This window comes from Dasypus novemcinctus, chromosome 26 (assembly GCF_030445035.2).
Source record: "Dasypus novemcinctus isolate mDasNov1 chromosome 26, mDasNov1.1.hap2, whole genome shotgun sequence".
Taxonomy (NCBI): domain Eukaryota; kingdom Metazoa; phylum Chordata; class Mammalia; order Cingulata; family Dasypodidae; genus Dasypus; species Dasypus novemcinctus.
The window spans coordinates 4,853,765-4,924,449 of NC_080698.1; the positions used below are offsets into that span (position 1 = coordinate 4,853,765).

The 70,685-nt window shown below is 52.3% G+C and overlaps 1 protein-coding gene across 1 annotated transcript; it reads right to left on the bottom strand.

The window, feature by feature from the left end:
* Positions 1-12,234: 12,234 nt before the first annotated feature.
* On the bottom strand, positions 12,235-56,259 carry LOC139437697 (collagen alpha-1(I) chain-like). The gene is made up of 6 exons (XM_071212275.1): positions 56,150-56,259; positions 43,682-44,395; positions 40,451-40,615; positions 39,486-40,176; positions 13,747-14,241; positions 12,235-12,729 (listed from the first exon to the last, which is right to left on the bottom strand). Exons 1-6 carry the CDS (start codon positions 56,257-56,259, stop codon positions 12,235-12,237), a joined length of 2,670 nt encoding a protein of 889 aa, XP_071068376.1.
* Positions 56,260-70,685: the final 14,426 nt, after the last annotated feature.

Consider the following 70,685-nt stretch of genomic DNA (forward strand, 5'->3'; position numbering starts at 1 on the left):
CTGTTGCCATGTGTTGAAGCAAGATGGTGGGCGATCTCCACGAGGGTTCAGCCTTCCTCTTCCTCTTAAGGCTCCGTGGTCCCAGCTTCTTCTGATCTCAGCTGCAGGCTGGCATAGGGCTCGTCTCTCTTCCCAGGGCTCATTTCTCTCCATGCTCAGCTGCTCTGTTCTCTTCACAAGATGAGCTGTAAACTCTCAGGCTCACTTCTCTTCCCAGGGCCACAGGATCCTCTGTGTATCATCTCTGGGTATCTACTTCCATGTTCTTGATTGTCTATTTATATAGTCTACCAAGGGGGGCAGGGACTCAACCCTGCATGCCCTAATGATATGGTGGAATCAAAGCCCTAATCTTAACATAATTTAATCAAAGGCATCTCAGCTGAATCTAATACAATCAAAGGGTATCATGCCCAGAGGAACAGACCAGTTTACAAACATAACCAAATATCTTTTTTTGGAATTCATAAATAATGTCAGACTGCTACAGGTGGCTACTCAAAAATTAAACATAAAGTGACCATATGACCCAGCAATTCCACTCTTGGGTATATGTTCCAAAGAACTGAAATCAAGAACTCAAATAGACACTGATACACCAATGTTCATAGCAACATTATTCACAATAGCCAAAAGGGAAAACAACCTAAATGTCTATCAACTGATGAATGGATAAACAATATGTGGTACATATATACAATGAAATATTATTCAGCCATAAAAAGGAACAAATTACTGATACATGCTACAATACGGATGAATCTTGAATATATTGTCATGTGTGAAATAAACCAGACACAAAAAGACAAATATAGTCAGATTTCACTTATAGGAAACATCTAGAATAGATAAATTCCCATGGACAGAAAGATGAGGGAGGGGGCAGCGGACTTGGCCCAGTGGTTAGGGCGTCCGTCTACCACATGGGAGGTCCGCGGTTCAAGCCCCGGGCCTCCCTGACCCATATGGAGCTGGCCTATGCACAGTGCTGATGCACACAAGGAGTGCCGTGCCACGCAGGGGTGTCCCCCGTAAGGAGAGCCGCCCAGCGCGAAAGAAAGTGCAGCCTGCCCAGGAGTGGTGCTGCACACATGGAGAGCTGACACAGCAAGATGACGCAACACAAAGAAACACAGATTCCCATGCCGCTGACAACAACAGAAGTGGACAAAGAAGAAGATGCAGCAAATGGACACAGAGAACAGACAACCGGGGTGGGAGGAAGGGGAGAGAAATAAATAAATAAATCTTAAAAAGAAAGATGGGGGAGGAACGGGGAATTATTGCTTAACGGGCACAGAGTTTCTGTTTGGGGTGTTGAAAAATTCTGGGAGTAGATGATGGTGATGGTTGCACAGCATTGTGAATGTAATTAACATCACTGAATTATGCACTTGGTTAACCACTGCTAAAATGATTAATTTTACGCTATGAATGATATATATACCCACGATTTTTTTAAAGCGGGGGAAGAAATCATGGCTTAGCAAGATAAAAGCTTATTCCTCTCTCTAGTCTGGGACTAAAGCAGCAAGCCCTGCGGGGACCCAGGCCGCTCTCAACTCCCCGCAATGCCAGCGCGGAGCAGTCCTCTTCTCCTGGTCCATGACGGTGTCCCTCCCAGTCCACCCCGCTGCAAGATGGAGGAGGGGACCAAGTAAAGGGGGTGGGGCAAAGGGCGCCCATCAGCTGTTTTTAAAGAAAATTCCCAGAAATCGCCACACCGTGATTCCAGTTAATATCCATTGACCTGCTCTCGGCCGCATTGACACACCCATCTTCAGGAAAGGCTGGAAAACGCGGTCTTTCTTCTGGGTGACGATGGACCCAGCTAAAACTTCTATTACTGCGGCAGAAGGGGGAAAGGGATGTGTTGTGCCTGCTGCGGAAAGCTGGCTCATCCCCTTACAGACGAGGACGCTGAGCCCAAGGTTTACGTAGAGAACACAAAAATGCCCCATCTATTTTCAGCAAGAAAATACTGTAGAGCCTGTTCCCAGGTACCCTCTTCCCCAGCGGGCTTCCACAGGTGCTCTTGCTGCCTCAGCCCACATCCCCTCAGCCCACCCGGGCTCACCTGCAGGTGCAGGGACAGTCCCCCCCGACAGCTGTCACCTCCACTTCCTGCACGCCCCGTCCTCTCTGCCTGAGACTTCCTCCAGCAGCACGCTACTTGCTCTGCCACAAGCAGGCACAACAGAAGTTCAGGGATCCCTGGGGCAATCCTCAAACAAAGGGGGCTGAGAGGACATGGGGATGTGGCCCGTCTCCAGCGGGACAATTCTGAGGGCTACTTAAGCCACACGGCTTCTCAGAGAGCTCCGGCAGGGTGCACCCCGTCACCCACTGTCAGCACACTCATCGCTGTGTTTTCTCCATCCCTTTCTCACGGTCCCCACTTCCAAGCCCAAATCCCCTGCGCCCGGGGTGTTAACTCCGGACCTGCTTTGGAGGGGACCTGAACTGAGATGCCTTGGGACGCCTTTCCTCTCTGGTCACCGTCGCACTTGCCAGGCCTATGACAAATCCCCCGCAGGGCTTGGCTTAGCCCCTGGGACTCAGGGTCTCACAGGTTTGAAGGCCAGGAGGCTGGCCGCCGCCATCCCTGGGTTCCTTGGCTTTCCTGGTACATGGCGATGCGCTCTCCTTCCCTTCTGGTTCCATGGACTTCTGGCTCCCTGCCCCTCCCTGTGGCTTTTCTCTTCACTGATAGGATTAAGGCCCATCCCAATTCAGTTGGCTGCACCCTAACTAAAAATAACATTGTCCTGTTCCAATGGCTTCACACCCACAGGAGTGTGGGTTACGATAAGAACGTGTTTTTACTGGGAAACATAACTCAAACTGCCAGAGTCGTCCAGACGGTGTCTAAAACAGAACTGGAACTCGGATCTCTAGATTTTCAGTGCCTAGACAAGAACACAGGGGCATTTTTAAAACCCAGTACTTTTCAACAAATTGCAGTCCTGAAATTGTTGGCCTGATTTCTGAATCAAAATCAGAAAGGAGAGGATGGAGTCTACGAAAACACAATAAAGCCTCAGTCCATGCATTAGAGGTCAGATCGGAGCAGCTTTGTTAGTGAGCGAGCCTGTACGTCCTCCCTCCCCAGCAATTCTGGGAATGGCTGTTTGATTTGGTTTATTGCTTTTTGCTTTATTAGGATGCTGTGCATGAGTGGGAGGAGCTGCTGTGCTGAGAGGGCAAAACTCCACCCTGGTAAATACCAGAGACTATTCTCTAACAAAGGATCGTGGCCGAAAGAAACACTTTGCGAAACACCAAGGGTCACTTAGGACCTCAAGGTCATCAGTTGACCTTGTGGTACAGGAGGTGGAGCACAGGCAGCATCCCGCAGCCAAATGCCACCATAAGGTCTTTGCCAGAGGATCGTGGGCAGGAAACTGAGGCAGAAGACAGGCCGTGCCAGGTATCCGGGGATAGGGCCCTGCAGGGGAAGGGGGCCAAGGGGGATACAGAACCCGGCCAGGTCAGATGGGAGGCCAGGAGAGCAAGGTCCGGGATCCACCTCTATCTGGACCCCCTTAGTTCCTGCACCCCTGGTTCTGGAACTCTGCCCACGGGCTGCGGCTTACACGCTGGCCTCATCCAGGGTTGGTGTTTCCAGCAACAAGAACGACGTGAATTTTATTATGCGCATAATAACAACAGCATCAACTGCCTTTGCTCTCTTTGGCTGAGTGTTTATGTAATGTCTGCTTTGATTTTTCCTGTTTTTTTAAAAATTTTTTGTTTCGGGAAGTACCAGAGTTTGCACCTGGAACCCTGTACATGGGAAGTAGGCGCTCAAACCACCAGACTACAATCCACTCCCATCTGCTTTACTTTTTTTTTTTTAAAGATTTATTATTTTATTTCTCTCTCCCCACCCCCTCATTGTTTGCACTTGCTGTGTCTGTTCATTTTCCTTTAGGGAGGCATCAGGAACCGAACCCGGGACTTCCGATGTGGGAGGGAGGCGCCTAATCACTTGAGCCACCTCCGCTCCCTGCTTTGCTGTGTTTCTCATGTTGTTTTTCTTCTTGTGTCTCTTGTTGCATCGTCTCGTTGCATCAACTTGTCGTGCCTGCCCGTTGCACCAGCTCACTGCCTTCTTTAGGAAGCACCGGGAACCGAACCCTGGACCTCCCACGTGATAGATGGGAGCTCAATCACTTGAGCCACATCTGCTTCCTTGCTTTACTTTTTTTTTTTTATCCCCCCCCATTGTGGCTTTTTGTTTGTTGTCTGCTCTCTGTGTCCATTCGCTGTGCCTTCTTCTGTGCCTGTATTTTTAAATTTTTATTTATTTATTCCACCCTCCTTGCGGCTTGCTTGCTGTCTGCTCTCTGCGTTCATACACTGTGTGCTCTTCTGTTTTTCACTTGTCTCCCTTTTTGTTGTGTCACCTTGCTGAGTCGGCTCTCCGCGACGTGCAGGCGAGCCTGCCTTCACAAGGAGGCCCCAGGGCACGAACCCAGGGCCTCCTGTGTGGTAGGCAGGAGCTCAACCGATGGAGCCACAGCCGCTTCCCCCTGCTTTACTTTTAATAGTCCCTTTACGCCTACAGCAACCCTCACTTGACGGACGGGGAAACTGAGGCTCGGCGAGGTCGAGTGCCTGGTCTGGTGGTCCCCGTGCCAGTCTGTCTGCACCCTGACCATGCTCTGACTGCCACGCTGCCCCCTGCCATGAGCCCTGACACTAGCCTTGGCTTTGACTCTGGCCAAGGAAGCCCTGGACTTCCACCTCCCTGCCGACCCCCAGGTTAGCTGCGCCGAGGGATGGTCGGGTCTCGCCGCCACGTGACCGGGACGCACAGGCAAAGCCCGCGAGGCCCTCAACCCCGGGGACCTGCCACAAGGGTGGCCCCTCGAGGACACGGCCCTGAGGAGGGTGGACGGGGCACGGGGCCCTTCGCACGCAGTACCCCCACCCAGTGATGCCTGCCCACGGCGCCCGAGGACTTCGGGCAGAACCACGGGGCTGCCTTGAAAGGCCCGGCCCCCCAGCAGCCCCACGGCCCGCCTGCCCCCTGCCCCTCCAATGCCCCCGGGCAGGGAGCCCCCCGACAGGCTCGGCAGTGCGGCCGGAAGCTTTCTTCAGAGCACGTGCAGAAATAAGGCGCCTCGGTGGGACGAGGCAGACGAGAGAGAGGAGAGAACAGCGTGGGGAGGAGGGACTGACAAGGGTCCCAGGTTCGTTTCCCGACAGCAGGCCCCTTAAATCTTCATACATGACAAGAGCATGACTGAGTGCCGCGGTGCCAGCGGTGATGGGGGGAGCGGGGGGGGCGCGGCCGGGAGCCAGGCGGCAGGTGGGCCCACTTCCGCGGGGGCCAAAGGCCAAGGCCGCCCCGGGGCTGCTTCGGGCTCTCTGCTGCCTTCCAGGTCAGCAGCTGTCAATCTTCGGGCTCCTGCCAACCTTCTGTTTAAAGTGTGCGTGTGGACAGTGCTGCCGTGTGCAAGGAGAGCCGCGCCACGCAGGGGTGTCCCCCACGTAGGGGAGCCCCACGCGCAAGGAGTGCGCCGTGCAAGGAGAGCCACCCAGCGCGAAAGAAAGTGCAGCCTGCCCAGGAATGGCGCTGCCCACACGGAGAGCTGATGCAGCAAGATGACGCAACAAAAAGAAACAGATTCCAGGTGCCACTGACGAGAATACAAGCGGACACAGAAGAACACACAGCGAATGGACACAGAGAGCAGACAATGGGGGAGGGGGGAAGGAGGAGAGAAATAAATAAAATAAATCTTTAAAAAAATAAATACAGTGCGTGCGTGGTAGAGGAGGCGGCGAGCTCGGCTGCTCCTTGGTGACATGGCCAGCTGGGGAGGGGTGACGGATAGGCTGCCCGAGCGGTGGCGGAGCCGAGGTTCTCCTAATGCTGTTAAAAGGCCAGCAAGCGGAGGGCTGTCTGCGGGCAGCGGCCAGAAAGGACCGAGGGCTCACGCGCCTGGGACGAGCGGGCAGCTGGTGGCCGCCCCGCGGGCGGAAGGGAAACCGCTGCCAGACACCAGGTGGACTTCCCAGCCACCACCCAGGCGGCGCGACGCGGAGCTTTCTTGCTGGACTTGGCTCCCCGAGGGAAGTCATCCAGCTTTTGCGCCACAGTAGTGAGAGGCCAGCTTCTCTTCAAGTCCCCGCTGCAGGCACAGCCGCCAACCTCCCCTTGGCCAAAGCAAGTCACTGGGCCGAGCCCCTGTCCCCCGTCCCGCAGGGGGAGAAATGCACGCCACCTCCTTCTTCACCTCTGTTTCTAAGTCGCGTTGCCAAGGCGCACGGTGCAGGAACAGGGGGGAATGATTCTGCCCGACTTGCAACCACCTGCTGCTCACCAGCTCTCGCCTTCCAGACTTCAGAGGCCTTTCGGGTTTCGTTACCCCACTCCAGTTTGCCGTCTGTATCAGTCAGCCAAAGGGGTGCTGATGCAAAATACCAGAAATTGGCTGGTTTTTTATAAAGGGTATCTATTTGGGGCAGGAGCTTACAGATATCAGGCCATTAAGCATAAGTTACTTCCCTCACCAAAATCTATTTTCATGTGTTGGAGCAAGCTGGCTGCCGACGTCTGCGTGGGTTCAGGCTTCCTGGGTTCCTGTGTTCCTGGGGCTTGCTTTTCTCTGGCTTCAAGGATCCTTCCTTCCTGGGGCTGGCTTCTCTTTCCTCTGGGTGCTGGTTTCCCAGGGCTCCAGCTTAAGTTTTCAGCATCAAATTCCAACATCAAAATTCCAACGTCAGAAACCCTCACCTCTGCACTTTGCCAGGCCTTTTATCTGTGAGTCTCCACCCACCAAGGGGTGGGGACTCAATGCCCTAATCATAGCTCACTCATGCCCAGGTACAGACCAAATTACAAGCGTAATCCAATATCTATTTTTGGAATTCATCACCATATCAAACTGCTACACCGTCCACTGTGGCTCAGATTCAAGTTTTCAAAGAGCGTCCTGGGACTCACCAGGCCCGTGCTCAGCAGCCTCTGGTGGCGCCCGGAGCCCACGGGAGCCCACGGGAGGCTTCCGCAGCTCCTTCAGTTCTGGCAGACCCGTCGTCCCCCGTGGAAGCCTCCCGGTACACCCCCAGGCTGAGTTAGTTGCCCCCCTGGGTTCTAGCACTCTGTCTCTACTGCTCCTGCACTGCCCCCCACCCACATAGGGTCCCTATCGCTTTCATGTGACTGAGAGGCCCCTGGGCATGGGCAGCGCGTCTTACTTAGCACTGTCCTCTCGTGACGCCCGCTCCCCTGCCCGTGCGCGGTGTGGGAGCTAGAGTCTAACAGGGGCTCCCAGCCGATGGACGGACGGAGCCGCGCAGCCACTCGATACGGACATGTGTGGTATCTAACCTGGCTCCCCTAAGGCAGACCCAGTGTGAGGGCCTGGGTGCAGGTGGTTTATGAAGCAGCGGAAGCGGGCACCTTGAGGGCGGGAGGAGGAAGGGCGTCTAAATGAGGGAGCTGCCCTGGGGGAGCAGTGCTCCAGTCCCCTGAGGGCTCCCAGAGCAACTGCACTCGACTTGCCCAGAGGGGTCTCGGGCCAGCGGGCATTGCGCCCCTCCTGCCATGCCCGTGGGCTGGCCTTACCCGCCCTCCTCTCCTGCACCTGCAGTGGGGAAGGCCCTCGGGCCGGAGGTAAGAGCAGGTGCTACAATGGGAGTGTTTCAAAAGATGGAACTGTCAGCAGCACTGAGCATGAGACAGAAGGGACCTTCCCAAGCTCATCCCGGCACCAGACACGGAGCCCTGGCTGCGGACGGCGAGCTGCGTCTGTCATTCCCGCAGTGGATGCCGAGTCATGCCTCCCCCACTCTTCCCCAGGATCAGCCTGGGCCTGCCTCTGACCCAGCCTGTCTGAACCACGGACACTTTCGGGGTACAGCTCCGTGCCCTTGTATTACCACAGGGTTCTGCTCAGCCGAGCCAATGGACGTTACCGTCACTATGGTCTCAAGGTGTTTCCCACCCCACAAAAATCGCCAACAACGGAATAGTGTGCCAATGGCTCCTCCTCCCCAAACACCATCGTTCAAATGCAGAAGCGCTTAACTCTGGAAGCCCAGGAAGGAAATGGCATTTTGTCGCGGCACTTGGTTGTATGGTTTTGCTCATTTTCCTCCTGGGTTCAGTGTCTTCCCAGCTGTGTGGAAGACAGATGTAAAAGGGGAAGATGAAGAGCCATTGGGGGTGAGGGGAGGGGGAAAGGGAGCTCCCTGAGTTGATAATAGAAGTGCTGGGTTGAGGCATTTTCTGTTGTTTTGCTTTTCTTTTGCCTTTTAAGATCCAAGATAAGGGTTCCTTGAAAAGGCATTCCATTTAGCCCAGAAAGAAATCTCTGTGGCTTTGACTTTATGCTGTTCTAGGGTGTAACTGGGAACCTCTTCTCACCTGGAGGGCCAGGGCCAAGGAAGACAGGCCCGTACGGGGTCCACAGACGTCAGTCCCAGGAAACACGGTCAATGCGCGGAACCAAACTGCTCCTCATGGGCCCGGATCATCATGCTGTTAAGACACTGGACAGGAATCGGCAGAGCATGGTGGAACCAGGGGGACTTCTTTGAGAAGGCATCTCCGCTGAAAGCCACCCGGCAGGAGCGGGGCCCGGGCGGGATCCCTCTTGGTGTGTGGGGGCAGCAGGATGTGCAGGTGGAGGAGCCAAGCCGGGAGGCCACCCGCTGGGCTCCAGCCTCAGCCTGCGCCCAGGGGAGCTCTGGAGTGGGCCTGCCACCAGAGTCGGCCCCCTGGAGGCACAGGAATGGGGCTTTGTAACCCCTTGTCGGCCAGGCATGGCTCCCCAGGCGCTGTCCCTGTTTACGTCAGAGCTCGTGCAGGAAACACACCTGACACCCGTGTGACGCGGTTTCTCCTGGGGCCTTCGACACCCACGCCGCGGAGGAGGCTTCTCCAGGACCTTCCCTCGCATCCGTGCGGGTCAGCGTGAGCGTCTCCAGACACTGCCCAGCCCTCACAGCCTGACATGTTAAGTGTTCTAAGCAAAACTCAGGCTCCATTCAGCTTTGCCGGGTTGAAATGTGTTTCCAAGCTAGAGTTGATAAGCGCCTGGGTCTGACATTTAACCCAACTGAGAAGCAGATCCAGAAGAATTGTTAGCTCCCCGAGTCCAAATGGAACCAAATCCAAATTCTTTGAACATGCATTGAAAATGTACATCCTAAGCCAATTTATGTATTTTCTGAAACGACTGAAACAAATGAAAGCCCAAATGTCAAAACAGTCTCAAAACAGAAACTCGTTTCTTGGTCTATTTCATTTGGTTTGAGTCACTTGTGGGCATTTGTCCCCAACAAGCCGCTGACTCAGTTCTGCCGTGATGCTCTCGTCTCAGTTCTAATCATTCAATTTTCACTCAAATCTCATCAGTTACCTCTTCAATTTGCCCATTAAAGTTGGAGGAGGAAGGGAAGAGAGAGCGCTTGTTTTAGAATCTGCTGAATGTGTGGCCAAGAAAGGAGCTGACCGGAAAAACCAGCCCTTGTGGAGCAGCCAGCTTTCCTGACTGTTTCTCTTGCATATTAAAGAAGAAAATTAACTCCTCCGTCTTACGATTCTCCTTCCTGCCTGTCTTATCATCATCCTTTGTTCCTGTAAATAATATCTTCAAGTTATTAAAAAAATCACACTGAAGTCCGCTTTGGCCCTGCCATAAAAACGTTCCCTTGTGGGCACCCTCCTCCGAGCCCTCAGTGAGTCCAGCACCATCGCCCCAGGGTCCCACCCGACCCCTTCCAGGCAGGTGGGGGGGACTGAGGCTGGCTTGATTTTCCCCAGGACTGCCAGGCTGCCCCGAGGCTGAAACGGGCAATAGCGACTGCCTCCCTGGGCTACACAGGGACAGGGGGTCTGCTGCTCATTTGGGCATCTGGCAGGGTTTCACTGATTATTCCACAAGGCTGTGTAAAGAGCTTCCCCTCTTTTCTTTGAAATATTTGCTTACATACATTTTCTCACTTTTCTTTCTGCCTTCCCACCCTTCCCACATACACACACAGAAATAGCTCGCGTCTCCGGAGGGGGAGGCGGGGGCTCCAAGCTGTCCTTGTGGGGCCGAGAGAAGCCTGGGGGCTCTGCCCCAAGCTGGCGAGCAGCCAGGGAGGAAGCCGGGCCCTGGCCACCACCCAAGGGCATCGTTATTGACATGCCCGCCATCCACCGACCCTCCTCCTGTGGGGGCTCTGCTGATCAGATCGTCCTCTGCACGCGGCTCGTGCTTCTGTGCATTTTGCAGAGAGACCCAGAGGGAGAGCAGAGTCGGAGACAGAGAACGGGGTCTGGAGAGGGAAAGGCACGGGCTGGGAGGGCCCTTCAGAACCGTGCTAAAAAGTTTGAGCAAAGTGGAAGCCCCCTGGGCAGCGTTTGCAAGGAGCAAGTCCGTTTCTGAGTCCAGGCTTGCGCACATATGCTCACCGCACACCCGTAAGTCTTAAAAACCTCACCTCGTGAAAACGGTACAACGCTTGACTGTAAAATTTTAGCTCTGAAGCCTTGGCCGGAGCGACGTGTGTTCAGAGGTGAGGGATGTGCTGAATGACATTTGAGAGCCTGAACTCCATTTGGGGGTACCAGGTGCTCATGGCACATTGCCAGCACAAGGGTGCAGGCGTGTGACGAATGAGTGACGTGGGCTGGGTGGGGATCATGGTGGATGAAGACCCCGTGCCAGCTCAAAGAGGAGCCCCCTAGTCACTCCCCAGAAGGCTGGCCGCATGAAGAAACGGGGAGAAGCTTCTGATGCTCACGAACTTTGCAAAGCTCCATAGTTATTGTCCACACGGCTCCAGAGAGGTGCTAGGGAAATTATTTGCATTATTGGCCATTAAAATTCTCCAAAGCTACTGCGGGACTCACAGAAACTAAAGGAAGCAAGAGCTGCAGCGGGAGGCTGTGGCTTTCCTTTAGACCACGATACCTTGAAAGATCCTGGAGTGGCCCAGGGGACAGTCCTCCGTCCACACCGCCTGCTACCCAGAGGTCACTGGGGGAGTCAGCTAGCCATTGGAGTCCACAAGGAACCCCCAAATGAAGCCGCTAAGCGCTGCCAGCAGCTGTGGTTAAAGTAGGAGTGCGTCCACCCTACACCTGCCCCAAGCCCCCAAACTTCATGAAACACCTGAAGCCCGAAGCCAACCTGGCCCCAGGCCCAGCCCACCTGAGTGCACCTGTGGCCTCTGTGAGCGCCCGAGGCCTCGTTTCTCAGTTCCCCTCAGCGCCGTGTGCTTTGCTGGGGTCCCCCAGCTGGGGTCCTCACAGACGCCACCGAGCACTTGAGCCACACAGAGGCGGCCCCCTGCCCTCCAGGCTCCCCCTCCATCCGCTGCTGTCAGGAGCAGCGCGAGCCCTTCCTCCGAGGTGTGCGCAGCATCCGCCGGGACCTGGTCTACCTCGGGGCCCACCTGCTGCCCCAGCCGCGTGCCCGGCCTCAGGCATGGGTGACCCACGTGGTCCCCAGCCCACACTTGGACGGCCCTGAGCTTGGTCTAGCGCTGCTGCTGCCACCTGGAAATTCTCGATAAATGAGTAAGGGGCTGCGTGCTTTCATTGGCTTTGGGCCCCACAAATTATACAGCCAGCCCCGGCGACATGCTGCCCCGGAGGGATCTCCCTGCCCGACCGCGGGCCGCGGTGTCTACCTCTAAAGAGGTAACGGCAGCTGGGCACGGGTTCTCTGGCGCCCAGGAGCGCGGCTGGCACGGGGCCGGGGCTGCCTCCCTGAGCCACTGGGCAGGGCAGCGGGGAGCTGCGGGGGAGAGGACGTGGGGCGGGGGCCCCCGGAGGGGCGGGGCTCTGGGCTGAGAACCCTCGAGAGGGTCGCTGTAGTGGCCAAGGGCCGTTTCCTGGAAACGTCTGGTGTCTCCGTCACCGTGCCCCGCTCGCAGCGTCCCGATGAGGGGCAGGCGTGACACCCCCCTTCCCAGACAGAAGACTGCGGACCCCCAGGGTTTCATCCCACGTTCACGGCCCAGGGCTGAGCGGCGGACCCAGCACCCGAGCCCTGCTTGTCTGACGGGGGCCCCTCCGCCCGCCACCACCTGGCTGGAGGCACGGGTCCCGAAACCCGGGGGCTCACCTGTCGGGGGTCCGTGAGGACAAAGTTAATGGGCGGACGGGAAGGAGCCGGGAGCGAGGGAAGGGGGTGGCACTTCGCCCAGCGTCCACCCAGCGTGCTCCTTGGCATCAGACGCAAGGTGGCAAGGACCGTCCCACATGCGCGGGGCGACTGGTCACCCTCGGGAGAGCCCGGCTCCGGCCTCCTCGTCGTTGCCAGTAGACCCATTTCTGCTCTGCTGAAGGAGCCTCAGAAGACCTGCACGTGCTGTCCGTGCTTTTAGGTTTCCTGGGGGCGGGCCTCTGCGCGGGCAGTTCCTGCGGGCCGCACACGCCCCTCGCTGCAGAGGGCTCCCGCCCGACGGGGAGGCCCCGGGCACCTCGGCGCCCACGCGGCCCCCACGCGGAGCACCCACGCCAAACACGGGGCCCGCGCCGGGCTCGGGGGCGGGCGTGGGGACGCGCTGGTGCTGGATGGTGCCCTGCAGCTGCCGGACGAGGCCTCCCGCGGGCCGGCGCGCTGTGCCAGTGCTGAGCACCCCGCCGGGGCCCGCCGCGGGACGCCCCGTTCCCCGCAGCTGAGGGCGAGGGGCTGCGGGGCCAGGGCCCCGGGCCCCGACGGCCAGGTGCGGGCGGGGGCGAGCCGGCTGCTGGCGGCTGGAGCCGCTGTCCTGGGCGCGCACAGGCTGCGAGCCTGAAGAGGGCCCCGGTTCTTTTTGTTGTTTCCTTTCCCACCATTTTTGTATTGAAAGTTTCAAACACAGAAAAAAGTTGGACCATTGACCATGAGGTGCAGCGATGCCCAGAGATGTATTCACCAGGTGCAGTGGATGTGTCATGATGAGGGGGGAGAGTGTGGCTGTGGGGGGAGTGGTGGGTTTGGGGGCGGTGGGGGTGAATGGGGACCTCATATTTTTTGAATGTAATATTTTTTAAAAATGAATAAAATTTTTTTTAAAAAGCCGGTTAAGGAAGAGCAGCTTCTCCTTATTCAGATTCACGCGTGACTGACATTTGGAACATCTCGCCCCTTTTTTCTCTCTTTCTGTACGTGCACAGGTAGTGTGTATGTGTGCGCGGTGGGTGTGCAGAATTAGGGGGGCAAAAGCTTTCTTGGTGTGGCATGGCGAAGGAGGAAGGAAGCAGAGCTGGTGGGGAGAGCAGGGATCCGCTAGGCACGGACGCGCTGGCCGGCCCGAGGGGAGGTCAAGGTGAAGGTCACCCCCGAGGAGGGCTCCGAAGGGCAGAGAAGGCCCGGCCCGGGCGCCCTCGCCGTGCTCAGCCGCTGGCCGGGGCCGCACGCGGCCTGGGCGCCACTGGCAGGCGCTGGGCGCGTCGCTCGCCCTCCGCAGCCTTCCTGTGTCCAGGGCACACCCCGCGGCCGCCCCTCCAATGCCCTGTCCTTCGCCCTTTGTGAGGAGAGCTTCTGGCCTCTCCAGGGGCGGGCGGCAGGTGGGGCGGGCGGCAGGTGGGGCGGGTGGCAGGTGGGGAGGGCGGCAGGTGGGGCGGGCGGCAGGTGGGGCGGGTGGCAGGTGGGGCGGGCGGCAGGTGGGGCGGGCGGCAGGTGGGGAGGGCGGCAGGTGGGGAGGGTGACAGGTGGGGAGGGGCGGGGGAGAGGCCGCCGCGGCCGCGGGGAAAGCACGGGGTGGGGGCTCTGCCGGCCAGCGTGACCCCCACCACCGGCTCACTGCGCGAAGCGCGAAGGTGAGCCGGATACGAGGGTCCCCACTCTTGGCGGCTCTTCCTGCGCGGGCGCGGCCCAGGGCCCTGACGCGTGCAGGGAATGCGACCAGCTCCAGGCGGTGGGTGCGCTCGCCCCACGCGGGCCTGGCTCTGAACCGGCCGCCCTGCCCGACGGGGCCCTGGGCGCTCGCTCCACGCCCGTGCGGGGAGAGCTGGAAGCAGCCGTCAACGCGCAGCTGAAAACCGTCCCAGCCCCCCTGCTGGCCGGGTGACAACACGAAGGCACCGGCTCCCAGCCGCCCCGGGGACCGCGTCCCGGGCATCCTCACTGCGACCTGCTCGCGTGCGCCCTGAGTCGCAGACCCCCTTCCCCAGGGGTGCTCCCGAGGTCTCCCCGGCCAGCCGCTCTCACGGGACGCCTGCTCCAGCTCTGTCTCCCAGGGGCCCCGACTTACACCAACGCGCCCTGCCCCGGGCTGCGGGTGCGGGAAAGCGAGTCGCTGCCGGGAGTTTAAGCAGGAGCAGGCCGCCTAGCGCGGTCTCCCGTTTCACCCGGGCTTTGTCACTCCTGTTCAAGGGTGTGTTACAGGCTCCTGCAGGAGCAATTATTTGCCATCACGCAATACCCGGACATGGAGGTTTTCAGATGTCAGCGCCAACTCTTCGGGGATTGCCACCACTTTCCTCCATGTCACTCACCCAGACAACCGTCAGTGAGCCCCTCCTGGCGCCTGGCACGGCCCTGGGACTGAGCCACGGCCATGAGCAAGGTCCAGCGACCGCTCAAGGGTGCCCCAAGGCCAGCTGCGCCCCTGCTGAGAATCAGGCCGGCAGCTATCTGACCTTCTTCCTCTCTCAGGGATTAGGACTTGAGCTCAGTGCGAATGAGAAGACGTGCCTGGCGAGGCCGTGCTGCTCTGCACAGCCACATCGGCACAAGGCGAGTCTGAGCCCTAGAGCCCCAGGCCTGGCTGGATCCAGGGGATGAGGCCGTGGGATGACAGGGTGGCCAGGCAGGGCGGGATGGGATGCCCCGGGCCCGCGGACGTGGCGCTGAAGGCTCAGCAGGCCTCGCCCTTCTAAGTGGGCTCGGGTGCTGCCACCCGCCCCCGGCAGGACAATCCCGGGCCAGGGGCAGTGGCACAGTTTGCACACACAGGGCCTTTAAACTCGTGTCTAAATGACGGCGCGTTGGGAGGGGACATGCAAGGGGGTTGGCCCGTGGGCAGCAGGGCCGTTCTCAAGGGCAGGGCCTCTGGAGCCGGGCAGACCCCGACTCGGCCCTCGGCCCTCCCCAGCGGGTGACCCCAGGCTGGCTCGGCGCCTCCAGGCTCAGTGTTCTCAGCTGTGAACGAAGCTGCCCGCACCAGCGTCGAAATACTGCTGTCACACAGGAGGACTAAATAAATGACCTGGAGGGAGACCGACGGGACTCGCCGGCAGGAGGCTGTGACCGTGGGGACGGCGTGAGCACGCGCTCCTGCGTCTCCAGATCCTCATGCGTGGCTGAGGGGCGCACGTAGGGGGCCTGCAGCGAGCCTGACCAGGGAGATCCCCGTGCACGGCCCCAAACATGCAGGTTCACGACTGAGGGTCCAGGAGAGGGCTCCGCCCAGGCCGGGCAGGCCAGAAGCTTCCGGGGTTAACCCCAGGGGTGACCCTTGCGCAGCGACGGAGGGGGGTAGGACACAGCTCAGAATCGGCACACCGAGGGCCAAGCACCTGGCATGCAGCCCCTGCTCTTCCAGGGCCCCCCGTGGAACTGAGACCCGGTGGTCCTCGGGGGGCCTACTCGGGGTCCGCCTGGCCCTCGGGGGGCCCACTCGGGGTCCGCCTGGCCCTCGGGGGCCCACTTGGGGTCCGCCTGGCCCTTGGGGGGCCCACTCGGGGTCTGCCTGGCCCTCGGGGGGCCCACTTGGGGTCTGTCTCAGCTTCTCTCCCTCCCGGCTTTACTCTCCCCACTCCTCCTGGGTGGCCTCTCAAATGAGCTACTTTCACCCAAATCTTTGCCTCAGGTCCTGCCTCGGGGGGATCCAATGTAAGATGTCCCCCATGTTTCAGATGGGGAGACTGAGGCACAGAGGCACCGAGGAACCCACTTCAAGCTGCATACTAGGATTGGGACCCAGGCAGTGCGACTCCAGAGGCCAAACTCTGCATGTCCAGGGCAGGGATCCTTGACCCGTCAGGTGCTGGAATCCTCTGGAGGACGTATGCAAACCCAGCTTGGGGACGCGGGTGAGGCTCAAGCAGTTGGGTGCCCACCTACCACATGGGAGGTCCTGGGTGCTGTTCCCGGTGCCTCCTAACGAAGACAAGAAGGACAGCGAGCTGACATGATGGGATGGGATGGCGAGCTGACACAACGAGATGATGCAACAAAGTGACACAACAAGGAAACTCAATGAGAGACACAAGTGGGGAGTGGAGGTGGCTCAAGCCACTGGGCACCTCCCTCCCACATAGGAGGTCCCAGGTTCGGTTCCCGGTGCCACCTGAAAAGAAGACAAGCACACAACGAACGGACACAGAGGAGACAGCAAGTGCAAACAATGAGGGGGGAGAAGTAAATAAATAAAATAAATCTAAAAAAAAAAAAACAAGCCCTGAGCCTCAACAGACCTGCAACTCCTACCCTCTGGTTTATTGGACTTACTCCACTCAGCTAACAGGGAGGTGAAGAAGGTCAACCACCACACCAGGGAGCCAAGAGTGCCTACAACTGCAAGCAGAATTGCATCCATCATCCATGTGGAATCTAAGCCCCCTCTCAATATAGAGGTGGAGTGGACATCACCATTCCAGGGTCCACAGGATGGAGGAATAGAGTATGGATTAGAGTGGACTTACTGATATTCTATTCTGGAGCTATTGTGATTAGTAATGGAAGAAAATGTAGCATTGATGTGGAGAAAGTGGCCATGGTGGCTGCTGATGGTAGGGAGAGGGAAGAAGAGAAACGATGTGGGGGCATTTTCCAGACTTGGAGCTGTCCTGGGTGGTGCTGCAGGGACAGATGGTGGACACTGTATGTCCTGCCATGGCCCACTGGGTGGACTGGGGGAGAGTGTAGACCACAATGTAGACCACTATCCATGTGGTGCAGCAGTGCTCCAGAATGTATTCACCAAATGCAATGAGTGTGCCACGACGATGAAAGAGGGTGTTGATGTGGGAGGAGTGGGGTGAGGGGGGTGGGGGCTATATGGGCACCTCATATTTTTGTAATGTAACATTAAAAAAATAAATAAGACAAAAAATAATAAATAAATAGAACAAACCAGCTTGTTAGCATGCTCCGTGTCATCAGAACGGCAGCGTCTGCCCCATGTAGTCCTCCCACCCCAGAGGAGCTGGCCCTGGTGAGGCCACTGTCGTCAAGGCACTCAGCCGGCACTGTGCACCCGGGTAGGGTCGACACCGAGGGTGGGGAATTAAGACCGGACACTTGATTTTAAAAATGCCGGAGGGTTTGGTAGCTGGGTTGGTATCTCAGAATGGAGAGGCCAAAGTCCAGAAACTCGACCACCAAATCCGCCACCGGGGGAGGTGAGAGGTCAGGCCTTAGCACAGCGGCCGCGGGGCCGAGCGGAGCTGGCGACAAGGACCCGGTGCGCGGTGCCTGCCTTATCTGCCGGCGGTGAGCGAGGGGCTGCGTCGGGCCCGGCGCCCGTCAGAAGCCGCATCCACCGCAGCTTGGATCCCTGACAATGGAGCTCGCTGCTCTACCAGTCTTTATTGCAGTGGCCAAAGGAGATTAATTTATGGGCTGAAAAGAAACTATATTAATGGCACGAACAATATCAATTTGTATTCAGGGAGGCCAATCAGCAGCGCTCTGCACCTGCAGGAGCGCGAGGCAGAGAATGGCATGCCAAATGACTCCTGTCTCGCGCTGTCACTGTGAAACACCTTTTGTGCATTCTTTTCTTTGACCGAATACACGTGCGCTTCATGCCCAGTGTGAAGACGGGGCGCGCCGGCCTGCGGCGGTCTCCCCTCCTCTCCTGGGCACAGGCCTCTAAGTCGGGCTGGAGGAATTGCTCTCGTTGGAAGCATCTGGGTGCGTGTATAAATACAAGGTAGCTATTCTGTGTGTGTGGACGTGACTTAGTTGCAGTTTAAAGCAAAACAAAGACTGCAGTGGTTTTGAATCCTAATGATTTGCAACTAAAAATCCATTAGCCCTGTCTATGGCTGATGCTAAATATACCGACTGTCAGGATGCCGCCGCTGGGAGGACAGCCTTAAAATAGTTCCTTTTGAAAAGAGCCCCTCCGGATGGCTTTTCTCCAGAGATCCATCTCCTTGACATAGATTCCCGGGGGAATAAAGCCAACGATCCAGGAGGAGAAGCAGCAGAAGCGCTTCAGAGCGGACAAGGCCAGGGGTCCCGGGTGCAGCCTCTGGACCTGCCCCCCCTTGGGCGCTGGTTTTGTACTTGCTCCCAGGGCTGCTCAGAGGGCAGCGGGGGCCCCGGGGGGGATCTGCCTCGTCACCCAGTGCCTCCCGCTGCCTTCCCTGCCCTGTCTAGATTTCTTTTTCAACTTGATAATAGTATGATAGTATGTTACTCCTTAATAGCCCATAAAATTTCAATCACTTCCCTTTTTACTCAGGAGGTTAGTGGGTAATCTAAGGGCCAAGACCACTGGTGACTCCTTCTCTACTGGCTTCCTTCAAAAGCTTAGTCTTTTTTTTTTTTAGAACATGGGTTTGCGTAGCAGTTTTGAATTTGTAAGATGAGTAGTTACAGATACTGGGTTGATACTTATTTTTGACGGCCCCACTCCCCTCCCAAATAAACTGCCTGCACTTCATTCTTGGGTTCAGGGTCTGCTTCCGGGGGGACCCAAACTAAGACAAACCCCGGCTTCTCTCCTGGCGGCCCGCGTCCTTGTTCACGTACGTTTCCAGGATACAGGTGAAAAGCAGAAAAGGAGAGGGCCGGGTGTTTGAGTTTTGATACATTGTCCTTATCCGTGAGGTGCCCGGATGGTGGAAGCCGGGAGGGAGGGGATTTAGAGGGCGTGGGGGAACTGCCCTGCCCCTGCGCAGCGTCTCCAGCATTCCCGTGGGCTTCCGTGGCACCCACGCCGCCCCTCGGGCACCGGGTACAGGGCTCAGGCCCCGGGAAAGCCTTTCGCGTAAAGATTCTCCTGCCAGGAGTGGAAGAGAAAGAGACTCGGGAACCGGCGGGCAAGCCTCGGACTCTGGGGTCCAGAGGGAAGGACAGGAGTGGGGGACGTCCAGACGAGGAGGCCCAGCCCTGGTGTGTGTGCGGGGCAGGGGCGGGGGGCCGGGGCCCGGGCGCCGGCTGCGTGAACCAAGAGCGGGACACGCAGGCCCCCCGGCCTTCCCCGAGGGCCAAAGGAGGCCCCACGGGGCCCACACACAGTGAACACGGGGGGCGCCTGGCCGGGCCCGAGGAGCGTTTCGCCCGGGCCCCTTTGGTTGTGAGCAGCGGACACGGGCGCTGCTGATCCAAGGACACTGTTGGTGGGACTGGAAGGTGAAGTCCCCGCTGGAAGGACGGCTCCTGCCTCGTGCCTGGCAGGACGCGGGCCTCGGGCCTCGTCCCCAGTGGAGCTGGCCTTCCTGGCAACCCAAGCCCACGGCGGGGGGCCTTTGCCAGCCCCCGAGACACCCACGGGTCAACGACATCAGCCTCACCTGGGAGCGAGTCAAGATGTGGGTTCAGCAGACCCCCGGTGACTCGCATGCATGTTCTTAGAGTAAGGACAGGGGCCGAGAACGGACGCGAGCAGGACGCATCCGCCCACCGAGCCACGCCAGCCACGCGCCGAGCCCAGAGTCGGGAGGAGAAGGCCAAGCGGGCTGCAGGTGCAGGAAGGCGTGAAAAACTGGGACATCGATTGCAATCAGTCGCACGTCTACAGCGGGGTTGGCAAGACTGAGGACGCAGGCCGAAGCCGGCCGACCGCCTGGTTGGTAAGTCAGGTTTTACTGGGACACTGCCACGCTCACTCCTTCTTCCAAGTTTTCCTAAAACAAATGCATGGTTTTAGCTTTTATGCTTAGGACTAGAAGTCATCTTGAATTAATTTGGGGGGAGTGCCTTAGGAATGGTATTTCATTTTTTCCCATATGGCTATCCAGTTATTCCCACTCCATTTATTCAAAAAAATCTACATTGGATTTTGGGGAGCAGCTTTGCTGAAAATAAAACGACCGTATTAATGAGAATGTCCTTGTGGGCTCGGTGTTCTGTGCCATTGATCCGTTTGCTGTTTATGCCAGCACCATTCTGTCTTCTTGATTATCGTAGCATCATAATTAGTCTTAAATCACATAGGGTAATTCCTCTGACTTTGCTCTTCTTTTTCAGGATTGCTTTGGATATTCAAGTCATTTGCATTTCCATATAAATTTTAAAATCTAGTTGTCAATTTCTGCTTTAAAAGCTGGCTGGCATTAAGCTTGGGATGGAGAGAAATCTGTAGATTAATTCAGGGAGAATTAGCATTTGAACAATTCTTGATTTACCAATTAATGAACATGATATGTTTTTCCCTTTATTTTGGTCTTCTTTAATTCATCTCAGCATGTTTTGTAGTTTACACTATAAAGTTCTGGCATAACTTTTGTTTAATTCTTAAATATTTTACTCTAGTATTTTAAGAACAATGGAATTGGTGGATTAAATTTTCTTTTCCCACTTGTTTGCTGCTGGTATATAAAAATAGAATTCATTTCGGTGTATCAACCTTGTATCCTATGACCTAACTAAATGCACTTCTTAGTTCAATAGTTACTTTATAGATTCCATAAATCTTTCTACCTAAACAATGGTGACATCTGCAAATAGAGACAATTTACTTCTTTCTTCCCCACCTTTATGCCTTTTCTTTCTTTTTCTTGCCTTAATATTATGACTAGGAATCTCAGTACAATGTTGAGAAGTTTAACTACACCCTGCTACATTCTTCCCTGCTCCCAGTCTTTGGGGGGAGCATCTAGTATTTGGCTGTGAGGCGCGCTAGCAGTTAAAGGTTGTTAGCAGATGCAGCTGAGCACACTGAGGACGCTCCCTCCTATTCTCACCAGCATTGTTATCAGGAATGTTGAATTTCATCAAATGAGATGATTTGATTATATGAGTGTCATTTTTACTGCTAATATGGTGAATTACATAGATGAATTTTTAAAAAATGCTAAACCAACTTGCCATTCCTCTGATAAACCCTGCTTGGTTAAGATACATTATTCTTTTAACCTAGTGTTAATATTTTATTAAGAATTTTTGTATCTGTATTGGTTAGCTATATTAGTCTCTAATTTTCTCCTTTTTTTGTAATGCCTATGTCAGGTTTTGGTCTTAGGGTTATGATAGCCTCATAAAACAACTTGAAAAGTATTGTCTCCTCTAGTTTCTCTTAACGTTGGTCTTCTTTCTTTCTTAAATGTTTGATAGAATTCACCACTGAAACCATCTGGGAAGGTTTTTTATGATGAATTTAATTTCTTTCCAGTAAAGGACTATTCAGATTCATTTTATCTTGTGTTCATTTTGGTAAGTTGTATTTTTAAAATAATTTGAAGAAATTTATCTAGTTCATCTAATTTATCAAACAGATTGACTTAAAATTGTTTGTACCCATTTGTTATCCTTTTTTAAAAAAGATTTATTTATGTATTTATTTTTCTCCCCCTCCCTCCTTCCCTCTACCCCCCTTCTGCTATTTTCCTGTCTGTGTCCATTCACTGTGTCATCTTTTGTATCTATTTCTCTTTTTGTCTTCTCTTCTTTTTTTTTTTTCTCCTCTAGGATTCAGAGGGATTCGATCCTGGGGACCTCTGATGTGGAGAGCAGTCCCCTGTCAATTGCACCACCTCAGCTCCTGGTCTCTGTTGCACTTCACCCTGACTCTCCCCTTCATCTCTCTTTTGTTGCATCATCATCTTGCTCCGTGACTCACTTGTATGGACACTGGCTCACTGTGTGGGCACTGACTTGCCACACGGGCACTCACACGGGCACTCAGCTCTCCACACGGGCACTCGCGGGGGCACTGGCTCACCACGCAGGCATTCTGCTCTCCACGTGGGCACTCACATGGGCACTTGGCTTACTGCACGGGCTCTCGGCTCACCATGCAGGCATACTTTCTATTCTTTTTCACCAGGAGGCCCAAGGGATCAAACCCAGGTCCTCCCATATGGTAGGCAGAAGCCCTAGCACTTGAGCCACAGCCGCTTCCCTTACTGTCCTTTTAACATCTGTAGAATCTGTAGCAATATTCCTTCTTCCATTCCTGATTCTGGTAACTTGTGTTCTCTTTCTCCATATATTTTCTTAACTGTCTAGCTATTTGGTCAATCTCTTCAAATAACCAACTTTTAGATTTGCTAATTTACTCTACTGTTTGTTCATTTCTATTTCATTGATTTCAGTTCTTACAAATTTTAAGACATATTGCCTAATAGAAAAAATTAAAAGCTACCAAAATATACTCCCAACAACAGTGTTGTCTTAGTCAACCAAAGGGGTGCCGATGAAAATACCAGAAGCCTGTTGCCTTTTATAAAGGCTATTTATTTGGGGTAGGAGCTTACAGATACCAGGCCATAAAGCGTAAGGTACTTCCCTCACCAAAGTCTATTTTCATGTGTTGGCGCAAGATGGCTGCCAATGGCTGCGAGGGTTCAGGCTTCCTGGGTTCCTCTCTTCCTGGGGCTGGCTTCTCTTTCCTCTGTGTGCTTACTTCCCAGGGCTCCAGCTTAAGACTTCAGCATCAAACTCCAACATGAAAAACCCTCCAACTCTGTTCTTTGCCAGGCCTTTTATCTGTGAGTCCTCACCCACCAAGAAGCTGGAACTTAACACCCTGCTGATGAGGCCCAAAGCCCTAATCATAATTTAATCATGCCCAGGTACAGACCAGTTTACAAACATAATCCAATATATATTTTTGGAATTCATACCTATATCAAACTGTACACTCCACCCTCTGAATTCCAAAAAGATATTACAATATTAAAACAAACCATAAATCAGTAACAATGCAAGTACCAAATCATATCACAAATAATTTAAAGAAATACAGTTTGTCTTGGTGCAAAATCCTATTTGCTTGTAGGCCTCTGAAACTTACAGAACAATTCATCTCTTTCCAATACACAAATGGACAGACAAAGGATAAACATTTTCATTACAATAAGGAGAAATTGGGAGGGAAACATGAGTCACAGTCCTCTACAGTTCCATAAACCTGCAGGACGTGCTTCATTACATGTTAAAGTCTGAGAGTCCTTCTTAAGATGATGGTTTCTTCTACTTGGTGCCTTATGCGATCCCACCCTTTCCACAGGCTTGCCCACAGGCCATTTTCTTGGTTCCACCCTCAACAAGCATCTAAGTGTCCACCAAGCTCCAGATCTTACCCTCCAAGAGTGTTGGGGTGACTGCCACACCTTACCCAATCTTTGGGATAGAGTCTTAACCTCCCAATACAGTGACATCAAGACAACATTCCCCCTAACCTTTGGCATATAGGCTCAACCCTCTCAGAGCAATGAGTTGACCACCTGGCCTTCCCTAATCCATGGGGGACAGGTCCACCCTTTTCAGACCTGTGGGGTGCTGACCTTAACTGCCCTAATCCTTGGGGAATGTGCTTCACCCTCTCTGTACCCTGGGGCAGCAAAACTCTCCCAGAACATAGGGAAGGAACATCCACCCTCTTCAACTGCTGGGACAAACTCAGCCTCTCTGTACCCATGGGTGGGGTTCCTCTCTTGGCCCAACGTGATGTCTTAATTCCAGATCTCAGCTTCCATGGTTTTCCTCTTGAAGTTGTTTCCACTTCAATCTTCCTTCCATTTCCTTTTTATTCCAGGCTAACAGTGGTTTTGTTCATACAGCTCTCTCAAAAAGTCTGTTGGTTTAGCATGCAGGAAGCAGGGGTCCAAGCCATCAGACAGTAAGACTTTCCACAAGTCTTTCTGACATAACTACATCTTCAATCCTGATTTACAAGTTCCAAGTTTAGTTAAGCCCTCCAATGGGGCACTTTCATCTGGGAGATTGATTTACAGAGACTTGGAATTTCCAGAATCAGTATCTGTTTTCTTTGTGCTCGAAAATTCCATCCTCAGCATATCTCTCTCATCTTGGCATTTTGCTGCAAGCTGCAAGCAGAAGCCAAGCTGCATTCTCTGGGTTTACTTTGGAAATTTCTTCAGCTAAATGCCCAGGCTTGCCATTTTCAAATTCTGCCTTCCATACAACACCAGGAGTTACTCTTGCTAAGTTCTCTGTAACTTTAAAATACAGATCACCTTTCCTCCAGTTTCCAATAATAGTTTCATCATTTACTTCTAAGGCATCATAAAAAGTCTCTTTAGCATCCATATTACTATCAACAGTCTCTTCAAAGCACTATAGGTCTTTTCTTCCAAGCATCTCACAACTCCTCCAAAAACTACCCCTTACCCACTTATAAAACTGTTCCAGCATTCCAGTAATTGCAAAAGCACTTCCCCACTCCCTGTACCAAATTCTGTGTTAGTCAGCCAAAGGCGTGCTGATGCAAAGTACCAGAAGCCTGTTGGCTTTTATAAAGGGTATTTATTTGGGATAGGAGCTTACAGATACCACACTATAAAGCATAGGTTACTTCCCTCACCAAAGTCTATTTCCTTGTGTTGGAGCAAGATGGGTGCTGATGTCTGCCAGGGTTCAGGCTTCCTGGTTCCTCTCTTCTTGGGGCTTGCTTCTCTTTCCTCTGTCCTTAAGGGTGGGGACTCAACACCCTACTGACGTGGCCCAATCAATGCCCTAAGTCATAAATTAATCATGCCCAGGCACATACCAGTTTACAAACATAATCTAGTATCTATTTTTAGAATAGATAACTGTATCAGACTGTTACAGGTGTATATTCTCTTATTCTCTTTAGGATGTTTATTTTAAATAGTAAGTATAAAATGTATTTTAAATAATTGGATAGGTTAAGACCTCGTTGTTTTAATTTTCATTTTCCTATTTTACTATTAAGACTGAGCATATTTCATGTTTATTGACCACTGGTTTTCCCTTTATATGAATTAACTATTATAGTTTCATAATTTTTATTGGACTGTGTTGTTTGTTCTTTTATTGGATTTGTAATTTTTTTATATATTCTTAATATCCATTCCTTATTAAGTATGTTGCAAATATTTTTTAAGGTCAATAGTATGCAAATTAATCTTGTTTATGGCATCTTTTTTCATATTGTGTTTTAAAAATGTGGATCACTTTTCAATATTTTGTATTTTGCATCTTGTTTAATCATGGTAAATTTACCCCAAAGTTATAAACATTCTAATCCATAGCTCTTTATTTATCTAATAATTGCCCCTTAATCCACCTGGAATATTTGGTTATAACAAGACATAAAATCTAAGTTAATTTCTTTCCAAATGGATAGAAAATTATCTTAACTATATTTACTAAGTAGTCCATACCTCCCTCACTGAATTAAATGCACCGCCTTTCTCATATACAAAATTCCCATATATATGAATTTATATCTGAATTCTCTTTACTTTTCACGAACTTATTTGCTTATTTTAAGGCCAATACCACACTTTAAATTATTAAGGTTTTACAGTATATTATGGTATTTGGGATGTTTCATTCACTTTCATTTTTCAAAGATATGTGTGTCTTAACTATTCTTACCTATTTTCCATGAATTTCCAGATGAATTTTATAATCAGCTTGTCAATGCTCAAGACAAGTCTTATTGGGATTTTGATTGAGTTTATATGAAATTTACAGACTAATTCATTAAAAATAAACATTTCATTGGAATAATGAAAGTGCTTTAATAATGATTGAAGTGATGAATGCACAATTGTATGAGTGTAACTAATACCATTAAGTGTACATTTTGGATGGATTTATGCTTTATTAATATGTATTAATAAAATTGATTTGTTAAAAATAAATAAATAATACATAAATATGTCTATTGTATTAAGACTTTCTAACCAGGAATATAGTTTATCTTTTCATTAACTCCTGTCTCTTTTAAATTTCAGTAAAGCTTTATGATCTTCTACTTACAAGTTTTATACATATTCTGTTGGATTTATTTCAAGGTATTTTATTGTTTTTATTGCTATTCTAACTGGGATTTTTTTCTATTTCACTTTTTAATTTGTTATTGCTGATATAAAGGAAAGCTATTGATTGTTTCTGCAGTTATTGTATCTGGCAAATTTGCTGAGTCCTCTTATAAATTCGATTAAGTCTCAAAAGAAGACATTGTCAGTAAAATAACTTGAAAAGTAACTTCTAATATGCATACATATAAACTTAACTCTTTGCGGCAAAAACAGCAAAATAATCAGTATTTCGCATCCTTGGAGTCACTATCAGTGCTCACGAGATTAAGGTGCAAACACGTACCCTGATCGTTCGGAGCTGTAGGTTCACTTTTCTGGATTTCATTTATAAACTGAATCTAGGGTGAGAAGCCTTTGGTGATCAAGTCGTGTTTGCTCTAAGGGTATCTCTCTTCTGTCTAAACTGAACAATGACGATGAAACGCAGTTCGCTTGAAATACCTGCAGATGGAGGAGCAAGGTCCTCTCTGCGCCTAACTGGCCGTGAACTCTGACTGTGGCGCGCCTGTGTTCCAAGGCAGTTCTGTCTCTCCAAGAGGGATTTACTCCAGAGGAGGTGCCAGGCACGGACCCTGCTCGGTGGGAATATGGCTCCTATTTGGGGGAAGGCAGGTTGCCTGGGCAGTAGAAATCCGTGCTTGCAAACTCAAGAGCCTCATCCCAGTGCTATTTGCGATTCGAACACCTCCCTTCGCTTTCCTTCTAAGATCCCATTATTCCAAAAAAAGAATCTCACAGGCCATCCAGTGTATACTTTTCTATTGCTGCGTACTAAATGACCACAAGCGTAGTGGCTTAAAACAACACATTTACTCTCTCACGGTTTCTGTGGGTCAGGATCCAGGCTCAGCCCTGCAGGGTCTACCGGGGACCTGCAATCAGTCAGCCAGGGCTGTGGTCCATTGGGGTTCCAGTGTCTTCTTCGGGCTCACTTGGTTTGGTGGCAGAATTCAGTTCACTGCAGCTGCAGAACTCAGGGTGGCTCCATCTTCTCCAAGGTCAGCAGGAAAGCACCTGCTGAAGGTTCAACTCTCTGTCTTTTGTCTCTAACCTCTAGACCTGGTTTAAAGGGCTCTCATGATTAAGCCAGGCCCCAAGAAATGCTCCCTTCTGGTCAACTCAGAGTTAACTGATTAGGGATCTTAATCACATCTTTGCATATTTTGGAACCTAATCACAGGAGTGATATTCCGTCACCTTCCTAGGTCCCGCTCACTCTCAAGGAGAGGATTATACAGAGAGTACACCAAAGGGTGGGAACCATGGGCCCTGTCTACTCTCTCTCCTTGTGCCCTCAGTCTGGTCCCAGCTCCCTCCTCTTCCAAAGTGTCTGTGCAGAAGGTCACTGTGGCCTCCTAATTACCACCAGTTAGCATCCCTTTTACCAGGGGAAAATATACCTTTTGTCCCTGCTGCCTCTGGGGTGATTTTTTCCCCTTAAATTCCACTTTTGTTCTAACTTTTTTTTTTTCAATTTGGATTCCACATGGATGCTGGATGCAATTCTCCTGCTTGCAGCTGTAGGCACTCTTGGCTCCCTGGTGTGGTGGTTGACCTTCTTCACCTCCCTGTCAGCTGGCCGGGGTAAATTCAATAAACCAGAGGGTAGGAGTTGCAAGTCTGCTGAGGCTCAGGGTCTGGCTGTCACATGGACAGTCCAGAGATTCAGGTCTCCTGAGTATACACCAACCCCAGCACCAACCACAGGTTCAGTAAAAGTGACAGAAGACGCATGTGTAGAAAGGTCACATCTGCATTCAACTCCATTACACTCAGGAACACAGCTCCAAAGTAGGGCCCACTGACATGGCACTGTACTCCAGAGCCATCTACTATGGAACTATTGTGATTAGTAGTGGAAGAAATTGTAGCATTGATGTGGAGAAAGTGGCCACTGAGGGCTTAGGGTAGGAAAAGGGAAAAAGAGATATGGTGTGGGGGCATTTTCAGGACTTGGAGTTGTGCTGGGTGGTACGGCAGGGACAGATGCTGGACATTGTATGTCCTGCCATGGCCCACTGGGTGGACTGGGGGAGAGTGTAAACTACAATGTAAACCATTATCCATGCGGTGCAGCAGTGCTCCAGAACGTATTCACCAAATGTAATGAATGTGGCATAATAACGAAAGAGGGTGTTGATGTGGGAGGAGCGGGGTGAGGGGGGTGAGGGGTAGATGGGGACCTCTTAGATTTTTTGAATGTAACATTTAAAGAAAAAAGAATAAAGAGAAAAAATATTGGATTCTATCTCTGTACTGCCAACTTTCCTGCATCATTTTGTTTTAGGTATACCTTCTATAAATATCTGTCTATCTGGTCTACCTATCTTATAAAAACTAGGGTCTCTCTGCTTTTGATTTTTTAAGCCAATTAATCTTTAAACAGGTGAATTTCAGGTATTCACAGTTATTTTGGTTACTCATGTGGTTAGATTCATTTCATCTTAACTTATATTTTTTCTTTACCACACATTTTTTTATTGTCTCTGTTTCCCTCATTTGTTTATTGACTTGATTGCATTTACTCTGTTCCATCTTTTTTTCTTTTAACAGTCTGGAAGATATTATACATTCTATTTATCTAGCTACTATCCTTGAATTGTAACACACATGCAATTAAACTTGTCTTAAATTGTGTCACACACACTAAACTTGTATTTGTCTAATAATTTTTAGAAAGACTCACTATATCCTTACTCCAATAAGACAACTATGTTGTCATATTTTCACTTTCCTATGCTTCTCACCCCTTGCTTTATGGTTTACCTTCTCTTATTGATACTCCTGGGAATGTGGTCTCAGATAATTAATTCCTTTTCCTAATTAATCATTATTTAGACCTAACATTAAATTTTGCTAGGGTTTTTACTCACCATTTTTCTTTGTATCAACTTCTTTCTCTTAGATTCACTTTTTCTCATGTAAGAATATAGCGTTCAAGACTTCTTTCAGAGTGCCTGAGGCCAGTAAACTGAGTAGCTGCATCTCTGAAAATGTTACTTTTTCAATGTCACATTTTTTGAGTTTGGCATTCTATGTTTAGAACCTCAAAGAGGGAAACGGACTTGGCCCAGTGGTTAGGGCGTCCGTCTACCACATGGGAGGTCCACGGTTCATACCCCAGGTCTCCTTGACCCATGTGGAGCTGGCCCATGCACAGTGCTGATGCGCGCAGGGAGTGCCGCTCCACGCAGGGGTGTCCCCGGCGTGGGGGAGCCCCACGCGCAAGGAGTGCGCCCTGTAAGGAGAGCCGCCCAGTGCGAAGGAGAGTGCAGCCTGCCCAGGAATGGCTCCGCCCACTCTTCCCCTAGTCGCTGAGGACAGAAGCGGACAAAGAAACAAGACGCAGCAAATAGACACAGAGAACAGACAACCGAGGGAAGGGGGGGAATTAAATAAATAAATCTTTAAAAAAAAAAAAAAAGAACCTCAAAGCTATCGCTCAATTGTGCTCTTGTGAACCTGTGACCCATAGGAAATCTGCTGTCACGGTGATCTTTGTCCCCTTTTTTCATAAAATAAACTTCATTTTTAAAGAAATTTTAGATTCCAGAAAAGTTACATCAAAAGTTTAAGGAACTCCCATATATCCCAGCCACATTTTCCCCTATTAATAACATCTTACATGAATGTGGAATATTGAAAAACAAATATTGAAGCATTGCTACTAACCAATTATGATTTACACTAACCAATTACGGTTTACACTTTGCACCATACAGTTTTATAGATGCATAAGCATAACCTCTGGAATGACCTCCTGACTCAATTTGAAATATCTTAGCCATAAAAACTCTTTTGTATTTAATATTTTCTCCTTTTGGTCAAGGTCTTTTTCCAAATGCATCACTAGTTGTCATTTGGTATTAATCCCTCAGTGCCAGGGAGGCTCATCCCTAGGAGTCATGTACCACATCTGGGAGTGGGGGAAGGTAGTGAGTTTATTTGCTAAATTTGGCTCAGAGAGAGGCCATGTTTGAATAACAAGGTTTTCAGGAGATAACTCTTAGGCAATAGATATTATTAGGCCAAGCTTCAATTTACAAGAATAATTTTCATAATTACAAGCATTAATATCAAAGGCATGGCATGTTGGTCTGTTTTCTTTTATTAGGCACTACCTATGTACTCTGGAGATTCTTGCCACTCTTCTTGAGAATGTAGTAGGACTCTCCAGGATGGGATTTTAATATTTTGTTGGTTATTGTTGGGTCTCCATGTACTGAGATAACAGTCTATGACAACATGAACACATTCCTATTCCATAGAGGCATAGCCCAGGTGCACCATTCCCCACACATCCCTCTACCACTGCCACCTTGCACCAGTGACCTTCCCCTGCTATAGATGCTGAAAGAACACTCCCACAACTGTTTTCTCAAGCATAGTCCTCAACTTCACCAGAGTTCACCTGTTTCTTTCTCCAGCCCTCCCCCTAACTCCAAGGATAGCCCAACCCACCCCCAAGCCCCACTCATACTTAAACTCCAGCACCATTGACCTCACTCACATTGCTGCATCACCATTACTGCCATCCACTGCCAAATCACCACCGTCCATCTTATCATAGATTCTACCCAGATTGAGCATCGGCTCACCACTCTCTACTCCCCTTCTATCTTCTAGTAACCTATCTTCCTTACTCTGCCTCTGTGAGTTTGCACAACGTCCTTAGTTCATATCAGTGAGATCATGCAGTATTTGCCCTTTAGTGACTGACTTACTTCATTCACTATAAGGTCTTTGAGGCTCATCTGTGTTGTCACATGTGTCAATACTTCATTCCTTCGTTCCTTCTTGCAGTGAGTAATATTCCATCATATGTATTAATATATACCACATTTTGCTTATTCATTCATACATTGATGAACGTTTGGGTTGCTTCCAACTTTTGGCAATTGTGAATAATGACACAACGAACATTGTTCTGTTTGTGTCCCTACTCAATTCTTCTGGATATATTCCTAAATGTGGGATTTCTGAATCATATGGCAATTCTATAGTTAGCTTCCCAAGGAACTGCCAAACAATCCTCCACAATGGCTTCACCATGCTATATTCCCACTAGCAGTGGATGAGGGTTCCTATTCCTCTACATCCTCTCCAACACTTGCAGTTTTCTCAAATTTCACAGGTAATTCTTTAGGGTTTTCTCTTTCTCTTTTGGTGTTTTGCAATTGCGCTATAACAAGTGTCTGTGTGAATGCATGAATGGGTATGTATTTCATTAATCTTGCTTCACAATTGCTGGGTCCTTTTATTGCATTGGAATGTTGCTTTCTTTTTTCTTTTTTTTTTTTTTTGCAGTTCTGGGAATGTGTTTTCTTTTGTGGTTTTGAGTGTTCCATTTTTTTTTCTCTTTATAGAAATTCTATTAGGTGAAGTGAATGTTGAAAATGTTACGTATGTCTTCCATATCATATTTTTTCTTTCATACTTTCAATTTCTTGGTCCTTTGGTGTTGTGTTCAGGGAGAATTCCCTGGGTTCGTCTTTCAGTTCAATTCATGGACAATGTCCATTTTGTTACTCAGGCCAGCTACTTATAGCTTCTTCTTCTCCTTTTTTTTTTCTTTTTTTTTTTACAATTCAACAATTGATGTATTTTTTTAAAATATTTATTTATTATTATTATTTTTAATTACATTAAAAAAAATATATGAGGTCCCATTCAACCCCACCGCCCCCGCCCCCCACTCCCCCCACAGCAACACTCTCTCCCATCATCGTGATACATCCATTGCACCTGGTAAGTTCATCTCTGAGCATCACTGCACCCCATAGTCAATGGTCCACATCATAGCCCAGACTCTCTCACGTTCCATCCAGTGGGCCCTGGGGGGATCTACAGTGTCCCGTAATTGTCCGTGAAGCACTAACAATTGATGTATTTTACTTAGAAGACTCTACTTGTTTCTGTTTATCGATACAATGAACTTTCAAAATGCATTCTGTTTGCTGTATTAACTGTTTCTTTGGGCATCAGCTTTTTGATGGGTTGAACTTTTATTGTACCATTCCTTCCTTGATCCTCTTTTATTTGCAGTAAAGAGTTAGACTATCCTCCCCTACTTCACCACTGGCTCATGCTGCTGCAGCTGCACCAAGACACTGGAGTTTCTTTCATTTAATCCGTACATGTTTAGGCCTTCAAACTTTTGTACTTCTAGACTTTCTGCCTTAAAATCTTTCCCTCCCATGTGCCAGTTTCCTACTTACCTTTCCAGACCTAATACATTTCCTCCTCAGTGAAGCACTCACAGACACCAGTCCCCCAATAAGAGTAGTTAGTTCTGTGCTCTCAGCCTCCTATTTCCTCTGCTGCACACTTACATCAGTGTATTACAAGGTCAATTTTAAAAATCCAGCAACGTGGTTGGTTCCCTTTTTTCCTTGCTAACCTAGGGCAGGGATTAGCAAGCTTTTTCTATAAAAGGTTGGAAATATTTTAGGCTTTGCAGAAGAGCTGGCTCTGTTGCCACTGTTCAATTCTGTCATTATAGTGTGAAAACGGCCGCAGGTAATTCCAATGAAACCTCATTTTTAAAAACCAGTGGTGGAGTAGATTTGGCTCATGGACCACAGTTTGCTGATACCTGTCCTAGTGGGTCAAGGACATTCACCTGACCAGGGAAGAGATAGAAATGTCTAGAAAAGGCTTCAGGGCCTCACCCATATGCCTTGCCCCTGTCCTCCCAGTGCCCAGCTGCCAACATGAACATTCCTACGCCTGGGGCCCTCTGTGACCTAGAGGCCACTTTGCCGTCCACGCAGCAGTCCAGTAGTGCTCGGAATCACTAGGAAGGGAGTCAGACACCCGATCACTTTCCTCTGCAGGCTGGGTCGCGGACTTTGGGTATCTCGTCATAGCTACGTGGCTGATTCTTGTGCAGCCGGTTTCCAGGCTGAAAGCCGTAGGCTGGATACCTGGGGACCTCCACGCCCACCGCCTCCCCGCAGGTGACTGACAATACGGGGCATCTGTTTTCACTCTTCACTGTGTCTTTCCTGCAAAGCTCTCGATCATCACATTAGTGTTGACCCCATCAAAGGCTTTGTGTCCTATTGTCTTCTTTTGCATACGACAATACTTTTCATTCCAGTAGAAAATGGAGGATGAGCATTTGCACAGCGCTGACATCCTCCCACCTTTCCACCTCCTGCTCCCACCTGCACTTCCTCGGGGCTGAGAAGGTGGGAGGCGCCTGTGCGTCTCAGTGGGCTCCCATGTGTCACAAAGCTCCACGTCAGGCAAATTAGAGGTAATCTTCTGCTTTATAAAAACTTACTTTACCCTTTATTGTACGAAGGATTCAATACAGGTTTTCTGTTAGTAGCCAAATTCTCTAGCACATTTAAGAGATTAGTCTCCAACGATTCACTTGACTTTTTTTTTAAAGGAATACATTGATTATGTAAAACCAGGTCTACCTGAAATTTCCTTTTTACTGGTTTTTATGCCTTTTTATCCCAGGATAAAATTGTATTACTTCATACAAGATATTGGAGGGTCTGGTTCTGGTTTCTAGACATGGAATTGGTCAGATGAAAGAAAGCTAAGAAAGGCAATCAGAAGCTGCCTGAGACCCCACACTCATTCTCTACTCTTTTTTTTTTTTTTGGATAATGTCATTTTTTAACCAATATTGCCATTGGAGGTTTCCACTGTAACTCTTTGAACTTCCGAATCCATCATTCTTCCTCAAAGTGTTCAAGTGAGTCATACTCTTGTTCCTGTTCCTAGAAACTGAAAAATTGAGACTAAATGAACTGCCCAGCTTGAAAGATTTATCTAACCATCTTTGGAACAATTAGCCCAGGACCTCGCACATAGCTGGTGCTCAATAAATAGTTGTTAACAGCAGAATCTGAGTCTTTTTTCTGCAGATGTTTCATGGCATCACGCTGCCTCATACTGCATCATGGTCTCAGAATCAGGCCATAGATTTTGGTATATGCCTTTTTGAGGATTTGGGCATAGACGTTAAAATTTTTTGAAAAATGATTGCATGTTGCCTTTGTGATGGTGCAGCTATAATAATAAGGACAGCCAAAAAGGGCTCAAAGAGCCAAAGAAGCTTGAAGGGCAGGTGAGAACTTGGGCAGTTTTCACTTGGCCCACCTGTTCTTCCACAAAGAGGCAAGGGAACAGGGCTGGCAATCTGGCTTCTGGAAAAGGTCAGCAGCGTCTCCAGGCACAAGGGAAGTGTGGCGATGAGGAGAAGACTCTTCCTGAGTTGGAAGCTCTTCTATGCCTTGGCTGTTTTCATTCCCATGATAATATGGCGGATGGCCATACCCTCTAACGGATACAGCTAAAACCTGAAGGAAGGAGAATACAGTTGCCAAACCTGCACAAAAGTAAACCTGGGTGGGAGTGGAAGTGACAAATTCTTGACAGTGAGCCATCATAAGCTTCATGGAAACACCTTTGAGCTATAGGGTTAATATTTCTAGCAAATCAAACCATAAGCTTTTTGTTAGAATTATTTTCAGTATTTCATCAATTAACAGCAAAAAAAAAACCACTCAACTTTAAAAAACGAGTGAATGTTCAAATTCTATTATATAAGTAGGTTGAAATTAAAATGATGGAAAAAGATATATCATGCCAATATTAGTTTAAGAAAAAAGTAGGAGTGGCTATAATACTAGATGAAGTAGACTACAAAGCAAAGAAAATTACTACAGAGAAAGGGGGGACATTACATAATGACAAAACAATCAAACTGCCAGGAAGACCCAACAATCCTAGGCAAAGCACAGATCCTCAAAATACATGAAGCAAAAACTGATAGAGCTGAAAGGAATAATAGACAAATTATTACTTATACTTGGGAACTTCTTCAATTCCTTGACAGCATCTGATAGGACTGCTAGACAGAGAATTGGTAAGAAAGTAGAAAATCTGAACAATGTAATCAACCAACAGAATCTAATCAACATATAAAGAACACTCCACCCAACAGGAGCAGAATGCACATATTCTTCCAAGAGCCCATGGAGCATTCACCAAAATAGATCATACCTCAACACACTTTTAAAATCAAATCACACAGATTATGTTCTCCAACCATAATAGGATCAAACTGGAAATCAGTGAGAGAAAGATAACAGAAAAATTTCTAAATGCTTGGAAATTAAACAATGCACTTCTAAATAAGTCATGGGTCAAAGAGGAATTCTCAAAAGAAATTTAAAAAATACATCAAACGGTTGGAAGGGAAAATGACACGTGTCAAATAAATGAGATGTAGCAAAGAGTGCTGGCCACTGAATACTTGCAGCAGAAAAGAGGAAATGTCTTAGGCCAATATTCTAAGTTCTTAGCTCAAGAAGCTAGCAAAACAGAGGAAAATAAAGTACAAAGCAAGCAGCAGGAAGAAAATTTAAAATATGAGCAGAAATCAATGAAATTGAAAATAAGAAATAGAGAAAAATCAATGAAGCAAAAAGCTGGTTCTTTAACAAAACCAGTAGAGTTGCTAAACCTTTAGAAAGACTGTCAACAACAAAAAGAGAAGAAAAAATCACCAAAATTAGGACTGAAACAGGATATCACTGCAGATCCTACAATCATTAAAAGGAAAATTAGGGACAAATATGAACTACTTCCCATTCAACTTATTATTATAGAAGACATCTGAAAGCTTAGAAGAAATGAACTAATTTCTTGAAAACCATAAATTATCAAAACTCATGCAAGATGAAATCACTTGAATGGTCCTATAAATAAATTAAATTTGTAATTAAAAATTTCATATACATACAATCCCCAGGCCTATATAGTTTCACTAAAGAGTTCTACCAAAGATTTAAAGAAGAATTAACACCAATTTTACACAATATCTTTCAGAAAATAGAGGATAAGAGAACATTTTCCAACTCATTTTACAAGGTTAGTATTACCCTGATACCAAAATAAACAAAATATGAAAAAAAAAGTATAAGCCAATATCTCTCATGAATATAGATGCAAAAACCCTAAAAAATATTATGAAATTGAATCTATGTATAAGAAGAATGAGACACCATGACTAAGTGGGATTTATTCCAGGTATACAAGGTTGGTTCAACATTCAAAAATCGATTACCATGCCATATGATCATATCATTTGATGCAGATAAACATTTGACAAAACCCAACACTCAATTCATTATAAAAACTCTAAGCAAAATAGGAATAGAAAGGAGTGACATCAACTTGATTAAAAGCATTTACAAAAAAATCTGCTAACATCATACTTAATGGTGAGAGATACTGAATGCTTTCCTCCTAAGACTGGAAACAATAAGGAAGTCTGCTTCATCACTCTTATTCTACATGGTACTGGAAGTTCTAGCCACTGATATAAGACAAGAAAAAGAAATAAAAGGTATAGAGAGTTGAAAGGGAGAAATAAAGCTGGCACTTTTTGCAGATGACGTGATTTTCTACATAGAAACTCCCAAAAATGATAAGTGAATTCAGCAAAATCTCAAGATCAAAACACAGGAATGAATTACATTTCTATATATTAACAATAATCATATGGAAATGGAAATTTAAAATACAATATCACATATAAGGGCTCCAAAGAAAATGAAATACTAAGTTGTAAACCTAACAAAGCATGTACAGAATATGTATGCTGAAAATTGCAAAATGCTGATGAAAGAAATAAACCAAGACCTAAATAAATGGAAAGATACATTATGTCCATGGTTTGGAAGACTCAACATAATAAAGATACCACAATTCCCCAAACTGATCTATAGTTTTAATGCAATTCCTATCAGAATACAGTGTAAACCTAGTGTCAGCCTAGACAAGCTTTATTCCAAAATTTATATGGAATGCACAAGCCCTAGAATAGCTTAAATAATCTTTTTTTCCTCTTTATTTATTTTTTTAATGTTACATTAAAAAAATATGAGGTCCCATATAGCCCCCACCCCCCTCACCCCACTCCTCCACCCATAACAACAACCTCCTGCATCATCATGAGACATTCATTGCATTTGGCGAATACATCTTGGAGCACTGCTGCACCTCATGGTCAATGGTCCACACCATAGCCCACACTCTCCCACAGTCCACCCAGTGGGCCATGGGAGGACATACAATGTCTGGAACTGTCCCTGCAGTACCACCCAGGACAACTCCAACGCCCCAAAATGCCCCCACATCACATCTCTTCCTCCCACTCCCTACCCCCAGCAGCCACCATGGCCACTTTCTCCACACCAATGCCACATTTTCTTCAATTACTAATCACAATAGTTCATGAATAGAATATCAGTAAGTCCACTCTAATCCATACTCTATTCCTCCATCCTGTGGACCCTAGAATGGCCATGTCCACTCCACATCTATATCAAGAGGGGGCTTAGATTCCACATGGATGCTGGATGCAATTCTACTGCTTTCAGTTGTAGCCACTCTTGGCTCCCTGGTGTGGTGGTCGACCTTCTTCACCTCCATGTTAGCTGAGTGGGGTAAGTCCAATAAACCAGAGTGTAGGAGCTGCAAGTTTGTTGAGGCCCAGGGCCTGGCTATCATATGGTCAGTCCAGAGATTCAGGTCCCCTGGGTATACATTAAACCCCAGCACTACATTTTCAGTAAAATAACAGGAGAGGCTTGTGGACAAAGATCACATCTGAGTCCAGCTCCATCACACAGAAACACAAACCCCAAAGTAGGGCCAACTGACATGGCACTGAACTCCATCTGCCATGACCATAGAACCTGTGGGTCTCTGTAGCCCTCAGAAGAACAAATACCTGGGGTTGCATTCTACCTTATATGAGGCTTACTATACAGCTACAGTAATCAAGACAGTATGGTACTGGTGAAGGGAGAGACACATAGATCAACGGAACAGAATGGAGAACATAGAAATAGACTCACACACATATGCCAACTGATTTTCGACAAAGATGCAAAAGCAGTTCAACTGAAGAGTGATAGACTTTTCAGCAAATGGTGCTGACACAATTGTCATGCATAGGCAAAGAAAAAAATTCAACTTCATACCTTATAAAAATTAAAATGGACTACAGATTTAAATATAAAATGTAAAACTATAAAACGTTTAGAAAAGCACATAGAAAATTTTCACTATCTATGGCTAGGCAAACATTCTTAGATTTGACACCAAAAGCAAGTTACATACAAGGAAAAAAATGATACAATGAACCTAATCAAAATCAGAAACTTTGTTCAGAGAAAGACCCTGTTAAGAAAATGAAAAGATAGGCTACAGACTGGAATTAAATATTTGTAAAGCACATATCTGACAAAGATCTAGTATCTAGAATGCATAAAGGACTCTCAAAACTTAACTGTAAAAAAAAAATTCCAATTAGAAAATGGGCAAAAGACGTGAACAAACATTTCACAGAAGAGGAGATACAGATGGTAAATCAGCACATAAAAAAGATGTTCAAAATCATTGGCCTTCAGGGAAATGTAAATTAAAACCACGAGATATTACTACACCTATCAGAATGGCTAAAATAAAAAAAAAAAGAATAGTGACATCATCAAATGCTGGCAAGGATGGGGAGAAACTGGATCATTCACATATTCCTGGTAGCAATGCAAAATGGAAAATTGGCAGCTTCTTACAAAACTCAACATGCAATTACTAGAGGACCTAGCAATTACACTCTTGGGCAACTATCCCAAAGAAATGACAAAAAATTGTACATGAATGTTCACTGCAGCTCTCTTTGTGATAGCCAGTTTCTTCTTGGCCTTCTGGCTAAGATCAGCTGTAGTGTCTGAAACAGCCACAGCCATAAATAGCCCGGATGTCCCTCAGTGGGTGAATGGCTAAACAGACGGTTATGTCCCTACCATGGGCTAAGATCTAGCAATTAAAAGAACAAAGTTTTTCTTTTATAAATGCAACAACCTGGATGAATCTCAAGGGAATTATGCTGAGTAAATAAAGTCAGTCCAAAAAGATTGCATTTACTGTAGAATTCCACGTATGTAACATTCCTGAAATGACAGTTATAAAAAGGGAAAGCAGATTAGAGGATGCCAGGGGCGCGGAGGGAGGGAGGGCCGTGGGTTAGAGACGAGCCAGCCGAGGAGCCTCGTGGGGTGGTGACGGCATGTTCGCAGCTTCACTGTACTCGGACCTACCACGAGAGAAAACTGCACAGAAAACTGGGGCAATCTAAATCAGAAAGGTGGACTGGAGCAACGCCCGCCTCCTGGCTGCGACCCTGCACTGCCGTTTCAGGAACTGCCGCCTTTGGGGGAGACTGGAAATGGCACACAGGATCATTTCTCACAACTGCACTGTGAACCGACTCTGATCGCAAAATCATTTTTTAAATGTCTGAATGCCCCTTGGCTACATCTTTTTCAAAATAAAGTACAATCCTCCTAAAAAGCCAAGGACGAGGGGCAGAAGACCGTTTCCTAAATTTTAAGAAAGTGAACTCCCAGGTGTTCCCCGCCTCGCTGTCAGCGAGGCGCTGCGCGCTGCCCAGGGCTGGAACGAGGCGTTCTAAGCGAGACGCTGGCCCTGCCTGGCGGCGCTCAGGTGTGTGTGGAGGTGAGCGCTGGTGTGCGAGGGGGACCGAGCGAGCGGCGGGCGCGAGAGCTACCCCACCCAGCTGCGTGCGGGCGCGGCGGGCTGGCGGTGCGGTGCTGAAGGCCAGGGAAGGGAGTGGACGGGTGCCGGCGCCTCGGGAGCCGCAGGAGGCCCTGCGGTAGCCGGACAGCGCCGGGGCGGCGACCGAGCCCCACTGGCCACCAGACAGGTGAGCGCGGGCGGGGGCGCGGCGCGCAGAGGCCCGCAAGCGTGCGGGCGGCGGGGCCGGCGGAGGCGGCGCCCGGGCTCGGGGCTGCAGCGGAGGCGCCGAGCGCCTGCGAGCGCCGGGAACCCAGCCCCGCAGCCGGGAAGGGGGCGCCGCCCGGAGATCCCGGGGCGCCAGCCCGGCAGCCTCTGCAGGCCGGGGGCGCGCGCACGGGCGGCACGTGGGTGCGGGGAGCCGGCGCCGCGGGGCCTCCTCCCTGCAGCGCCGCGGCGGCCGGGAGTCGGCGCTCGGCGGAGCCGGCGGGTGCCGCAGGGACAGGGGCGGGGCCCGCGCGGCGGCACCCCCAGCCGCGGCTGGCACCCAGCGGGCAGGGCCGGGCCCGGGGTTGCGGCGGGGCGCGGCGCCTGGGGGCGGTCTGGGCGCCCCCCTCCCGGCGCCGGGGCCTACGTGCAGCCCCGGGGCGCGGGGCGAGCGGCTTTGTCCGGGGTTAGCCGGCCACGCGGGCGCGGGCGAGGGGGCTCCACCGACCGGCCAGACCCTGGCATGCGGGAAAGACTGGGGGGACGGAGGGCAAGCGCCGTGGGGCCTCGAGGGAGCTGTGCCTGCAGCCGAGCCCTGGGCACCCGCGGGGACCGGCGGACTCCCAGTGGGTGGGCCGCGAGCTGGGGGGGCGGCGTGGGGTCGCTGTCCCCCGTCGCCGCCGCTAGCGATCCCCCCACGCCTGCCCCTCGACCCGGGCTTCCTGCCGCCCCTGACGGGTTGGCGTGGGGCGCGCGCCGGGGCGGGGACGACCGGGGGCGGGCACCCTATACCCGGGAAGGGGTGGGGAGGAGAGGAAGGTGTGGCCGGGGGGAGGGGGCGGAAGGCGCCGGCAGGCTGTGGCCCGGATCCCGGCGCCCCGCGGGCGGGCGGGCGCGGAGGGGGCCGCGGGGGCGGCCGGGTGCCCGCACTGCGGTCGGTGCGGGCGTTCCCGCGTCCTCGGAGTGAAAGGCGCAGGCACGGGGTCCTTCGGAAGGGCCCAGGGCGGGCGAAGACCTGTGCTGGCAGCAGATGGCGCGAAAGGGTTTGGCCGCGGGGGCGTGGGGCTGGGAGCGCGACGGCGGGTGTCTACTGCGGGCCGGTGACAGCGACGGCTGCCGCGCCGCCACCCGGGCAGGGCTCCCGGGGACGCGAGCGGAGAGGGCGCGAGGCCTTCAAGTGGGCATTTCCCGCAGTGGCCCGCCCGTCTGTAGCCCCCGCTCTCGCTCCTCCCGACACCCCCCCATCTTCAAGGTGCGAGAAGGTTCCTGCGAGCACTCAGCAACCCCCCTGTCTGCAAACCGGGACAAATGCTTCACTCCGTTCACGCCCGGCCCCGGGTCGCCTTAGGGGCAGTTTTTTCACAGCCCTAAGGCGTGGCCACTCCAAACGCACGGCGACTCGCTGGTGTCCTCGGCTGCGCAAGCCGCGGTCGGCGCCCCCGGAGGACTCGGAAAGCCAAGGCCCGGCGGCCGCGCGGGCTTTGGACGCCGAGGGTCCCGCTGCGGGGCGCGGGCGGCGGGCGCGGGGTGCGGACGCTCCTCGCGCCCCTTCCCTTGGCGAGATCGGGGCACTCGGCGTCTCTCTGCCCCTCTCGCACGTCTCACCACAGTGACCCCGTAGGCAGAGCTCGGAGTCGGGGAAGCCTCCCTACCTTTGTGCGGTCGCTGCCTCGCCACGCCTCTGCCCTTCCCTGCGGCGGGCGACGCGCGGGCACCTGGGCCGCCCCTGACCTCCGCCCACGCCCGAGGCGGCCGGGTGCCCGTCTCACAGCAGCTGCCACGCCGAGGCCATTCCCCGGCTCGGCTTCCCCGGGCAGAGCCCATCGGCGTCCGAGCGCCCGGCGCCGCCATCCCTGCCCCGCCCCACCTTGCGGGGCGACCCCCCGGGTGTGTGCGCGCGTGTGCGCGCGTGCTAGCCGCACGCCTTTAGCTGCACTGAGCAATCCCCAGATGTGCAAGACAAAGCACTTCAAGCAAAGATGGTCCAGAGTTTAGGTTTAAAAAAAAAAAATCCCCAAAAACTTCCTTTCGAGCCACGCAGACCGTGCCTGCCGGCCGCGTGCCTCGGCTTCTGGGGCGTTTGCGTCCGAGAAGGGATTTTAACTCTAGATCACCCACCCCCCCAAATCCGCTTGGAAATTACCTCCCAGAGCGGGGCCGCATCCAGTGGCCCTGCTGTCGCCCCGCACCCCGAGCCCCCTTCCCGGGCAGACGGGGAGGATCTGCACCGCCCCCCCCCACCCCCGTTCTCCCAGTGTGCGGTGGGGCGGTGGGGGTGGTAGGCGGAAGTCTTTATTTTAATTGTGAAAAGTCTGCGTGTCTGGGTCCTGTGCGCGGGGTTCGCTTGTCACCATCAACCTCCAGTTGTAATGTGGCGGTGTCATCACGATTAACTCCTGGAAGTGGAAAACTTACCCACCTTTCTTCCTAAGGAGATGTATGTGTGTTTAAATCCAGCCCCCCTCCCCACCCCCGACGGACGGTCGATTTATTGATGCGATTTCCCCAAACTTTGCGTTTTGGAGAAATGGTCAACGAGGCGCAACAGCAGCGAGGCGTCCCCCTGCAGAACACGATGCTCATCGATTGAGCCGATTCTTCACAGATGAGACGCCCCCTCGCCCACCCGCCCCCTTCTCCCCCAGTGTACCATGGCCAGCTGCCCGGCTTCCGCAAAGGCTCCCGATCCCACGTTTGGACCCAAAGCTCTCCAAAGCTGCTTCGGGCTAAACCACCCGTCGGGTGTCCCGTGCCCCTCGATGGGTCAAACGTGCCCCGATCAACGAGTCACACCGCGCTTGGAAAGACCTTCGGGGCCAAGGGACGTGTCGCCTGGCTGCCAGGAGTGGGGGGCGGAGGCGGGGCACCCGAGGATTCAGGGCCTCCGCGGTGCCCCCTCGGCGCGGCGCCGGGGCTCGGCCAAGGGCGGCGGCGGCCCCGCCCGGCAGCCGCGTCTCGCCCAAAGCAAGCTCAGAGCTCCCGGGGCTGAAGTTTGAAAGGATCCCGGGGAGGGGCAGGCGTCTCCCCCCAATTTGGTTATAATCACTAATCCTATAACGCTGCCCGCAGAAGCCCCCGAGTGGAGCGCAGGCGCCCGGAGCCACGGTGCCCGCGTGCGGCTGGCTTTGGCGGCGACGCGACCGCGGGCACAGCGGCCGGCGTGACACCGCATTTTCTCTGGCTTCTCGCCTTCCAGGGCGGTGGGGCCCGGGGAGGGGGCCGGGGCCGGTGGGGGGAAGAGGCTGCGCAATCCTCTCGCTCTGGGGGTCCCGGGGGGGCGCTGGCCCAGTCCCGTCCTCCCTGCGGTGCCCACTCGTCCCGGGTGATGAGCAGCCGGGCTGCCGGCGCCGCGCCCCGCAGGACCCCCGGCCCCGTCCTCCTCTCTCGACCTTTACCAGCCACGGGTCTACACGCGTGGACCCGTTTTCGCACCCACGGGGTCGCCCTCTCCCCGCCCCCCCCAACCCGTTTCCCGAGAGGGACCCGAGCCTGCGGCCGCGGGGCACCGCCCCCCCCCCCGCGGGCCGACCCCCGAGCCCGCAGGCTCCCCGGGGCGTGGTCCGAGGCCCCCGCGCCCTGGGTGGGGTCTGCCACGCACCGCAGTGGGTTTCTCCCTGATAGTGTGCGGGGATCTAAAAAAAAAAAAAAAAAAAAAGCCACCAGACGTTCCTAAGGGGCGCGCGCACCTGCGGGGTGGCGTGGTCCGCCCCGCGAGACGCCGGGGCCCCGCGGCGTGGGGGGCACTGCGGGCCCGGGCGGGAGGCGGGCAGGCCGGCGCCGGGAGCCTTCCCCCCGCCCCCGCTCCGGGCAGCGTCGGGCCAGCCCGGCCGCGCCCCGCCGTCTCCGAGCGCCCCGGCTTTTCCCGCAGGAAGATGGGGTGCCCGGCGGGGGCGGGGGGCGGCGGGGCGGGCGGTCACGTGCCCCCGCCCCCGCCGCGGCGGCGGGAGTTCCAATCAGCGCGCGCCAGGGGGCGCCTCCCGGGCAGGAACCACGCGGCGCGGCGGCGGAGGGGGGCGCCGCCACCTGCCCGGCCCGGCCCCCGCGCGCGCGCCGGTGGTAGCGTCTGCTCGCCTACAAATGGCCCCGCCCGCGCCGCTCGCCCGCTCGCTCGGGCTCGGCGCGGACCCGCCCGGGCGCGCTGCTCCGCCGGCGGCCGGCGTCCGCTCGCCCCGCACGGCCCCGCGCCGGCCCGCGGGCCCGGCCGGCCCCCGAGGGCGCTCCCGGCCGCGAGCGCGGGGGCCCGGCGGGCGGAGGGGGCCCCGCGAGGCTGGCCGCCCGCAGGTGAGTGCGCGGCGCGGGCGTGGGGGGCTGCGGGGCGGGGGCCGCGCGGGCCTGGGGCGCGGACGCCGGTTAAGTTTGCAGAGCGAGCCCGCGCGCCCCTGCCTCCGCCGCCGCTCCCGAGGGCCGGGGGCTCGGGCGAAGCCCCTGCTTGGGGGGCAGGGCTTCGGGGAATTCTTGTCCTGAGAGTCCTGTGGGGGGCGGGGGGCGAGGACACATCGGGTGGGGACGTGTCGCTGCAGCTGAGGGGCGCGAGACGGTGGGACTCGAGTGCGCCCGTGTGTGCGGATGCCAGCCCGGGGTGGGGCGAAGCCCCTGCGGCCGCTCGTCGCGTCCCCAAGCCCGCTCAGGAGGCCGACAGGGAAACTGCGGTTTCCCAAGTGGTCGCTGGCTCTGACGGCCCCGAAGCGGGGGCCCCACGGGCCTGAGGTGCCCGCGCAGAAGTAGCAGGGCAGGTGGCTCGAAAAAGAGTGGGGGGCATTTTAAGGCACCCAGATATTTTTTGACCTTTTCACTTCTCCGCCGAAATTAGGGATTTTTTTGTGTGTTTGTTTGCTTGCTTGTTTGTTTTGAAGTGCTGAATCATGCGAAAAGACGCCGTCAATCATTTATTTCATTTTTGGGGTGAAGTTTTTCAACGCTAATAATGGCTGCATTTTTTTGATGCATGCCTTCAATGGGTGGCGTAGGCACCGACTTTTCATACTGTATTTTGAGACCTCGGGCGGCTGCTGCTTGTCTTGATGGTGAGTTATCTCCGTGCATCATCTCCTACCCCGGTCACCACTCCTCCTCTCCCCTCCAAAAAACAACACACAAAAACAAAAACAAACCCAGGCCCATTTCCTCGGCGTGTCCGTGATTATGAAGGCATGGAGGAAGCAGCCCCAGCAGAATGACAGCATGCTCCTCTGATGAGTGCAGGGACGGCCAGGCTGATCTGTCCTCTGCCCCCGAAGGAACCTCAGGCTCAGGGCAGGCTGGAGAGAAAAAGCAGCAGGAGTTGTCCGTGGAGGAGGACATAAGCCCTAACTAACCCAGGTGCACTCAGTAGAAGAGCTGCAGGGAAACGCTTTTCCGGCGGAGGCGGGCAGTTTTTGATGCAGGTTCTGCAGGACACACACCAAATAGCAAGACATGATTCAGGAAGAAAACCCAGAGGAGCAGGGTTAGGAAAATGGGTGTGTCCAGAGACAGCTCTTGGCCATGAGCTGTGGACTGCGCTGTCCAAACTCCTGAGTGGCCTGCTGACTCATGGGCGCCGAGCGTGGCTTCGCAGGATTGGGTTTTCTTGTAGACCTTGGTTGGAGGGGGGGGAAAGTGGGGGAAAAAAGCTTCAAAAGAAGCATCCTGAAGCAGAGAAGCCAGGCTCCTCCCTCCAGCCCTTCTCCAGGGAGGTTTTCCCTGATTCCCGAACCTGTCGCCTTCATGTCAGCCCCTGCCACCGTGCTTCTGCACAGTGCACTTGGTTTGCCAGAAGGATTTGAATCTGAGTCTTAGCATCAGAAACCAGTGGCGCTCTTAACAACATGGCTAATTTAGGGAGGAACGCGAGGAACTGGCAGGGGACGGGTGAATTGAGCCTTCTGTGCAGCACAGGCTCCTTGAGCAGTGCTGGCTTGGCTGGGGCCCCACCCTGCCTTGGCTCTGCAGGAAGGGCTGGGAAAGGAATTTGACGATTGCGGTGGTGCAGGGAGAGACTGTTTCTAGGCTTGGGCAGTACTTTTATTTAAGGAATACTGACACTTTGGAGGGTAGCCCTTAATTCATAGGTGGCTGTGAAGAAGCACAGCCGCATACAGTGTCACCTGTCAGCTTGTTAAAATGTCCATTTAACTTTGAGAGGTTTCTTTTTATACGAAGCCATAGCAGCTTCCAAGTTTTAAGATCCTGGGGCTCCGATCCATTCTCGGAAGGACACGTATCTTCAAAGCTTATAGTGAAGCTGAAGAAGAGTTGTTTTTGCTCTGGTCTCCTTAAGAAAACCTCTCCATAAAAAAGTAAGTTTTTTGGGAGAGAGAGGGCTCATTTTCAGGCAAGGCATAGAAGAAACCAGCTTGTGGGATAGACAGACACCTGTTCTAACAGTGCTGCATAATTGGAGCAGGAAACAGGTGAAGGAGCTGATCTTTTACTGCCTGGTCCTTCAAAGAGGACCCAGTCCTGTCACATCAGATTAGCAGAGGAAGGTGAGAAGATTTCAAACCTTCTCTCAAAGCTATGGGGGAGAAGAGGGGAGCTGTCGTGAAGAAAGGCATCTTCTCAATTCCCAGTTCCTGTGGTCACGCCCTTGCTTATCCGCAGTGTCTGCTGCAGGCCGGCTGACCGCGGGTGACCACGACAAAGAGATATCGGGGCAGTTCTCTTTGCTTTTATTTTATTTTTTTAAAGCAACTAAAAAAATGGCCCACTTGATGTTACCAATCCTGTTTTAAGACAAATAAATCATTTAAAGAAGAGAAAATGCTACCCTTCCCCTGATGGCTAGAGTGAATTCATGCATTTCTAAATCTGGATTATGGCAACGATCAGCAGGAGCTCAACAGTTCCAGTCTGAAGCAGCATACTCCAGCTGAAAACTGCATGTTCCCTTCTGAAACCTTCTTCTGTTATCTTCCCCTGCCGCCCCTTTTAAATCCACAAAGCACACCTGCAAGTCTAGGCACCTAGAAGGCGTTGAGATTTCATCAGGAACACACAATTGGGCAAATTGCCTGTGATTGTGGGTCATTCTAAAATCAAAATAGATTTCAGAGTCAGCTCCTGGAATCCAGTTGGTAGGATACACCTGATGTATTGTTCCACAGCCTGCTTGCCAAGAGGGTCTTTCCCCAAGATTTGCCGTGCTTACTCTGTGGGATTTGGCGCTGCCTATTTGCACAGTAATTGCAGTGCGAGATGGTTCCAGCATACCAGTTCCTTACGTCCTGACAGTAAATATGCAGGCAGCATTATGTGAGGAGCATTCCAGAACGCCCGCCACCCGCTGAAGTGAATGTGCTGGCTGAGTAAACACCTGGCTGCCTTAGCCCCGCAGCCAAGCTCCTTTTTGACCCCAGGAGATGATGATGTACCCTGAGCCATTTTACGAGCTAAGAGAGCCTTTGCAGGGCAGGGAGGGGCATCTGTTGTCTGACTTGGTTTAGAATTGGCTTCTCAGAAGCTACCTGGAAGAAAACACATTTTGCTAATCCGCTCATTACAGGGGCCAGTAAGACCAGGTTTCATTGGCTTAAGTACTTAAACGTTAATTAATGTATTCGTATGGTTTTGAGTGCATGGGTGTTGGGGCAGTAGAGAGTAGCCTTTCAAAACCCCATTTAAAATTATAGGACATTTAATACAGTACATCTGCAGGATTGAAGAATGGCCATTGCGTGCCCGTCCTGCCACACGACATGGGCACCCTCCACAAACCAGAACTGCTACTTAAGATGATCCGATTTTCTATTTTGGGGAGGCTTGGGGTCATGGGAAGAGGTTTTATTTGTTTCTTTCCTGGTGGATGTCAGGATCTGATTCTGCTGTGCTTGAGTATCTTTGTACTTAGGACCATTAGAAAGGGGCTGTGGACAGATACCAGTATTCTTGTAATTAAGCGAAGTACATTTTTTTGCAATGTGTCTACTTGTATGTTGCCAATTTAAAAGGAGTCAAGTCCTATGAGAACTTGCTCTGGTCCAGATGTAACTCAGGGTGCATCTTTTTTGCTCAAATTGCCATAAATCTCCTTTGCCACTCCTGGAATTGGGAACGATCCAAGCTACTAATGACCTATGTATCTTGGTTTTGCAGATGTTCCTCCAATAACAGGGCCGGCGACTCTGCTGTTCGGCTGGTGAGAGGCTCAAAAATGTAAGTTCCACAAATTAAAGCATCAAATATCAGGAATTCTTGAGCTCTATGCAGAACAGAACTTCCCATTTTCTCTCCTTCTACCGGCATTCTGGCCTCGTAAATAAGCGTCCAGAAGGTGGTATCATCTCCTGGGGGCTGAGGGGTGGACGGTGCTAACCTGGACCAGTGCGCGTTCGCTCCCAGCAGTGTGACTTTAAATGATGTCACAGCCATCGCTTGGTGCTCACCTCTACCCACCCCACCCACTTGGGTTTCCGTGGTAATAGAATATGGACCTTTGGTCTCTGAGTGATGCCCAAAGGACACTTCCTCCCCGATGGCCCTCCTGTCCCCCTCCTGGTTCAAGCAGACAGAGTCCAAGATTTAGATGCATCCACCGTCAGGGACGCGGTGCCAGGAGAATCCTGTAGCTACCGCGGAGCTGCTTTTTCCTACCATACTTCTTGACCAAAATGCTTCTTTTGCTCAACTGATGATGGTCCCACTCTGTTAGGTGCTGGTAAAATTCAGTTATAAAATGGGCAGTGTTAAAGTATTCAGCAGGTCGCACAAAGATGTGGGATGGTGTGCATTTCCGGGGCATGGTTCCGCCTTCTCTGTTTTATGAATATCAAGTACTGCCAAATAGGGCCCTTTGAGGACGGAGCTGTCTGTTCTCTGCAAGGTACCCTGTGCTGATTTTTGACCCCTCTCTGCTGCTTTAGAATCTCAACGTGTAATTTAAGACATTTTTGAAAAAATTCTTGGCGTTTAATGCATTTATCAGAGGTCAGGCTTCTAGGAAGCTGGTTTTTATTAGGAAAAATATCTCCCCTATCCTCACTTGCCCATTGCTTCTCTGCCTTCCTGACTGTCCCCCAGCCCCCCAACATAGATTTCCATGTAATTCAGGTCACTAAATACCGCTCCATTTTGGTTTCTCTGCAGAGTTTATTGCTAGAGCTGCTAATAGACTTTCAGCACAAATAGTATATTGATCACTTGAAATCTTGTTTGAGCTTCACTGAATATACATAATGGGGTGTCAATCGGGGGAAATCTCATAATAAATGGCAGGCGACTTATTTTCATGAGAAAAAAATGATCGGGGCAGTGCACAAAATATCGTGTTTACTGTAGCATGCCGGGCTGATGGCTCTGCTTGGCGGCATGTTCGTCGATGGGAGTTTACTTGCAAAGGCAGGGTTTCGAACACCGAGGTCCTAGAGCCTTTCTTTCTTTGTTTACGTGGAGAAGCATTTTTGCACAGTTTAGAGAGTATAAACATCTTCTAGAAACATAGCAAGAAAGAGCTTTTTTACCTGAGGAACTCAGAAATTGCAAACAAATCTGTTTAAGTTGGTGTATATTTAAAATCAGCCTCTGATTTATGCAGTCCATATTTTTAAGCTTTTACCATGTGTGTATCGGTGCATACACTCGGTGTATGCAAATATCATTTTCAATGTGTATATGGGAGAGCGCAGTATATTTAGAGAAAAGCCTACTCTACATAATTTATTTTTAAGAATAACTGAGCAGAGGAGTAGTTATGCGTTAGGAAAGCAAAATCTTTTTTTTTTTTTTCCTCTTTAATTTTACAGTGAATGAAGAGTAAAGGCATCTCACTTTTAAAATTTTCGATGTAATCATGTAAGCTCAATTGTCCTGCTAGGGCTGTGCTTATATGAGGGTAGGTGTCTCGTGGAAGGTGATTTTTGGGGTGCCTTCGTGTAACTGACTTCCTAGCTGACTCCTTTTTATGTGTGGGTCTGGCCACGGGGGAAGATGGCGCAGCATAGCGGCTGCAGTGCTGCTTCACCCCAGACCGCGTGGGGGGCAGAGCACTGGTCGCAGTCCACTGGGTGGGAGGCAGCCCCGCTTCCGTTTGGAATTCTTTGTCTCCTGTCAGTGACTGATTAGCTCTTTGCTAATCAGCTTTTAATTTGCCTTTTTTATGGCTGAAGAAAATAAAGAAATTATACTGTGGACAAATGTCACCTTCAGTTCCTAGGCAGTATTCAAGATTTTTGAAAGTGTATTTTGGTCGAGTTTTTGTCATTTTAGCTTCAGGTCATATCCAATAATAAGAATCTTCTTACCACAAAGAGTGTGTCAAACCAGACCAGTGAAGCTATTAAGATATGGAGAGCTTGACCTCATGTAACTGTCAGGTCTGTTGTCTCCATAAGGTTTGGGGACCTTTTGTCTGTTTTCGTCTTCAGCACAGAAATGCTTCTGGTTTGTTTAAAAAGATTTCTGATTAACAGAGAAAATGTGAAGTTTGCTGAGGACATGGAATTATCTAAGAACTAGCCCATTGCAGAAATTCAACAATATATAACCTTAGTAGGGCTCCATATTTTAGTAAGAGGTTTTATAAGCAAAATCTTGCATATTCCTTTATATGTGCATATAGTTTTGTACCAGTTGGAAACTATAGTACATGGCTTTTTGCACAAAGAGAAACAATCAAATTAAATAATTTAAGATTAGGGAATTATGCTGTTGAGATTTGAGCCAAAGCTAGGATTTAAGAGAACTTTACAATAACTTCAGATGGAACTGGACTATTTAAAATTGAGTTTCCAGGAAAAAATCAAGCTATTGAAATGAATTTAATTCATTTTAACCTACAGAGAAGTACACATCTACAGATGTTGGATTTGGGGCTTACTGGATATGACCAAGAAAAGGACAACATTAAATCCCAGAACAAAGAAAACTGCAAAGAAAAAAATTCCCAGAAGCAATCTGAGTCTGAAACCTGCGTTTATAGGCCTTGTTGTGGTCTTACATTTTGGATAGGTTTATAATTTATTTTAATAAGGTGAAGGGGAAAGTTACATGACCTATTTTCTGATTAGAAGATATTAAAGGTTATGTTTTATTAATTGGACATACCCAGTTTTTATAGATTGTTTTCTTAATATCTTAAAGCAAAAATATTTAAAGACAAATACGTTTAAGTCCATATCTCCTATAGCTCTTGCCAGAGAACTAAAAATTTACAGCAGTATACTCATTAAGTTCTGGGTAAAGCTTTTCAATTCTTTTTTTACAAAAATCTTCATTCAATATAAATTTTGAAAAACCAATTTGAGTTTGCAGCTGCTGTACAGAAATGGACATGCTGAGCGTCTGGGAGTTGATTTTTATATATGTGAACAGGAGATTCAGAAATAACTGGAAGTCCTGTATTTTTGTTTTCTTGAAATTGCTGCATTCTCAGAAACTGGCGAGTCATCATAGATCTTTCCGTTTAGATGCAGTGTATTTAAAGTTGTATCTTTTTAATGGAAGAAGCGCAGTGGGATGACTTTTTCTTTCAACTGTGATTTAAATAATGAGATTGATGAACTGGATTAGGGATACGATGCTTTTTAAAAAATTGTAGTCCCCCCCCTCCCCCGCTTTCATAAAAAAATACTTTCAGCCATGTAAAGAAAACTTACGGTCTACAAATTCAGTTACCAGTGAAGCAGTTCTTTGGTATCTATTACTTTTGATAAATCTAACCTTAATAAAAAGTTTATTTTCAGGTTTAATGGCTCATGCTGGGGGAATCAGACAGTTTGCTTAAGGCATGGAACTGCCGAGCTTTGTATAGGTTCATGTCACACAGAAGACACCTGGAGGGCGCTCCCACGGGCCTGTGTCCTCCCTGGAAGCGGGAAGCAGTGGAGGCCCGTGGGGGCTGGGAGGCCACCCGCCTGCGTCCGCCCTGCGCACGGCTGGATTAGTAATTAGACGTACCCGGCGCTTCAAATGCGCCTGAGCCACCCATGGTCAGAGAGGGACGGCCACACGTCCCGTGACAGCACAGGAAACCATCTTGCCTGTCTCCCTGCCGTGCCGAGGTGCCTGCTGTGGCCAAGGGCATTTTCTTATGGATGCGTGGGTCCGATGTGTCCCGGGAATGTGGTGAGAAAGGGAGGCGTCCTGCGTGCCTGGAGGGCTGGAGGGGTGGGGAGGACTGCTCGAGTAACGAGTGAGACACTCATTTTTAAAAGGAGTAAACCCACATTTGAGAGCGCCTTTGGGGTAGGTGTCGTCCTCCTTCCGCCTGAGCACCTGCAGAGCATGCTTTGGTTGCGCCATGTGGACGTGCAGTCCCTCGTCTGACCGATGAGCCAGGAGGACTCCCGTCCCCCAGGACGTGAGGGGTCAGTGGCAGTGGCCAGTGTCCTGCAAGGTGACCACGCCCTCTCCGTGATGTGCTCTGTGCTGGGGTGTTCCTGCAAACACCCGTGCCTTTTCATGAGTCCAGAAATGCTTTCTCTCTCATTGTGAAAAATAAAAGATTAGTGTTCAAGATAGTCTTATAAATACGAAACCCACTACAGACTCAGGCTGTCAGAGCCTTTCTGATAAAAAGTGATTTGGGGGACAGACGTTTTCCGCTCCAGCTGCAAGCCTTCGCCAGCGGCCTCAGACCTTCGCCAGTGTCTGCGGAGCTGGGACGCTCTGGTAGAGAGACGGGCAGGCACCCGCTCTACCGCAAGGTGTAAATTCACAGCAAAACTGAGCAGTGCAGGGTGAGCCTTTATGGAGACGACAGCTGCCACTGTTTCTTTGGAGTTGTTGTCAGTGCAGGGAAATCAGCCGAATTCCAGGGATTTTCCTTTTTTCTTTCTGTGATAGCTCTGGATGTCACTCCTGGAGGCCACGATGACCGAGCAGTCCTAATTTTTCTCGGTTTAGAGGTGCAGCTGGCTGGATTCCTTAGAGGGCCTTTTCCTTAGCGCAGCGCTGTCCTGTGGACCTTTCTGAGAAGCTGGGAACGTTCTCTGGGCGTTGTCCAATGTGCGAGCACTAGAAACAGGGCAGGCACAACGGAGGAACCAAATTTTATTAAAATTTAAGTGTAAAACGTCCCGTGTTGGTCAGCATGGCCCCGGAGAAGCGGGGAAGTGAGCGCGCCGTGCCAGGAAGCCCCCACGGACCGCGCGAGCCGAGGCCTGTGCGGGCACCGCGCCCTCCCCGGGCCACCACGGGAGACGTGCTCCGTTATGCGCCGCGGTGGTCCTGGCCGGGTTTTGTTTCTACGTTTTAAAGCCGCGCGGAGCCTTCTGATCTGGGCACGGCGTGTGGGCTCGTTGTTCTCAGCTGGGCAGGTCTCCAGGTCTTGTCTCGTTGGTTCCGACTTTGGGGTCACACCTGAGATGCCTCAGGGAGAGCCTGGCTGAGGGAATACGGGGTTCCAGAAGCGAAGGCCCAGGCTCTGCTGGTATCTAAAGCCCCCAGCTGCCCCCGATGCGGTCTGGCTGAGTATAAGGGACCCTCTGCATTGGATTTGACCTTCTAGAAGGTTCTTCCCCTGCTTTGTGTTACCTCACCGGGTGTCGCACCTATAAGTCTACCGTCTGCCCCACGGGCCCCTGCGCCTGTAAGGTCTTACCTCCTGCGCTTTAAACACAAGTACGGATCGCGGCAGTCAGGACAATGCGGATGGAGAAGCTGCCACGCCTCATTCGCAGGCGTCCTGCTAAGCCGGCTCCTTCTCCAAGAAGGCTGGCCTCCCGGCGTTGGGGGGGGCGGCGCGGCTGTCAGAGCCTCAGGGTGCAAAGGGCACAGGGGGCTCGGACCCACTCCTGGCGGGCCTGGTTTCTTCGTCCCGTGACCCCAACATCCTAAGACTTGGAAAAACTAGGTGTGTGGGGAGAGAGGGCACCTTCCATCGGTGAGCGTCCCCGCTCAGGGCGACCCCTCCCAGCCACACACAGGAGGGGCCAACGTGGGAACGGCACGGCCCTGCCTGCAGGAAGCCTGCAGCCCGTTCCCTACCGTGTCCCCCAGACCCAGGGCCCTCCCAACTGGCCCCACCTCAGAAGCACCCCGGAGAGGATCGAGGCAGCGCCGGTGAATCCCTGGGCGCCTCCCCACCTTCTGTCTTCGCAGAATTGTTTGGGGCTTTTAAAACACGTGGGTGCCAGGGTCCACCCCAGACCACATCGGCATCTCCTCTAGTGGTTTTTAAAAGTCCCCGAGGTGCTCCCGGTCGTATCAGCAGAGGAGCGTGAGGACGTGTGAGAGTCTCCACCGGAGCGTGTCCTTGTCTGCTCCTCCGTCTCTCAGTGCACACTTGTCGAGCGCCTGCTCAGCGCACACTTGTCACGCGCCTGGTGGGCGACGTGCCCTCCTGAACTTAACGTTGGGCTCCAGCATCTCCGGCCTCAGCCCCTGTTTCTGCCTCTTTTTCCAGTCTTGTCACTTCTCTCCCCACTGGGCAGATGATCCCAGGCCTGGATGTCCAGCAGCCGCCGCCCCAGCTCCCGCTCCTCCCGCAGGATGAGGCAGAGCCAGGCTCCTCCCCCCCCCACCCCGCCCGTCTGTGTGCCAGGCACCTCCTCCTCCCTGGAGGGTGGGGTGCGGCTCTCCACGTCCTCCTCCCCTCAGCTTGGTCCCCGGTCCAGCCGCGTCCTCTGTGCGCCCTCCGCAGTGCCGGGTCCCTGGTCGCTGAGGCTGCCGGGGGGAGGCCTGTCGCCCATGCCCGGCTGTTTAGAAGTGCCCAGGGATGGGACCGCTCCCCCCCCATACCCCCATCATCCTTCCGCCAGCCGCTGAAAATGTAGGGCAGGTGGCGGAGCCCACGCTATCACCGAAACTCAGAGGCTCCTTGGCGGGGATAGCCAGGAGCCCCCTCGCAGCGTCAGCTTAGAGCTGCCTTTCCAGCGCCTCATCTCCTCCGGCCACACCGGGCCACCCCCTGGGCCCCGCGCTGGGGTCCAGCAGCCCCTCCGCCTTCCTCCTTGCCAGGCTGACCCACTTCTCCGTCAAGATCTGGTTCACGGTATCCCACAAGCTTCCTCCCGAGGCGGACTCCTTCTCCCGCACCTGTCCTCTCTGGAGCGCTGCCTCCCCTGCGCTGGGGGCACCCCCAGCCCCAGCCCGACCCTGCAGGCAGGAGCCCTGGCACCCGCTTCCTCTGGAGCACCCAGGCTGGGCCCTGCAAAGGCGCTTTCTGCATCACACGCTCCCACTGCGGCTCCTGCTGGGGCCACCTCTGTAGGTTTCTTGTTTATTTCTCGTCTTAAAAACGATCCTGTGCCGGGGACCCTGCCTCTCCAGACCCTCCCTCTCTCCTCCCCAAGAGAGCCGCAGGGACCCTGCCGAGCGTGGAGACAGAGGGCGGGCCTGGGGTAGTGCCACCCCGTGCCCGGGAGAGGGGGCGCAGCCTGCTGGGAGCCGCTCCGGGGTGCCAGGGCCTCGCCACCTGGAGCCCCTTCCGGAGGCGCATCGCGGTGGCCAGGCCACGGAGGGAGGGGCGGCGGCGAGACGCCCGCACGGGCACCTGTGGCAGGGGCCGCGGCACGCCGGTGTGGAGGTGGAGCTCAGAGGCGGGCGCTGCTCGGGCCGCCCTGTGGGACCTCGTGGGCCGGGGCAAGGGACCTTGGCAGGGCCTGCAGAGCCCACGCGGGCACCCTCAGCTGTGTCCCCGCGGCCCACCTGCCTGGGGACGTTCCCGGCCTTCTGCCCCTGTGATGCTGCTCCAGGCTGGGCAGCCGCGACTCACGAGGCCGCGCTGGCCACACCCAGGCCACGGCGGCAGCCATGTGAGGCCCCATGCAGTCTCTGCATCCAGGCCACACCAGTGGCCACGTGAGGCCCCCTGCATGCTGTCGTATGTACCCAGGCCACACCAGCGGCCACGTGAGGCCCCCTGCATGCTGTCGTATGTACCCAGGCCACACCAGCGGCCATGTGAGGCCCCCCTTCGTGTTGTCGTCCACACCCAGGCCACACCAGCGGCCACGTGAAGCCCCTGAGGTATCATCTGCACCAGCCCACGCCAGCTGCCACGTGAGCCCCCCGTGCTGTTGTCTGTACCCAGGCCACACCAGCAGCCACGTGAAGCCCCGTGCTGTCGTCTGCACCAGCCCACGCCGGCTGCCACGTGAGGCCTCGTGCAGGTGCGTGGTCAGGCAAGGGGCCTCCTGAGTCTGGCCCCGCAGGCCCGGCTGTGTGCTCTCTGCCCTCCACCTCCTGCCTTCCGCAGGGAGCAGGGCCACTTGTGAGTCACCCTAGGTTTTCCCATCCTCCCCCAGCCTCAGCTGGGAAGGAGCCGATCCCAGGGGGGACACGGCCACAAGCCCCATCCTGCTGTCGCCATGGCAATGAGCAGTGCCTCACAGCCCCCCCGAGGGACGAGCACAGCCAGGCCCCTCAGGATTCCTCCCCACGTGCCGGGCGCACCGGCCACCCACCCCAGGCCCTGCTGCTCAGAACAGCGGGACGCACCTCCCCCAAATGCTGCTGGCGCCTTCGAGAAGGAGGGTCTTCTCTGATGGCTCGGTCTCCAGGCTGAGAATTAAGCCAGCGACGCAGACAGTCCGCAGCAGGCTGTACACGGACCCTTCGGTGCCCAAGGCTCACCCAGCGTCTGCATCAGCACCACGTGTGCCTTCGTCCTCGGGAGAAGCTGGTTTAGGAAGGGTCTTTGCCGTGACCCGGGGGGCAGGTGGAGGACACTGCCCCACGGACATGGTCCCGGGACTGTCCAGGGATCCCCCGCAGGGCGAGCAGCAGCTGCGCAGGCAGCGGGCACCATGCCCCGACTCGGCAAGTCCCCGAAGCTCTCAGGCTCATTGATGACTTAACGCGACGGTCCCGAAAGCCATGCACGCGGAAATGACGACGTGCGTTTGTAGTCACGACCGCCAGGACGAGCTCGCCGTCGGCTCACAGGATGTCGCCCGGGCGCCCTCTCGATGTTGCACGAGGACCCTTAGCCCGCAGGAGCCGCCTTCGCAGATGGGGGCGCGGCTCCAGGGACAGCCCGACCTGCGGTAAGGGCCGGAGAGCTCGGGCGGTCTCTGCCTGGTGCTGCTGCGTCACCTCTTCCCCGCCGCCCAGGTGTGCAGCCCCTGCCCTGCCAAGGGGTCAGGGGGCAGGTAGGGTGTGGGCGGGGTCTGCGATCCCCCTAGTGCAAGCCCCAGCCCTGGAGCTGGCTCGGGCTCCAGGGCTGCCATTGGAACTGGGAGTGTCGAGGTGTGAGTTCTCCATCCAGACAGCCCCCGTGGTTTGCTGTCACTTGGTTGTGTTGCCTGAGTCTGGCTTTCGGTGTGGAAAGTTCCGTTTTGTGTCTGTAACTGCCCTGTGCAGTAGCTACTGTTATCAACACTTGGTAACTGAGGAAACTGGGTCTGAGGGGGCAGGCCTGTGGCTCAGGGCCACCGAGCCAGAAAGCAGGGGCGCCAGGCCCCGTGGCCAGGCAGCCCGTGGCCTTGGCCGTGAGGCCGGCACTCGGAACTGCCTCGGCCTGGGCTCCTGGGCCCTGCCAACCTCCCCCAGGTGTTTGAGAGTCCTGAGCAGTGGGCTCAGGTGCCCCCCGGGCCGTGCTTCCCGGCTGGGCCTGCAGCCTCTGCAGCCCGCCCTGTGGCCCACTCGCCCTCGCCTCTGTACACAGCAGTGAGTCGCTTCCTCCACTCTAGTTTCCTTAGAGTTTTTATTCCTATTAGAAGAGGTTTCCTTCACAGTGATTTATGTCTGCCTCTGCAGCTCATTTTTTATAGTGTTCCAGAGACTTGCAGAATTATTTTTTTGTTTGAATATTAGATTTCTATCTCTTCAAAATATATAACCCTATGCTCTCAATTCTGGGCATTGGCTTTGGTGGAATCTCCATCCTGAACTGTTCATTGTGGGTAACAACCAGGCGTTCTGTCCCAGAGGAGCCTATACCTTAGCTGGAGAGATGCTAGCCCCCAGCTCCCACATTAGTAAGAGGGGACACCAAGGCAGCCAGGCACAGGCTTCGGGGGTGGCTGAAACCCTCAGTGCCCTGGAGGGCAGGGGTTGGGAGCGTGGACCTGGGTTAGATCCCAGCTATGCCCATTGTTCATTGCTGTGTGCCTTTGGTCAGGGTGCTTACCCTCTCTGTGCATCAGTTTCTGGGAATGTAAGCTTAGAGGGTTCCAGCGAGTGCCTGCGTGTAGCTCTCCGAGACGTGTGCCTGGTGTATGGTAAGTGCTTGTTGGCGTTAGCTGCTAGGACAGACTAATCTCTGGGAAGGGCTATTGGAACAAATGGCTGGGGATGCTTTCCCTCCAGCAGGCAAAAGGAGTCACCGCTGTTTCCTATACACAGAGTCAGTTGACAGCTTCAGTGAGCCCTAACCTAAAATCAGAAGGGGTCCTGCCAGCCACCTCCCAGGATTTGGGGAGATCATGTGATCTGTTGTTTGACTGATCTATGCCACGCTGCATCCCGCGCAGGGCCTGACCTCGCTGTGCTGTGCTCCTCGGTGGGAGTGACGTTAGGGCAGGCATCGGCCGCAGTTCTGGCCGCTGGACCTGCCTCCTGGAGTGGCGCCGTCCCTGTGCCAGCCTGCGCCTGATGGACTGCTGGCCGTAAGCCAGGGGGCTGGCCCGGGGGCGGGGGCAGGTTTGTCCACCTGCCGTTGGATACACCCCTATTGTAGGAGTCAGCCAAAGAGGTGCTGATGCAAAGTACCAGAAATCTGCTGCTTTTTAGAAAGGATATTTATTTGGGGTAGAAGCTTAGGGTTACCAGGCCCTAAAGAGTCCAACTCAAGGTTCCTTCCTCCCTAAATTCGGGGACCTCTTCCTGATCTCCAGGCCGTCTTCCTCTCGAGGCTCCGTGGGCCACTTCTGATCTCGGCTGTAGGCTGGCACAGGGCGCGCCTCTCTTCCCGGGGCTTTGGCAGTTTGAGGCTTCTCCTTTCTGTCACATGGCAGGACTGACATGACCAAGTTCTCCCCTCTTCTATGTCATCTTCTGTGTGTCTTCTTGAGTGTGTGTCAAGAGTATCAGCCTGCCGAGGGGACAGGGACTTGAGTGACACCCTACTGACGTGGCGGGCTCATGGCCCTAATTGTAACGTAATTAATCAAAGCCATCCCAGCTGAATCTAATCGAGTCAAAGGGTACCTCGCCCAGAGGAACCGACCAGTTTACAAACATAATCCATCTCTCTCTTTTGGACTTCATAAATAGTACCAAACCGCCACATCTGTGGTTTTGAAGCCCATTGAAGAAAGCTCCTCTCGTGCTCACGAGCTAAGGCCTCACCCAGGGGCCCAGGCCCCTTTGTGCTGGCCGGGTGGTTGGAGGCTGAGCCAAGCCAGGTTTCCCACAGGCACTTCTGCCACATCTGGAGCAGAGGAGCAGGTGGGGGCCTGATGGTCCAGGCCATTATGTACAAGGGATGTGGCTCAGGGCCCCCCCTTCCCTCCCTGCTCCCACCATCCCTGCGTGGGACATTCTTAGTCTGATGGCCAAACGAGGGTACATTTTAGGGAACCAAAAATTGCCCCAGTTGTTGCCAGGTGCCAGGAGCCCCAGCAAGCCAGCTGTGCGAGCTCCAGCCTGACGGTATCCAGATGCCTTTGTCTCCTTCGTACCCTGTCCCCCCTCTCCGCAGAGGCCGTCCCGCCTCGGGCCCCCACCCTGGCCTCCGTCTGGGCTGCCTGCATCCGCCCAGCCGCCGGGGTGGCCTTTAGAAGCAAGGCTGCCGGCCTCAGCCCCCGGGGCTCCCTCTTCCTCGCCGTTCCTTCCTAACACCCCGCAGCTTCAGCCGTCTGCCTGGGAGGGCCCGCTTGGTTCCTCTGTCCCCCCGTAGACCGGACGGGCCGCGCGGGCAGGGCCACTTCTGTTTGCTCGCGCCTGTGTCCCAGCACCTAATGTGGTGGGTCACCCATGGCTCGTGGTGGACAGAAAGCTAAGCCCAAGAAGATAAAAAGAAATGTCAGCGAAGCCATCTGCAAAGAAGCCAAGAGCCATGGGTGACCGCTGAGAGGAAAGAGCTGGAGAGGGAGGACGAGGATTGGCTGATGCCTTCGGTGCCAGGAGAGTTCTCACACGTGACCTCGGTTCAGCTCTACCGACACTCGGCGTGGTTGGTTGTGTCGTTCCCATTTCACCGATAGGGAGATGGAGGCCCGGGGACGCCGGGCACTGCGCAGCCCGAGCCAATGGCAGCGTCCTCCAGCCCCGGCCGCCTTACGCGCTCAGGGAGCCGCCCTCGGCGGGGAAGGGCCAGGTGCCGAGTGGCCTGTCGAGCCAGCGGGCAGCTTTTACCCCGGGAGCCCGGGAGCCACCTGGGTCCGCCTGACCTCGGCCCTGGGTGACCGGGATGATGCACTCGGTCGTCCTCGGTCCCCACGCAGGGCTCTGAGGGTGCCAGGAGGACAGCACGGGGGGCGGAGGTAGACGGCGACCCCAGCTCCCCCGGCGGGCGTGGCACCCAGGGCCTGGAGAAGAAGCTTTGGGATGGCAGGTGGGATGCAGCCCGGCCTGCGGGGCGGGAGCAAAGGTGCTGCGCCCTGGAGGTGAGCAGCTGGCCTGGGGAGAGCACCCCACCGCCCCGCAAGGGCACCCCGCAGCCCAGGGAATCCTAGGCAGGTCTGTGCCATACAGGGCTCTTGGGTTTTTCCTTCTTTCTGTCTGCTTGCTTTCTTTCCTTTTTGCCCCCCTCCCTGACAGAGAGGGAGACTGAGGCTCTGAGGGACAGGTCACTTGGGGAGCAGAGCTAGCTCAGCTGACCGAGGCCCTGGGCCCGCCTTGGTCACAGCGTGGTCATGGCAGATGCCCCTGCGCCACCTGCTTGCCCCCTGGGTGTCCCCTCCCCGGCTGCTGTGGCCGCCGCCCGCCCGCCCCAGCCCAGTGGCACAGACCCCGCCGCGAGGGCATCCGTGTGGCCTCGCTACCCCGCGGGCCGGAGGGAGGGAACACGGCAGGGGCGAAAGCCCACGCAGCTTGCGATGCCCACTGCGCCGAGCCACGGCGCCCCCTCGCCCCCTTCAGCTCTGCACTGCGGCCTCTTGCTGAGCCCAGGGTGGGGCTGGGGCTTCCGTGACTCAGCACCCAGGAGGCTGCTCTCGTCTCCCCACTGCTGGAGGAACTACAGGTGGGGAGGTGGGTCCTTCTCCCTCCCCAAGGCACGTCCCACGCTCACTGCTCCCTCCTTCCCCATGGGCAGGCCCCACTTTCAGAGGAAGCTCTAGTCTCATCACGTAGCGGAATCCAGGGAGGGAGGTGTCACGCAGAGCTCCCCCTGACCTGCTTTTGGTGAAAAGCCTCAAACTGCAGCACCCCTTGTGCTGACGGTGCCCGCCGAGCAGGGAGCGGTGGTGGCCTTTAGAGCCGGGAGGAGTTGGGAGGACCTGGAAAGGACAAGCCTTGCTTTCCCAAAGGAAGCGCAGGGCGATCCCATTCCAGTGGGACATTCGCAGCGCCTGACCCCACGGGAGAACGTCAGGGCCTGAACGCAGTGGAATTAACCCTGGGAGGGATGTCAGCCTGCTGTCACCCACCTCCTCTGCAGAGCAGAGCTGCCACCTCCGTTCCTAGCTGTGATGCCGCAAATACCAAGTTTGTGTAACGCAAGCCACGTTCAGGTCTGGCGTTTTCTTTCAAGCACTGACACTTGAATGGCTGAAGCCACTGGAGTCTGTACCGCTCTAGGGTTGCGTTGGTTTTTATCTAACTACTTATCTCCTGACTTCATGAGAGACCCACAAAGAGCTCGAGGTCCACCTGGACCACCTCTGTGGGACAAAAGGTTCACACCCAACCAGTAACGGTTAGCACCAAGACCGAGGAAGGGAGCGCCCAGGAGGAGAGCACTGGGCTGTGAGGTGGCCCTCCGTGGCCCACGTGGTCTCTGGGGGCCTCCCGCACGCGGGCAGCCGCTCTCGCGCTCCGTCTCAACATCCCTGGCCGAGCTGGCCATGAGCGAGGGACTGGCCCTTCTCTGGGCTGGGGTGCTTCTGCCTTGGTCTGTTTGTTTTCGGGTTGTAGACCAGCGCTCAATAACTTCCTATCTGCTACTGCTGGGTGAAAGATAAAGAGGGGACATCTGGCTCAGGGACCATTAACAAGCCCCAAGAAGGGAAATGGGGCTTGTCCTGCGGTCAGGTGGACAAAGGAGTGATTTGGGTCTGAGTTGAGAAAAAAGCTCAAACTGTTTAAACAGCTGCAAATTCTCTGAGCAGTGCAAAGGTCCCCAACATCCTAAGAGGTGGTTGTTTTTCAGAAGCCCTAGTCACTGCAATAAATAGTCTTCTATGGAAAACAGAAAATTCTAAATTTGAACACTGCTAGTCTATAGTCTATGTGATGACTCTAAGAATTATGAAGTTTTAATTTCCCCCTTAGAATTGGGGGTGGGTGGGGAATTCCTCTGTAGTCCATTAAAATTTTTTAAATACCAAAGAGGAAATTGTTTTATCAATGGTGTTCTTCCAGTGAGAATTAACGTAATACACGGTACTCTTTTTTTTTCTTATACAACAGCTTCTTAGCATGGAAGATGCTGCACTTTTCCGTAGTTTAAATGACATCACAAAACAGTTTGGGCAGTGCTTTTTGTATTGGAAATAGGGATGACCCCGTAGTCTTGTGGATTCTATTAATTCTTCTATTAATACTTTGATCTGTGGAATACTTGATGGCCTTCTGTGTTGTCTAAGAAGCAGCGCTATATAGACTTTCAGCAAGTCCGTACTACTTTCAAAATCATTTCTCGAGCCCTGCCCTTGAACGTGGAAGCTGCAATGCGAACACACACGTTGCGTGATAGAAGTCTGGTGAATGTATTACCAATCCGAGTTGAACTCAAAGGCAGTGGTTTGGTTAGGTGTTGAATGCAGGCACAAATTACACACTTTCTCAAGCTGTAACTTAGAACGTCGTTTGCCAAAAAGGGGGGGGGGGGGATTTTAAAGAGGAGAAGCTCATTTTTAGAAACCTGCAAGCTGAACAACCACAGCAGGGTTTTCATTCCAGCCATGACAGGGAAGCAGGAAAAAGACTCCTCCAACGTCCTCTTTGGAGGTGGCGACCGTGTGAAGAATATAAACTCGTTTTAATGTTGGAATAAACAGCCTAATCCTGAAGTGCCAAACCAAAATACATTTGCTGTCCCCCAACACTGCTCCCGTTCGTTGAACGTACCTTGGAAGAGCACAGGTGAGCGTGGCGTGTGCCACAGAGATGGATGCGCCGGCAGCCACGTTCGCCTGGGAGTGGTAGGAAGGAAGGAGGCTGAGGGCGGTTTGTCCCATCGGGGGCCTGATCCGTTAAAAATTTGCACGTGTGCAACGACAGCTTTACAGTCCTCTGGAAGCCACCGACACAGTGGAATGCATTTCGATTGTGTTGCTCTTAACAAAGCTTTGAAAATTAGACAAATAGAAATGATACTGATTTAAACTGATTTTTTAAAAAATCTTTTATTCCACGGGGTCCGAGGACTGACCCAAAGCTTTGGGGAGCGTGTGGCTCCCAGCAGGCCGGTGGCGTTCTGTCGCGGTGAGAGCCCGGGCACAGGAGACCGTGAATGCTTGCCGAAACGATTGCTGCGTGCAGGAGACCTGCGGGAGAATACAGCCCCGTGCATGCAACAATGAGGCAGGCTGCTTTGTCTGACGCTCGGGCTATAAAATGCCAGCGCCTCAGCATGCCTCCTTCTCGCAGTTCACAAAATTAACGTTAAGAATGGGGCGTCTTGGGGTGCTCAACCTTTGTGTCTTCTCAACAGCACAGATAGGCTTTTCTTACCTGGCTTCTTAAGCGGACCCACACTTTTCCGGGAACGAGGGAGAAGAAAATGGTGCGGTCCCGGGTATTCCTTCCGTGACACTGCCCACTGGGGCACACTGGCCGGTGGGCGCTCTGCCAGCTACCAGCCCATCATTTCTCGGTGAAAAGAACCTTTCAGCTCCGTTAGCTCCTGGAGAGCGCCGATTTTCCAGCAGTCAGGCTTGATCTGGGTAAATAATTAGAGAGTGTGGGGAGGGGGAGAGCCAGGGAGACACCCCCCCCCCCCCCCCCCCCCGGTGCTGCTGTGCTTCTGGTGCTGCAGCCAGGCTCTGATTCCTTCGCCGCCAGGGTCCTGCCACTGCCTTTCTCGAAAGCTGCAGAGGGGGAGGAGGAGTGAGGGAGCAGCAAAGCCAGTTGCTTGCATTTGTCTTGAGTTAATGGCATTCTCCCTTATTTTGGTGAAACCAAGAAAACAGCTGCAGTTCCGTGTCTGCCTCCAAGAAGGCGAATCTCAGTATGCCAAGCCTTCCCCACCGCCCTCGACTGTCAGGGCACATGTGCCCCAATGCAATTACTTTGATATAGGGATTTATTTTTAAAATGGCATTGCTTCCAGTTTATTGGAATTTCAGGGCTCTGGGTTGCACAAGCAGACACCATTTCTCACAAAGCAGTTGCCAAAGGGGTTAATAGCCGTTGTTGATCTTTCGCAACTCATTAAAAGCCAATTAAAAAAAAAAAACAAACCTTGGCTATTGTACAGTACCTATATCTCTCCAAATATTTATTATTCTGAAACTTGATCACATTTTGGCCCATCCTTTTGTGTGGTACCGCATGGAGAAGAGCAGAAAAGGAAGTATTTGGACAAACTGTTCTATGGCTCTAGTGAAATTCCCAATTTTTGTCTCACTTCGGTTTTCAGTTGTAGCCTCTATAGGTATTGTACAAGTCAGTCTCCCTGGGAATCATGAGAAGGCCAGTCTGATTTATTGGAAAATTGTATTAATGGAGTTTTATTGGTTTTGAAAAGATGGATAGTTATGAATGAATACTAAGAAGTAGAAGAAAAAAGTAACAATTAAAATTCACAGCAGGTGTGTTTAACGCGATTAGGTGTGAACCGCAGAGGTACCTTAGCAAACAGTTCCTTGATCTAAACTGGAGGACACATTGAGGAACCAACACTCACTATGACGGCAGCTTCTCTGGACAAGTATCAAAACGCCGGAAGTCAGCTGCCCTTGCCCCCAAGGCCAGCCTCCAGATTCTAACATGAGGCTTCTTCGTTAATCGAGTGCCACTGCTATCGTCCCAGCAAACAGTACCTGCAGCCTAAGGCTGCGTCACCACACACCCCTGGTGCAGGACAGTCTGACGTGAGCTGGGCCCGTCTCGGGGTGCTGAGGGCAGCACTGCCGACTGTGGTCACCCCTTGTATTTGTCCTGCTGAAGTGCCTCAGACCCAAGCTCCTGGCTCAAGACTTTTTTTTTTTTTTAAATTTTCACCCATTTAATCAAACAGTTTGTCTTGGAACTAAAGCAGCAAAAATCAATGGGTATTAACCCAGGACCTCTGAATGAACCAAACCTGGCCTGACCCTTCCCTCTCCCCTCCTCCCTCCTCCCTCCCTCCCCCTCCCTCCCGCCTTCTCCAAGCCCAGGGGACCGTGGAAGGCTGTGCTGCTGGAGCGAGGAAGGTCTCCGGGGACCGGCCGCGCGGGGTGGATGGCTCCGCAGGGAACGGGGGTGTCCGCAGAGCAGAGGCCAGGTGCCTTCGGGGCGTGCACAAAGGCTCCAGGAGACGGGTTTTGTTTTCGTTTGTTTTTGGGGGTTTCCTGGAGAATCCCAGGGCAGTGCTGGGGTGTGGACAGGTCTTAAGTCGGTCCCCAGGTGTTCCGGGGTGCCATAAAGGAATCCTCTGGAGAGACAATGAAAAGCCCTCCTGATGCCCCCGGCTCGTTCCTGCTTGCCGCGCAGAGCCAGACCCTGGCCCTGCCTGGGCTGGAAAGTCTTTGTCTGCTGCGCGCCCCGGCGCTCCGGCTCCGGATTGATTTTTGCCCCCGGCTGGCGTAGCCCGGGGCCGGCGGGAGGCGGCCCGGGCGGGCGGACCGTGTCCACTGCTTGGATGCCGGCGGCTGCCGCCGGCTGGCTCCTGAGCCTGGAATTACCCTGGAAGGGAAGGAAAGAGGCGCGCCTGGCTCCAGCGACGCCGGTAACGTCTGTGAACGCGAGGGGGTAAGTGGCGGGCAGCCCCCGGCCCTCCCCGCGGCCACCTCGGTGGCCCCGCCACGTGCGCACTGCCCCGGGGGGGCCGGGGCTGCATGCCCCCAGCGTCCGTGAGGTGAGCGCCGGAACCTGCACCCTCCCGGGCCTTCTGCGGCCCGAACCCGCCCCCTCCCCGGCTCCTTGCGTGTGGTCCCGGGCCGGTGCGTTGCCCTCGCTCACCGGCGCCGCACACACCTTCCCCGGACTGCTCCTTCGGGTTCCGTGGCCGGACCCGGCATCGCGGCGCTCCAGGAGGTGGTGGCCTTGCATATTCATGCGGGCTGGAAGCCACTGCAGGCCGAGGTACTGATCTCTGGGTAGAGAGCGCTTGATTTCAGCGCCTGCCCAGGCGTGCTCATTACCAGGGATGAAAGACAAAGATTCCCTGCCCACCCCCTGCATTTTCCAGCTCGTGATCATTGACTTTCGTTGTTTTAGGGAAAGCTAATTAGGAAGGGGATTTTTTTTTCCAGAGGATGCACTGAATTGCATATCAGGGTTTATAAAGCACACGGCTGTTAAGAAGCCAACACTTGACCGGTACATACTTTTGGGGTGTGTTCTGAAGACTGGCCAGTGTGCTGTGTGTGTTTCAGTTGGGGATGGTTCTAGGATTGATGTTGCTTTTGTGGAATGGTCATTGGCAAGTTCCCATCAAGGTGCATGAAAATAAATGTTGCTTTTTCATTACAAAGCATTTTGGGGTGGACAGAGGCATCTCTTTAACTGTATTTTCTATATCCTTATTTTACCCTTCAACTTTGGTTTTTTTCTTTCCATGTTCCTTTCCCCTCTACCCAACCATCTACAACCCCCATCATTTAAGAAAAAATTATCCCACCGAGCTGCTTATAGTCTTCAGGAATTCTTTGAAGTTGACCTGGATTGTGTTACTAATTTGGTAGATTATTCTGTCATACAGGAAGTCACAGCTTATGGATCTACATTTGCCTATAAACCTAGATTTGACAAATTACCTAGATTGTTTTTAATAGCTATTTTTAGGCCAGTAAACACTTAGCAAAAATGTCTTTACAGATCCTGGTAGACCTCTTTCTAGGTTCAGTACTTCAAAAGCTCCTTTTCCCCAACCAGTTCTACTATCAATGTAAAAAATGCCTCTAACAGAAGATATTTATGTTCTTAATGATTAAGTCATTATAAATCTCTTTATGGATCATAGTTAACAGCCGTAGATGTTCTATCATATACATTATTACTCTGAATTTAAGCTAGTATTTATTATATTTTAGGGGGAAGGGGCTGTGGAAGAATGAATAACGGAAGGACAGGAACATTCGTATGGGGGTTGTCTTTTCTGTAAATTTATTGCATATTCTGTTTGACTAGACTCATTGCTTTTTAAAAGCGATCCACTAACGATTTAGTATACTGTCAATATATACGGGTGTATACAAAACAGATGAATGTAATATGCGTATACATGTGACTCCGTCTTCCTCTCTTCCTGGGGTTGACTCGCAGCCATTAGAGTGAGTTTAGTGTAGTGACGGGAAAGGAGGAGCAAGAAACCATCCCAGATGGATCGCTTACTGCCATCAGCTTGAAAGGGGCCAGAAGGCTTTCTTTTGCTTCAGTTCTTAGACAAGCTTCCCTGGTGGCATCATATTCAGTTTGTAGTAATTAAGTAAAAAAAACAAAAAAAACAAGAAGATGGAACAGTTAGTAGGCAAATATGTCATTTTTATTTTGCCTATTTATTACAGAATTTTTTTGTAACGTCTTTATTCTCAACCAAAAAGTAACCATAGAGTTGATATTCTGAAAATGGCAGGAGGATAGACTTTAACAGTCCGAGTAGTAAAATGAATTGCAATACGATTCTTGGGCTTATGGGGAGAGTCTGGGTGTCGCCACACAGTGCGTCCGCTGTCTTTGTGCCTGTTTTCTAGGAGGCATGTCACCTTTGTCTGGGAACCACAGCACCGACGCGTCGCACACGGAAGGAACGTGTCACGACTTAACACAGCAGGGATGCGTTTAGCGGCATCATGGTACACAGACCTTTCCGAGGTCTCGTGGGTGGCAGAAACTTAGCACAGAGAACGTGAGGAAGGAAAGGATTGCCAGTGCTGCCGAGCTGAGACCCCTGTCCGAGGAGATATGTGCCTGGAAACGTGGATGTTTGAGTGAGGAGGTGGTGGAAGCTCCCACCCCTTTAGTGGCCCTGTCTCAGTGTGGTCTTTTGTTTATCGTAGGTGGAGGTGGCACTGAGTCCCTGGGGAGGATGATGGGGTCTGGTTTCTATTGTGCTCCTATGAAATACACACATGCACGTGTTCACTAAATGGTAACCCGCATGGACTTTAAATTCATTTAAAAGATTACGAGGGAATCTTCAAAAACTCTACTCTAAACCATTACCCTTTTGATCACTAGTTGTGATTTTTTTTTTTCAATCTAGAAAGTGACCTTTCCTCTACCAGAAACTTGATCATTAAAAAGGGGTTGTTTCATTGATTTTTAGACTTCTGTCCTAAGAAAGAATAGCAAAGTAGAATATCCCTCAGTATCAGAAACATTTGACACAAAAGTCCTCTCTTATTGGTTCAAGGATCCACTAACACATTTGTCTTGGTTCTGATGAATGATAGAAAGGAAACTGTTATAAAAGCCTATGCCCGGACAGAATTATATTGTCTTTTGATCCCTTATAGTTGACTCAAGGAGCTCGCAAAATACCCTGTCCACTGCATCTATTATTGCTCATCTCTTGTATATCAAGGATGATGCTGGAATGAAACTACTGAGAGGATTAGAGATTATTTGTGCATATTCACTGACATACAAATCCAGTCTTCGTTTTGCTAGTGTTGCTAATCATAGGATGGAATTCTTTGAGTGACCTGTGTTTGCCTATTGAGAACTGGGGAATTCAGCTGCCCCTCTTTGAGGTCCCAGATTCCCCAGAGAAATTAGATGGAATGGAAAGACCTACCTGGACACGTAGAAGTGGCCCTAGTTGGTGGCCAGGATTTGCCTTCCAGCTTCCTTTCAGCCAGTAGCTGTCTCTGGGCTGACAACTTTAAAATTATGGCTCTGGGGTCAGGATGATTCACTGCCTCCCCCTCCCCCTCCCCCCAGCAAGTCAGATCTTCTCTGTACTTGGGCAGGACTTCTTTTGCAGAACTCTGTCCCAGGAAGACAGTAAAACACCTTAGTGACTTCATTTTTATATAATTTACATATTTTAAGCATTTCATTCCAGGTCACTGGCCTATTTTGCCACTTAGCTGGTGGACCAATGTTAACAAACCCGACATTTTAGAAAGAATAAATTAAGAACGGAAAGTCCCCAGGGCCCTCAGTAACTAGTTTCCGGTAGGTTCAACCTGAGAAAAGCTCTGACCCTTTCTTCAAATTTCGTCTCCAATACAGTGTTCTGCTGGCTGACAATGGATGATGATTCCTGAGGGACTTGATTTGAGTGAAGTTTCATTGTCTCCGCCCCATAGGGCTTCTCTGTAACAGTCTCCAGGTGGTAAGGTGCTGGACAGGTGCTGTCCCTCGTGCTCCAGAGCTAACCACATGATAACCAGTCTATTCTGTACCTAATTATCAGACGGCTTCTGGTTTTTAAAACTGATAATAGCCTCATGGGACATCTAGAAATATACGGCAAGCACCGGGTGCTGCATGCTTCCGCAGCCAAAACGGAGGCTTCCGTGGCACATTTTCACACGTGTTTGAAGACATAACCTTCTTACAGTGTGGAACTGAGTGTCATGTGCACCTGCCAGAAATGTGGATGGGCAGGAAAATACGAATGCATGCTATGCCGGTCTGAGTGCCCAAAGGGGCCTGGCAGTCGACCCACCTGCATTTTGCTTAATCACAAAACCCTGAGGACGGGCCCTGTCCGAGCGCAGAGGGGCCTTGCTGCGCTGTGAGCAGACCCACCTCTCACGCAGACCCCTGCCTGCTGCCCTGAAGAGCGTCCCCCCTTCCAAGGAAGCTAGAGGGATAAGAGCCAGGAGGAGAGCTGCGCGCCGAGGTCCCCCCGCCACTGCGTGGCCGTCGGCACAGCGGTCGGCGCGGGGTCGTCGGCCATGCAGGGAGCTCGCCGCCGCACTGGGGAGTCCCCGCTTGACCCTACCGGTCATTAAAGGCTCGACCCCCAGGAGGATGGTGGGAGGAAACACGCTGCGAGGTAGCTTTTCCTGTGTGCTCTGTGGGCTGCAGGGCCACAGAGAGACCCCCTGCCTTGCCTCCACCACCAGCCCCCGGTGGCCTGCCTCTTTCGGGGGGTGCAGCCGGCACAGCCGTGGCCGTGACTCTGCCCTTGTTCTTGAGGTACTGACAGTCCAACGGGACAAGAATCAGGTTGCACCGTGTGAAACTGCTGACAAATGACCATCTCTGACCTACAAAGACAGCAGCCGCTTACCTCCCTATTTCTCCTCTTGCTCTACTTCCTCCCGTGGTAACCAGATCATGCAATTCCCCTGCCTCTTGGTGCACTCAGAATAAACTCCAGGCTCTGCCTCGGCCTCCTCGGAGGCCCCCCCGTCCAGCTCACCCTGTTCCGCCCGCGCCGGCCTGGGACCTGTTCTGGAAGTCACCGGCTGTTCGGTGCCCCGGGACCTTTGCACTGGCTCCTCCTGTTGTAATTCAAGCCTCAAGTCAAATCTCACCCCCACAGAGGGGCCTCCCTGGCCCCGTTTAAAGAGGTCTTTCCCCTCACCACGTCTTCCGCCGCCGTCTCGAATCCCCCCCTTTCCTTGCATGCTTCTCCGCTGCCACGCCTTCCCGACAGTAGAGGAGAGAGCCGGCGCCTGGCCTGCCCACTGCCTGGGCCCCGGCAGGTGTGGGTGTGTGTTGAGTGAGCACCTGAGAAGGCGCCTGTGCACGCCCGCAGGCCCTCTGTGCGGCCGCCCTGGCAGAGCCCGCTTCCCGCAGCACAGCCGCCGGGGCCCCGCCTCTTGCTCCGGAGCTTGTCATCCCCGGGGCGGTGCTCCTTCAGCAGTGGGGTGGGGGAGCCGATGGAGAGCTGCCCCGACCCCAGTTTTGAGACCATTTCTTTAGTGTCCTCAGGTCATCCCTGCGAGGTCTGCTCCCAGCCGTCCCGGGGGCGGCCGGCGCAACGGAGCAGCCTGTGCTGGCTTCGCCCCCCCCC

Coding starts and splice junctions, on each gene's coding strand:
- LOC139437697 (XM_071212275.1), bottom strand. CDS start 56,259: ATGTCCGTGGGGCAGTGTCCTCCACCTGCCCCCCGGGTCACGGCAAAG. Junction 40,177..40,450: donor TCCTCCCCACCCCTTCCCGG/GTATAGGGTGCC, acceptor CCCGCATGCCAG/GGTCTGGCCGGTCGGTGGAG. Junction 12,730..13,746: donor TCACCTTCGCGCTTCGCGCA/GTGAGCCGGTGG, acceptor GTGCGCGCCCAG/GACAGCGGCTCCAGCCGCCA.